Genomic DNA, 67,000 nt, shown 5'->3' on the forward strand with positions numbered 1-67,000 from the left:
AGTATATTAACAAAGTTGTAATAAACTGTTATACACATAGGCGGAAACTTTCAAAAATAAGAATCTAAAGTTAGGATCCTAAACAATTTAGCAGCACAAATCCCACCAATTTCAGACTGCAAACTCTGGTGAAGTAGAATCTGGCTGCAACATTTCAGCTTCCTAAACTTGTGGAAACTCAGTATATCAAGGTGATGGTGATTGCAGATATAACACAGGCTATTTTCTTTACATATGTGTTTTGGGTTTGTGATAGTCGCAGAAAAGGTGAAGTCCAAGGTCTCGCTATCACTTTAGATGTGAAACTTCTATGGAGAAAGAATTTCTATGTAAAATCTTAAATTATACTAACAATTGAGGAAACTAGTTAAAGAAACAAGAACAATGCATCCACTTTAGCAAATTAAGACTACAAAATGGGAAGAAAGTAAAGAATTAGCAAGATGTAAAAAATATTAGATGTAAACTTTTACAAATGATTTCAACAAAATCCTGACTTGTATCCATCCTCCTCTGCTCACAGGCTAAGAACTGGGCCCCAAGGCACTTGCTTTTATCATTTAATATTAAAGGTGCAACTGAAAGTGACATCGTGGTTAAGGCCAAGATAGTGAAGACTCCTACTGGGAAAATGAGTTGATATAGAACTCAAAAAATCTTTAGGGATTTATTTGGTCTTTAGGGATTAAAGTCCCTTAGCGACCTGTCTCTATCTAAGGAGCAGTCTGAACACCAATGCTCTTTTAATATCTTGATTACTTTTCTGACTTCATCTCTACCTGCTCTTCAGAACCCCTCTCTCTTTTTTCTAAGTTGATTTCATACTGGGGAAAGATTCCAGCAGACTGAAGTCCTTAACCCAAAATATGTAACAAACTCACAGGTCTGACGATGCAGGACCCTGACTGTGTCCCTCAGTCTGCCTCAGTCCTAACTTCTAGGGCTAAGAAAGTAGGTCTCAGTGCCTGTTCACTCATTGGCCTGTTAGCTGGGAGTGCCAAAACGGGGGTCAGTTATAATATAATAGATTATAAAGTCCTGTCCACTGGGAACTGGTGTGTGCCCATCAACTCTAAAATTCCATAATTGAAGCAGTCGTAGTTCATACGTGTCATGGTATGATCTACATGTGCAATTCCGTATAGATATGATTAATCAAAAGGGATCACTTGGGCTATATGTTTAAAATTAGAAAACAGATAAATACTAGGATCATAACTGAAATATTCAAATTCTACAGACATATCTCCCGGTTATGCCTTCATTTGGTTTTCAGAAATGGATGGACGATGAGAAAGAGAGGACTACATCTGTGTGGTGTTTGCCATCTTTTGAGAGGTTCTGACAGAGGTGAAATGGAAACAGGTAGGGGGAAAACCCAAGATTTCTTGATAAAAGTTCACTGGAAAAGACTTCTTTGCTTTCAGGAGGCATTTGTCTTTTGTTGTTGAAGGATACACCCCATTTGGATTTTCTTAAGACTAAATCATATTTCCCTAAGAAAAGGAATTTCAAGGAGTGGGAAAGAAACCAAGGGCCTCTAACCAACTTCCAAAAAATCCAGTCTCTTAACTCCCAAAAGTTTTCAAGCATAGTGCAACGTCTGGGCTAATTAGTGACACCAGCTACAAAATCATGTTTCTGTCTACCTTGTTTATCTACTGTGACAAGTAACACCCAAGGCTGGAGAGAAAATATTTCTTTATGTGATTATTTTATGCATTTGATATGGCTTTACGTATAGTCAGTTTCATTGTTTCTTTTGTATGTATTTAGGCTCTGATCCTGAATAAGCATGTGCATAACTATACTGATATGAGTGGTCCCATGGTGGAGCAACTCACATGCACAGTTATGCAAATGATTAAGTGTTTGCAGGACTGGGGCTCTATTTTGTTCGTTTGTCTCTGTTTATATAGTGCTTTCACACAGCAGCAGGGGAGAACATTTTAAGAATGGGAGAATATGAAGGTAAATGCACAAAAATTGCAATGGGACCTTGGGGCAGATTAGAAGGGAAAGTTGGGGCTGAAACTGCTTGTAAATCATTCTTTATCAACTTGAAATCAAATCCAACAGTTCCTTGATGTAAAAACATATGCTGGCAGTGGCTGGACATCACTGTCTGGTTGTTTGCAGGTATTTTACATAGATAACCTCTTTGCATGTGTATGTATCCTATAACAAAATTCAAAAAAGAAATCCCTTCATTTACTGGATTACCCAGAGTGAATTGATTTAAATTACTGATTTTAATCATTATGTAAATCACTGATTTTAAATCTTGTGTCACATTTGTACTTTTAGTTATTCTCCTAAATAATGGTTGATTCTCATGGTTGGTAACCATTAAAACATGTTGATTTGCAGCTAAATACAGCCTTTACACTAAATTTGGTGCTTCTTTTTACTAACCAGGAGGATACACTTATCTATACACATTTATTTAAACAATCATATAGCTTAACTTACATTTATTCAACTTCTTAGTTTTTACATTTTTATTCTGTTAGAAGATGGGGAATGATGAATATCTTATTTATTAGATGATTAATTTTTTACTTGTGATTTGTAGCAAGCTCTATTTGGATGGAAATTCAAATTCAATTAAAAACAAACAAACCTACCATTTTTAAATTGTTTTTGTATTAATTCAATACAACTACCTTAAGTGTGCTGGATACATAAGAAAAAAATATCAAACCCTGTTTTGCATTTAAAACTAATGGATTTATTAAACAAAGGAAGATCTGTAGTTAGTGAATTGAACTGATGGTTTCTGGTCACCATGTCCTTCAAGATTTTAGAACTAGTAGATGTCATCTTCTCACACTCAGTTTTAATTCATAGATTGGAAGAAGAAAACAAGGTTTCCTGCTTTTTCAATTTCCCATGTGTTTCCTAACTTTGAATGAACTAGACATTAAACTGAGCTAGCTGAATAAACTGAAATGAAGAAATATTCTCTCTGCACCTGCAGAAGAGGCTAGTGCTGTAAAAGCTGGTTTAGCACTTCAACAAACTCTGGTTCCAGTGGCTTAGCTAGTGATTTAAACCACTTCAGTGGCTTGACTCTCTTTAAAACTTGGCAGCAAACATGTCCTGCTTAATATTATTTTTATTTAACTTAAATTATTTCAATAGATTGCAGTCAATTTAGGTTTTAACGTAGGTTGTAATAATTTCACATTTATTTTTAAATAGGTTGTTTTTATATACAAACCTGTATCAAATCAATTCTTTTTATTTTTTTGTTGTAAATCACTGATTTTTATCCACCCTGTTATTAACACACAGTACAAAGCACATTGCACCACATTGGCTAGTTATAAGCAAATAGGTCATGAATTAACTGTCTACAAGAGTGATGTAAACTCTGTCTCAAATTACTTCTGGACTCTGTCCTGTAGTTTGTAACTATGTGTTACAGTTAATGGGGACATGAGGCTGCAAAAAGTCCATGGGACCAAACTGCACAAAGATTAGGAGGAAATCATGTCAGTTTCTTATAACAATGCAATAATCCTGGAGAATTCCTTTTCTCTCTCCAGATCACAGAGCTAAGATGCTTGCAGCAGTGGGAAGCGTCTCTCTTTTTGTACTCCCAAGATTCAATTTCTGAAATCCTGTGGAATAAAGAGAGATCTTAAAATGTCTTTCTAATCTCCTTCTAGTCTTACTGCATCCAGTTGCATACTTCCATTGGCTCAGAAGGGAGAATGGTTAGTATACATTCAAATAAATATTTGCATTCTGATAGCTCCCAATAGGCTGTGGGCCCTATTGTGCTGGGTGCTGTATGAACATTGGATTGGAGTGTGACTTTCCCAGGCTATCCCATGTGCTTAGGAAGAAAGTCTGTAGGTGTTTAAAGGTGACGCGGACTGCTGCTTGGGAGAGTGTTGGCAAAGCAGGGGGGTCGATGTTGCTATTGAAGTTATTGAAGCAGCAAAGTAGGGTAGGGCTAAATTGTGAAAGGGCTGAAAGGTTAAAAACAAGCTTTTGTCTATGTGGAGGCAAAGGGGGAGTCAGTGGAGGGGCTGAAAGAAGGAGCTGTGGTCAGAGCAACATGCAAGTAAGGTCTTAGCAGCAATATTCTGAATAGACTTGAGAGGAGCAAGGTTGCAGGAGCCAAGGCCAGTAAGGAGGAAATTGCAACGGGCAAGATATGAAATGAGGGCCTGGATGATGTTTTTTGCTGCATCTTATGTGTTTGGATCTCCCTCCTACAGAAGGGAATCTTCCAAAGCATCTGCTATCCAGGTACTAGCCGCTGCATAAATGTGATGCATCTTTAAAATACCCTAATTTCACAGATAATTGTAGTGGGGCTCACTTTCCTTTTAGGCCCATACAGAACAGATCATTTTAGGAAACTGTTTTTGAAAATATACATTAAAGCAGTTTCAGTTAGTATGACTTTCTTCTTGGCACAAGTGAGTCACACAATGTGGTTAAATTAGTGAAAACCATTCTCATGATTAAACAGTGACCACAGTCTTGAGAATGGCTATCGGGTAACAATATCCTCACTGCATAATCAGCTGGTATAAACAGTTATTTAACTGTCACTTTCTAAACTGTCCAATAACTGTAGTCTAGTCCTATGCCCTGTCTGAGCTGGGACAAAGCCATGGTACTGGCAGCTGAAATAGTTTTAAAAACAGTTTGACACTTTCCTAGCATAGTCTTGTTTGTCAACCTGTAGCTCTTGGCATTTCTCTCCTAGTCTTATCACATCACTTGCCCTGCAAAGAGCAGGAATCAGTTAAATCAAAGTAAGATCCCAAACCTTCATCCATTCTTCAAACTGCACCAAATTCTTTCTGATGTTTAGAAATGCCAACCCTCCGCTTCCCTCCCAGAGAGGAAAATACGGCCTATATGCTTTATCACTACCTGCCACTTACATCAGCCAGCCCTACTGTAATCTTGTGGGTTGGCTCATATCGTTACCCTTGCCTAGCTGTATCCTTGCTTGTCAGGCTGAGTTTGGGGGTTGTTTAGAGGATGTAAGCCAGTGGCCTCCTATTGCACTCTGCTTGGATATCAGTTTTCTTCAGAGAATCTCATGACATCCTGATCACACAACACAGATCTTATCCTCTAAGCATACATATGGGCTATTTCACTGCACCAATGCACTAATGCCAAGTAACACATTCTGTGCCTCCCAGTCATCTGCCACTTTAAATATTAAAATACACTATGGTACACCACAGTATTGTAAAATCCCAGTCCCTCCCTTTAGTCTTGTCAGGCTGTCAGTTATCACACAAGTAAAGGGAGGGTACCTAGGTAGACAAGCTTTGGATAACGGATACACTTCTGCTAAGCACCAACCACTTGGCAGACATGCCAAACCCACACACAAAAAATGCAGAAATTGGGCTTGTTTTGGCTTAATTGGCTTGTGAGTTGCTTGTTGGCTAGTTTTTGGCTTGTAGCTTGTTGTTTGTTGTAGCTTGTAGCTTTTTTTTTTTTCTTTTTTTTTCTTTTTTTTTTTTGGATTGGCTTCCAGCAAGCAGGGACAAGAGGGGGCAAGCATGGGTAAGGGGCAAGCAGGGGCAAGGTGGAGAGAGAGTCAGGGGTGCACAGCGGGCCCACCACAGTCCCAGACTGCACGCCGGGGGGATCTAGTCACATAGAGCACTGGGGTTCTTAGGGATTGGCTTGTTTTGGCCTTGTTTTGAAATAGCTTGATTTTTGGCTTATTGTGAAAGTTGGGGTGCTTATTTACCATGTGAAAGTTGGCAACTGTGCCACTTGGGTTCTTATCAGAACTAAACTCAAGCACTGAACCATTTGAGGTTCACCCAGCACCAGTAAATAGTCTCTCCAACAAGACCACATAGCAAATACTGCAAACCAAAGCAGCTTTCCATCAACCGTGCTGATTTTATAAATAGTGAGAAGCAGTTTCCTGATGGAATATGTACTCTGTAATTCAATCTTGGGGACTGGTCCCATTCCTAAAACCCCCATAGTGATGACTTATTACATATTGACATGAACTGGGGCCAGCCAAAGAGGATTAGGAAGTACAACTCTAACAGGGTTTAATAATCATTTTTCATAAGTGATTAGAGGCAGGAAGGAGGGTTAATTCTATTTTCAGCAAGCCTGGAGATTTAGGTAGATGGAGCATTTAAATCAGGGTAAACTTCCTTTAAAATCTAAGAAAGTAGCCAATACTTGGCACTGATCAGAATTCAGGGCAAATCATTCTGTGCACCCTTAGCAAAATCACATTAGTTTTTCAATCACTAATGGGTATCTGAAGCCCAAATACAGCAGGCAAAGAGATGCGCAGGCAACTTCCTATGGATATGCCCAAATCATCTGCCATGCTTCAGCTTCGCTCCTGGAAGCGTTGATCAACATTTTAAATCTTGAGTCCCCCCAATGCTGGGCACCTAAAGCCATATTTAGGCCTGAGTTTAAGAGGTGCTGAACATGTGCAGCTCCCCCTGAAATCCCAGACTGAGGTATCGCCTGCTACAGGTGGACACTTCTGAGACTCACCCAGGCCATTTTAGGAATCTAACATGCCCTGTACACTTGGAAATGTTTAATAAGCACTGAGAAGTCAGGCTGTTTGGAGAGAAAGCACAGCGTTTTCCTTAGCTGCATGAGCACTCAGCTCAGTCTGACTCCATGAAGGCTCCTGGAAGCTTCTGATCTATGCTGTGCATGCTCATCACCATTACCATAAACATACACATCTTATTAGCATAGTGATTCCTGTACTAGCAACTTGATTCTTTTTATTCAACCACAAATGGATCTGAGGCTTGTTTGGAAGAAGCACGCAGAAGCTTGGAACTGCCTGACCCACTGGAGTGTGCAGATTTGGCCATATGAGAAAGGACTGTTTTATGATTCAGGCATAGATGGGGATGCAGGAGATCTAGGTTTAACTTCTAACTCTGCAAAATGGAGACAATACTCTGTAAAGTATTAACATAACTGTAAAGATAAATTAATCACAAGCCCCTACTAAAGACCAAAGGGGATTGTGAAGCTGCCCAGGAGTTTGGACTGAGTGGGCGGAAGGGTTTTGCTGACTATTGTTAGTGTTTGGGGGCATTGGAGGAGGAGCGGGAAGGCAGAACACACAGAAACTGAGCAAGACAGAACAGAGAGAGAGACACAGAGGCAAAAAGCAACAAAGCCATGGAGCAGCCTGTGAGTGCACTGTGACCCTGGAAAAAGCTAGAGAGAGTGCTTTTGGGTCTGGTGTTGGCGAAACAGGCTTGGGGACTGCAAGCTACAAAACTGTTCCTTTTGTTCTTGGCTCCTCCTGCATTCAGAGAAGCAGGACTTTGTACTTTCCTGGTAAATAAACAAGATTGCATCAAAGAAAATACCAGACTCCATCAATTTCTACTTTCAACTAGAACCGCGGGGCCCTGAACTTTGACTAGCTAGCTGGGTCAAAAAGGGGCAACACTATAAACTCCTTGCACTAGAACTCGTATACTATGTTTGTACTGTGCCCAGCACAACTGGGCCACGATTCAGCTGGGTCCTTAGGCACTAGTGTAATATCAATAACAAAAAGGGTTCACGGGTTCTTTCCTGGAATAGCCTGTACATCCTGCTTCCTTTCAGGCCAGAAATAGCAGGAGCACACCCCTCTTCACCATATTTGGTACTTACACCTCTGGCTCAAGATGGAACCAGGAAATGCAGACCCAGACAAAAATGGACAAAAAAATCACAGGGATGGGATTACCTGAACTCCTTCAAATTTCAGAAGAAAGTATGTGGCTGTCTCCCTTTGAGATTTGGGCAAAAGTTCAAGTCTGTGAATTCCAATCCATTTTACTTACCGTAACCTTTCTGTACATTTTTCAGGGTCTGCAGCATACTAAATAGCCTTGCAGTTTATCTTAAACAGAGCTCCTTGCGTGTTTTAATGCACTCGTTAAAAGCAAGGAAATGCTGTTTAAGAAGTGGGTGGGCAGGGGGCTTGTTTGCAACAATATTGACTGTTCTTGACTATTCCAAAGGGAGCAAATTCTGATGGAGCTCTCGGTAGCATATTGCTTCAGAAAATTAATATTTCTGCCTTTTTAGTCTAAGAGCATAAGGAAATAGCCTTAGGGCTGAGGCAGATGTTTCTGAGAAGTGCCTTCTTCTGGGAAGAAAGGAGAGGCAGGTGAGGCCAGTCAAAGGTCAGCTGAGAGGAGTTCTAAATGCCAGGAATGGCATATTGATTTTATATTTTTTGTCTTAACCAAGTAAAACCATTCTTAATGTGTTCTCTCCAACCACTGACAATGCTTATTCTAATCACTGTCTGGAGAAAAATGAATGTGAAACCCTATCAGAGAAACCTGCGATGTGGAAAGTGGACTCTTCTTTCTTCAAGGAAAAGAGGGTTTTGATAGTGATGATTAAAGATTCCTAGTGCCTTGGTTTCTGACAGAGTGGTATTCTGGTGCAATTTCTAAAGATCACTTTTTAAATTAAAGCATCAGTAAAACAAAGCTACCGGAAATACAGGAAATACAGGGCCGAACTGCAAATACATAGATCTTAAAGCCAGAAGGAACCATTGTGTTCATGTAGTCTGGCCTCCTGTATAGCACAAACAGTAGTATCTCACCTAGTGATTCATGCATGAAGCCCAATAGCTTAATGTGGTTGAACTAGAGCACCTCTTTTGGGAAGACATCCTGTCCTCGGAGCACACATTTATGCACACCCAGCCTAAACAGCCCACACATATTCATACGCTGAGATTTGTAGGTGTACATAGCTATAGTACATATGTGAGCGTGTCAGCTTTTGAAGACTATAAGGGCTTGTCTACACTAGACATGATACAGCAACATAGCTGCAGCTGCACTGCTGTAGCACTTCACTGTAGACACTATCTATGCTAACAGGAGGGGTTCTTCCATCACTGTAGGTAATCCACTTCCCCAAGAGGTGGTAGTCAGGTCAACAGAAGAAATCTTCCATCAACCTAGCACTGTCTACACCAGGGGTTAGGTTGGCTTTCTACGTTGCTCAGCGGTGTGGGGATTTTTCAGACTTACCATAATATAGCTTCAGGTTATGAGCAGAGTTTTCTGAAGATCTTTTAAGATTTATCTCTTCTCTGTTATAAAATAATATGGGTTAGTGGAGAAGATCCAGATCTTGTGGATCTGACCTGAGGCACAGAAGGGAATGAGTGCTGTCTCAACAAGGTCATCCCCTTTCTCCTTGTGATGGTAGGCCCTCCTAATGATGCTGCATGGGGATTGGGCTCAGCGGGGTTGGAGCGATAGAGACCAGAAAGAGCACTAGAACAATGGAGGCTATTCCAGTCCTTATGCTGGAATAGTGTCCACAGAGGGTCTGCAACCTAGAAGTGATTGATCCCTCCACCCTATCTTTTGCCCCTTCTCGCCACCAAATTATTTGTTCAGCCTGGGAAGAGAACAACCCGCTTCTTCTCTTGCACTAAAGCCTGGGTTGGGATTGAGGAGTGTCAGATTCCTGCACTTTCTCCATCCACTCGCTCCGAGCAAAGAACTGGGAAGAACAAGTGACTTGCCCTCCCTGTACAGAGCCAGGAATCCAACCCATGTCTCCTGACTCCTCAGCAAAGTGTTCAAACAGGTAAAATCCAGCCTAGCATAGTGTCTCTTGGAACCATATTACCACTGATAACCTGGTCTTGTTTCCTGAGCCCGATCCTACTCCCTCAGAAATCGGTGGCTAGATTCCCATTGACCTCAACACAAGTCGGACAGATAACTACAGGCCAAATTCTGCCTTGACTTACACCCAGTGCAACTCCATATCTGTAGACGTCTGTAACTGAGTAACAGTTATAGCTTCGGTTCATTACTAGAAAAAATAAATGTAATGCTTCACAAAATCTGAGTGTAGGCAAGTGTAACGCTGACAGACCCTGGTTGTCGGTGGGCGGGATTGAACCAGGACTTCTGAAACTTAGTGCATGAGACTCTACCACATGAGCTAAAAGTCAACTGGCGGGTAGCTAAGGCTGTAGAGCAGACTCATTTAACCCTCTCCCAGAGGGCTCAATGACACTAGATGGGACACAACACCACGCCCAGAAGGTGTGTGGGTTACACAAGCTTGAAGCTTCATGCTTAGCTGTAGAAGATCTTGACTAAATGACAGATAGTAATGAGTGAAGTTTCGTTTCAACTAGCTGTAAGGGTGGTTTGAGTGAATATGTAACTAAGTAGCAATAAAGGGTATTTTAGTAGATTACAGGAAATTTGAAGCCTGATTCCTGTAGCTATGAAAGCTTAGCAATTAACTAGATAGTTGCTAGCAGCTATGAAAAACCTGGGTTCAAATAAGCTAAGAAATAGGTTTAAATGATTATGCTATGCTCAAATGCTCTATACTCAAATGATCCCAAATTCCTCGTGCACCTCAAACATCCATAAATGCCAATGCAGAGTTTTAGGTGTGAAAGAAATGCAAAACTGACCTTACTTTAACTGTAAAAGTACAAGTAAAAACTTAACATATAATTGTACTCTGGATCAGCCTAATGGTGGCTCCATTGTCTCAGTACTGTTGGTGCTGGATGGAATTAAATATTTCACTTACTTTCGTACCTTCAAAGCATAACTCACCCCATCAGCACCTTAGACGTCATCATATTTTTTCTTTAAACTGCACAGTGTATCATTTCTCAGAAACCTTTAGCTAAAATACTGCTGTATGCTTTACCTGTTCTATTACTCTGCCTAATATTTACATTAAGGGCCTGATCTTGCCGCCAGTCAACTGAATGGCAAAACTCCCACTGACTTCAATGCGAGCAGTCGAGCCCTTTGTGTAGCTGATACTATAAATATAGAAGAAGGAGATGGAACTCCTGTAGAAATGTATGTGGCCTGCATTTTTGATAATCAATGAGTTCCAAACAACATGGTACTGATTAGACTAAAACGTTCAGAGGCTGTAAGAGAATTATCACTATTTTTGGCAATTCTGTTTGGGTTTTGGAGTGCTGAGGTTTCTTTAAGTTCTTTTGTGGGACAGGGGGTGGAGAAGACAACCAAGAATCTGCTTTAATGGAATCAGTTACATGTGGCTTGAGAAGCTGTCAGAACCCCGATAAATTATGCTTGCAATGAATGCAAGAGATTCACTCCCTGTGCATTACAAAACACCTTATTGATTCTAGTATTTGAATATCAAAAGTATCAAACTTCTGTGTAGGCTATGGAAATTTACATTGCAAATGATGCCATGGGTGAATTATTATGCTCTACCTAGAAAGGTGAATTCAATTTTGTATTTTAGAGATCTCCTGTTATTTGTGTTCACTATTTGTGTGCAATGTGACTGCAGAGCCATTGGCCATTATCTTTGAAAACTCCTGGACATCGGGGGAGGTCCCGGATGATGGGAAAAAGGCTAATGTAGTGCCCATCTTTAAAAAAGGGAAGAAGGAGGATCCAGGGAACTACAGGCCAGTTAGCCTCACCTCAGTCCCTGGAAAAATCATGGAGCAGGTCCTCCAGGTATCAATTCTGAAGCACTTAGAGGAGAGGAAAGTGATCAGGAACAGTCAGCATAGGTTCACCAAGGGGAAGTCATGCCTGACTAACCTAATTGCCTTCTATGACAAGATAACTGGCTCTGTGGATGAGGGGAAAGCAGTAGACGTGTTATTCCTTGACTTTAACAAAGCTTTTGATACAGTCTCCCACAGTATTCTTGCCAGCAAGTTAAAGAAGTATGGGCTGGATGAATGGACTATAAGGTAGATAGAAAGCTGGCTAGATCATCAGGCTCAACGGGTAGTGATCAATGGCTCCATGTCTAGTTGGCAGCCAGTATCAAGCAGAGTGCCCCAAGGGTCGGTCCTGGGGCCGGTTTTGTTCAATATCTTCATTAATGATCTGGAGGATGGCGTGGATTGCACCCTCAGCAAGTTTGCAGATGACACTAAACTGGGAGGAGTGGTAGATACCCTGGAGGGTAGGTATAGGATACAGAGGGACCTAGACAAATTAGAGGATTGGGCCAAAAGAAATCTGATGAAATTCAACAAGGACAAGTGCAGAGTCCTGCACTTAGGACGGAAGAATCCCATGCACTGCTATAGACTAGGGACTGAGTGGCTAGGCAGCAGTTCTGCAGAAAAGGGGTTACAGTGGACAAGAAGCTGGATATGAGTCATCAGTGTGCCCTTGTTGCCAAGAAGGCTAATGGCATTTTGGGCTGTATAAGTAGGAGCATTGCCAGCAGCTCGAGGGATGTGATCATTCCCCTCTATTCGGCACTGGTGAGGCCTCATCTGGAGTACTGTGTCCAGTTTTGGGCCCCACACTACAAGAAGGATGTGGAAAAATTGGAAAGAGTCCAGAGGAGGGCAACAAAAATGATTAGGGGGCTAGAGCACATGACTTATGAGGAGAGGCTGAGGGAACTGGGATTGTTTAGTCTGCAGAAGATAAGAATGAGGGAGGATTTGATAGCTGCTTTCAACTACCTGAAAGGGGGTTCCAAAGGGGATGGATCTAGACTGTTCTCAGTGGTAGCAGATGACAGAACAAGGAGTAATGGTCTCAAGTTGCAGTGGGGGAGGTTTAGTTGGATATTAGGGAAAAAAATTTCACTAGGAGGGTGGTGAAGCACTGGAATGGGTTATCTAGAGAGGTGGTGGAATCTCCTTCCTTAGAGGTTTTTAAGGTCAGGCTTGACAAAGCCCTGGCTGGGATGATTTAGTTGGGGTTGGTCCTCCTTTAAGCAGGGGGTTGGACTAGATGACCTCCTGAGGTCCCTTCTAACCCTGATATTCTATGATTCTATGACAGGCTGGCAAGTGCTGACCTCATCCATTTGCCTTCATTAGAAAATTATTCTGGTGGGTTGGTGCTCCAGAACATCTGGTATCTCCAGACTTTCCTCCTCTTCTCTACCCATTTCCCTTTCATCACAGGACACAACAAGGTTACCCTGCTGCCTTCTGGTATCTACCACCATTTTAGAACCTCATGATAACAGTATGATAGTGCACTGCTGTGTGGTAGGGCATACAGTACTGCCAGAGGGGAACCTTGGTTGGGACTCTAATGGCAAGGCCCAATGAAGATGTGACTGCATCCTTGTTGAACCCACCAAAGGAAGACACAAATTATTATTTATATTTATATTACAGTAGCTCCTAGAGGGCTCAGCCAAAATCAGGGTTCCATAGTGCCACACTGTCCAGAGTGAGAGGCTATTCTCACTCCCAAAGAGCTTACCATCTACACAGATGAGCAATAATGGTTAGTGAGGAAACAAGCTGTCATAAATATAAAGGGAAGGGTAGCATAAAATCCCTCCTTGGCAGCTGTACTGAATCGCCTTACCTGTAAGGAGTTAAGTAGTTCTAATAACCTAGTTGGCACCTGACCAGAAGGACCAATGAGGAAAGAAGATACTTTCAAATATAGGGGTGGAGGAGTTTTTGTTTGTGCTCTCTTTGTTGTTCCCTCTCTGGACGGAGGGAGAGACCAAGCAGGTACAACATCTCCTGAAAATATACCTGGAATAATAGATCTAAATTCACAGAAATAGTAAGTAGGGCAAGGATATGCGTTAGGTTATCTTTTGTTTTAGCCTGTGAATTTTCCTATGCTACAGAGGTAGTTTTATTCCTGTTTTTGTAACTGAAGCTGAGCCAGAGGGGAATCCTCTGTGTTTAAATCTTTTTACTACCCTGTAAAGTTACCTTCCATCCTGATTTTGCAGGTGTGATTCCTTTTTTTCTTCTTCCTAAATAAAGTTCTTCTTTTAAGAACCTGATTGATTTCAGTGTCCTGAAGACAAAGGGTCTGGTCTGTACTCACATTGCTAAGGCAATTGGTGGTATTTTATTCTCAAGCCTCCCAAGGAAAGGGGCTGAAGGAGCTTGGGGGGACATTTTAGGGGGATAGGGATTCCAAGTGACCCTTCCCTGAATTTTTGTGTAAAGCACTTGATGATGGCAGCAATACCGTCCAAGAACAAGGAAAGGAATTTGTACCTTGGGGAAGTTTTAACCTAAACTGGTAGAATATAAGCTTAGGGGGTCTTTCATGTGGGTCTCCACATCTGTACCCCAGAGTTCAGAGTGGTGGGGGGGGACCTGACACAAGCATAGAAGTGAAGTGACTTACCCAAAGTCACTCAGTATGTCATTGACAGCTGGGAACACAACACAGTTCCAGTCCAGTGCTTTATTCTCTAGACCATGCTGCCTCTCATATTTCAACTTGTTACCCCCGCTTTCCCTCTAGCTATCAAATCACAGTCATGAGACAACCTGATACTTCTGGGATCCGTCAGCCATTGTGTATGTTCAGTACTAGGATACATCTGAATGACTAGTGGAGGAACTGACAGCTGCAATCACAAGTTTTCATTCTAATGGCTGCTGGTACATTAATTGGGTTTGAATGTAAATTTCCTAGGCTCTGATACCTGGGAATCTATTTGGAAGAGTGATCCAGGTTTTAGAGACAATACAGCACAATGCAGCCTGGCTGGGAGAATCTGATCATTAGTATTTCTGTTATACTAAAATGAGAATTACTAACCTTCTTTTTGAAGCGTAACAGTCCTGCCTGAAGCTTGACAGAAGGGTGTGTTCCTTCCCTGCTCCCACTTCTCATTATTTATTTCTGCAGATAAATAGACATTGGATGTGCAACTAATGTGTTAAAATTCTCCCTGCTCTTGGGGCGGAGTGGGGGCATTGCCAAATCCAGCACACCAGGGGAGAGTAGGGGCCAAATTGTGTTCTTGCCTACACGGGTGTAAATCCAGAGTAACTATGACAGTAGAGTTGCCTTGGAATTAGACTGCTGTAACTAAGAGCATTTTCACACACAGGAGACTGGCCCTTGTACATTCTGGAACCCCAAGGGTTGCAGGCACATTTTGTGAACGTCTGTATCAGTCTGCCCTAGAAGGAGAAGAAACTGCTCTTCTCATTCTGACTTTGAGCGTTGTGCCTGATAGCAAAGTGCAGAATGACAGCTGTTAGCTTTTTAAACTTACTAAAAGGTAGTGGCAAGTCCAGTTCAGTGAAACCTACACTGAAGACCACCTCAACTAGACAATCTCCTGTACTATGCAAGCACTTTAAAGTGTCCTCAAATTTTCCATTGCAAATCTTGACGTTTAGTTAAAGGCCACTTCTACAAGTCAACTGCTTCTTATTGGTCCCTTGGGCGAGGACCTAAGACAAGTTTTAATATACCTTCAAATAAATGTACTCAAAGGTAAGGCTGGGGTCTTGATCTCTTACCTCCCAAACAAAGGATATCAGATACAAATAAACTATTGGAAGGAAAAGTAGAAAACAAGTGACCTCCCCCCCAAAATGTATGAACTTCTCTGCTTTACTCCTATATTCTCTTCTCCTCCTCCTGCTTAGCACACTCAGAATGGAGCAAAGAGGCAGAGAATCACAATGCAGGGACTGTTCAGAGGAGTCACCTGGAGAATGGGATCCTGCTTGAACCAGGGAACTTGCCCTCCTCTTCAAGCCTAAAGGGCAAGATTAAGGACGACCAAGGTCTAGTGATTAAATTACAGGGGAAGCTATTTGGGTAAACTGGGTTCTATTCCTGGCTCTGCCCTGACTTCCTATGACACTAGGTAAGTCATTTCACCTCTGCCTTATTTTTCCTTATCTGTGAAATGGCAACAATATGCAGCAGCAACCAATGATTGTAGCACAAAGGGGCCGAGAGAAGAGGCTAGGCAAGCCTTCCCTTGTCCTCATTCCTTGTGGAGTGAGGACTTTAGGGGTAAGTCCCTTTCCAGGAGCACCAAGAGGCAATGACTTGAGGCCACAGGCGGCAAGTTATATGGGCATTTGGTGCCCATGCTCCACCAATATTCAGAGCATGGGGGCCCAGCTCCACCAATGTTTGGGGTTGGGTCTTCCCTCCTGTACCCTGAACTCCTCATTCCTGACCCCACCCCAGAGCCTGCACCCCCCACCCCAACCCTCTTCCCTAGCCCTGAACCCCTCCCACACCCCAAACCCCTCTGCTCCAGCCAGAGCCCTCATCACCCCACACCCCAACCCTCTGCCCCAGCCCTAAGCCCCCTCCCATACCCCAAACCCCTCATCCCCAGCCCCACCTCAGAGCCCACAACCTCAGCCAGAACCCTTATCTCCCGCACACACCCCCGCCACATTGTGCAATATAGGGAAACTGTTAAATGCTTACTGTTTCCAGTCCACTTTTACATTATTTTTAAAAATATATATTGGCTTACAAGGCAGGTGTGGGGGGCGGGACTTGGACCCATTCTGGGCACCACCAAAAATTATACAAACCTGGTGCCCATGCTTGAGGCCTAAGAGCCCTGATGATCATACAATCATAGAACTGGAAGGGACCTTGAGAGGTCATCTAGTCCAGTCCCCTGCACTCATGGCAGGACTAAGTATTATCTAGACCATTCCTGATAGGTGTTTGTCTAATGATGGAAAAGCTGCACTGGAAAAAGGGTGGATCTGTGATTAAGGCAGTGCTGGGTTTATTTCCTGGTTCTGCCACAGACTTCCCGTCTGACCTTGGAGAAGTCATAATCTTAGTGCCTCAGTTTCTTAACTATAACAGTGGGGGTAACACTCTGTCTTCTTGAGGCAGGGGTCATCTCTCACTATGTGTACATGCAGCACCTAGCACGATGGAGTCCTAATTGCTGCTGGGACCCCTCAGTATGACTGCATAAATAATAAACAACCAGAGATTATGGCGACCTGTTTTGCAGGAGCCAATGAAAGGATAAAATCAGTTCTCTACGATTTACAAAGAGGAAAACCTGGTGCTTCTTTGTAACTATTTATTGATCTATATCCATTTTAATACCTGAGAAGCTTAATTTCATTGAATATAAAATTATATACTGGCCACCTATTTTGAAGGCTGTTCTGGGAAATACGTGCGCTATTTACAGTAACGCCAGAGGACATGTGATTATTATTAAAGTTAATTCCAAATGAATCAATTGCCTGCCAGTCTTTCCACTCTGCCACTTTTTTATAATGAAAGACGCCTCTAATTGTGTTTATTCGTAGACTAAAAAACTTAGTCAATAAATGTATTTATTGACTTCAACAGAGATCAATATTTGATTAACATTAAAGTGGCTGGATTAAGGGAGGGCTCTGATGAGAAGCGACTGTGAACACTATAAAATGAGTAGATAAATGTTTGTGAGCTCTAAAGTGCTGATGGAAAAGACTGTGTGAGATTTAATCTGCTGTGTCTTGAATCTCCTATTGCCCTAGGGTGTGATTCTCTTATCTATCTACTCCACCCTGCCTTTCTGTCCAGTGGCTAAGGATTTTCAATTCCGTATTTTTCTCCCTGCCATTAACTCTTTTGAAGAAAGTGAATTTGTCACATGTGACAGTTATGGGAGTTTGAGCAGTAGATTCTGAAGATATTTTAGTAATTTACAGGTCACTTTGGAAGCCGATGGCTGCAGAATGAACTCTCTCTCTCAAATATGGACTGGTGTCCACCGAAAACTTCCATCGGCATAGCCACATCTCTCAGGGGGAGAGAAGTTGCTATTTTGACCTAACCCCAGGCATAGGCAGTGCTAGGTTGATAGAAGAATTCTTCCAACAACCTAGCTACCACCTCTGGGGGAGATGGATTAACTATCAATGGGAGAACCCCTCCCCACTGCTGTAGAGAGTTTCTACACAGAAGTGCTACAGTGGCACAGCTGTACTGCTGTAGCGTTGTAATTGTAGACAGACCCTAGGACTATTCTCCAGGGACAGCACTGATCCAGGATTTCACCACCACCTAAACGTTCAAGGTCATCATGTCCCAACGTACAGCAGCATATGTAATGCTGATTGTTTCTCGCACTCATTGCTTCTCTGGGCCTTTTGGCAGCTCAGGATAAAACTCCCAATCTCGTGTCACTTGGCTGTGCTGGCTGAAAACAATGGAGAGACATGATGGATTGATGAACTGGGTGTGTCCCTGCCCAGGCCAGTGGAAGCTGAAAGGCTTAGAGCCCTGGAAGGAGTTAAGGAGCAAGCAGAGACAAAGAATTGTGTGCAAGTAGCCACACTGCATGTTGGGAGCTCTTCTGGGAGGGGATGGAAAGGAATTCTGCTCACCCACCTCCATCCCCAGGCCCATCTCACAGACCAGGGAATGGCAGTGGTCCACAGAGCAACCACTTTTGCAGCCTCAGGACTACAGTAGCACCCCCAGCTCCCATCCCCTGTCTCCACAAGGAGAATAGTGCTTGAATTCATGTAACAGCAGATTCACCAGGCCCACCCCACGATCCTCCCCTGCCCTGCTCCCTCTGGTGGTGATGCAGAACCCCATGGATATGGGCCCCACCAACATCCTTTGTAAGCTGTCAAGACGTCCAATCCACTGTTCCTGGGGACGACATTAGTTACTCTGCAGACAGTTTCCCTTGCAGGCATGGAGGGCCAGGATTTGCCCCAGGATGTCTAGGCCTGCTAGCACTGCTAATATAAGGGCTCAGATTCTGCAGTGTGCAAAAGGAGCCACTAAGGGCCAGGAGAGAATTCCTCGGTGCAGAAGTAGCATAGGGTCAATTTCAGTAGCCCTACTCTGCATCCATCAGGCCCAACATAAGGGCAATGGTACTATGGGATGTGGAAGGGCCAATAGCGCTTAACGCTGCAGAGACTTTGCCCTTTTAAGTAGCCTGAGAAAAGCTGTTGTAACTTAAAGCCATCATTTGCCCTCGGGGCTGCGTCTTCCGTGTAAGATCGCTCAGGAGATGTACCGTGCAGTCAAGCCTAAGATTGCAAAACTGCTCTGTGTGGTAGTGGTAAACGCAGTGGTATCTGGTTAGGGTGGTTTTGGTTATGTTGTGGTGGGTAAATTTACACAAGCTGGTTATTGTAAAGTTGTTATTATCAATATATTGGTTCCCCACACTAGCTAGCTGTCAAAGCTGATGAAGAAATAGGTTATTAAAATTAATTCCTGATAGGAAACTCTCCTTAAAAGGGCTAATCATTGCCAGATAGCCTCATCAAGCCCAGTGTCTGCTTTGGGAAACACAGCCGCTGCTGCTAGAAAAAGTACTGAGACTGGAGTTCTGAATGTCAGAGCCTTGACCAAGGCTTCTCTCTTTGTTCGTTGTGAACAGGACCCGTGAGCACAGTGGGCCAGGTCCTGCACTGCAGCCATTTTGTGCCACACCACCATCGCAAAGCAGCCCTAATACCTCACAGAAGGGTTACTCCCCACGTAGAGGGGTATTCAGTAGCATGGAGCCAGCATGGCCACCCCCTCAATATTTCTGACTTAGAGGTGTTGGGGGGAGTGAAAAGAATAGCATCGATCATAGATTTTTTTAAGGTCAGAAGGGATCCTGATGGTCATCTAGTCTGACCTGCTACATGACCCAGGTTAGAACTTCAGCCAGTCATTTCAGCATCATGCCAATAACTTCTGGGTGGGATTTTTATAGTACTTTACAGACTGACCGAGTCACCTCTTAACCTTCTCTTCAATAAACTAAATAGATTCAGTTCCATTAGTCTCACTGTAAGGCTGGCTTTCCAGCTCTCGAATCTTTCTTGTAGTTCCTTTCTGAAACCTTTCCATTGTGCCAGCAACCTTTTTAAAGTTTAAACACCAGAACTGGACACAGTATATTGGTAGTGGTCTCATTAGTGCCATATACAGTGGTAATAACACCTCTACGTCTACTTAATATTCCCCTGCTTACACATCCAAGGATTACATTTGCTCTTATCCACCACATGGCTCTGGGGATGCATGTTAGTTCATTATCCACAGTGACCCCAAGTTAATTTCTGATTCACTGCTTTCCAGAATACATGCTGCAATCCTATAAGGGGGCCCTGTGTTCTTGGTTCCTAGACATGACCTTGCTTTTACCTATACTAAAACACATATGTACAAGCGAGGCAGCTTATCGTGTGACCTATTTCGCTCTGCAGAATGACCCTGTCCTTATCAGCTCTGTAGGAGCCCCGGAGTTACCTGTATGCTATTCCCACTTCAAGTTTATTCTCTACATTTTTTCCAATTTGCCAGAGTTAAAGGTGGGCAGGGAGCACAGCTCCCTTTCCTTTGTTAAAAGCAGAGGGGAGTTTCCACCTCCTCTTTCTGGTTTAGGTAAGTAATGCTCGCTCCACAGTGGCCTTGCTTCCTGATCCACAGGAACTCCTTATTTCAGGGGTAGGCAACCTATGGCCCGTGTTCCAAAGGCAGCACGCGAGCTGATTTTCAGTGGAACTCACACTGCCCGGGTCCTGGCCACCGGTTCGGGGGGCTCTGCATTTTAATTTAATTTTAAATGAAGCTTCTTAAACATTTTAAAAACCTTATTTACTTTACATACAACAATAGTTTAGTTATATATTATAGACTTATAGAAAGAGACCTTCTAAAAACGTTAACATGTATTACTGGCACCCGAAACCTTAAATCGGAGTGAATAAATGAAGACTCGGCACACCACTTCTGAAAGGTTGCCGAGCTGACCCCTGCCTTATTCGATTCTCCTTTTAACCCCTACTGGGCTCTATGAATTGGAAAGGTGCTTGTTAAGTTCCAAACTATAAAAATTTTGGGCCATTTTTATCAAGATCAGAAACTTTTGTTAGCTAATCAAATTACACCCTTATTTCAGCCTTAGATTAGAGGATTGGAAAGTCAACCTTACAGTGAGATCCTAATGAAACAGAATCTATTTAGTTTATTCAAAAGAAGGTTAAGAGGTGACTTGATCAATCTATTAGTGTAACAATTCTGTGGCCACCTAAGAACCTTATGTCAGTGGTGGGTACAGAACCTAATTCTGCATGCTCTGAAAGTACAGATCTCTATTTCTGCTAATGGAGATCCACCCTCAGCTATTAGCTTTATGGGGCCTATGACACACAGCTGAGCAGTTCTGACTCCTTTCTGAAGTAGGTACTGGTATTCAGACAGACAAGCCAGGTCATGACAATAGCATCACCATATGCTGTCATCTCTTATTGTTTTAATACATTCAATTATGTTATTCCCATTTAAAAAAAAAACTAAGATGTATTTGTGTTTCAATTTTGGTTAAATATGAGGCCCACAACCCTATTTCAGCAAGGCTACAAATATTATTCTATGGCACATTCTCCATAGCCACCTTGACTTAACTGACCTCTGCTATAATTGGATCTTGAACGTTCATTCCATTGTGTCAAGTTAGCCCACTCATTCTCAAATGTCACCAGCCTTCATTCCCCTTGCTGTTTGCCCTCTGAATTTCAAGCTCCACTCTCAAAAAAATATAAACTCAGCTCCATCCTGTTCTACAGCTGGAGACAGTGACACAGAACTGCTTTTTGAGATTGCTAGCACCCAACAACTGGAGCTTCTTTAAAGAGCAGAGCTCACATTTAGCAGCTAAATGGAGTGGCCAGCCTTTCTGAAATACTCAACACTCTCCAGAAGCTCATTGAGAACAACTGGGGCCGCTGAACACTTTTGAAAGTGTATCCACTTCATTTAGGTGCCTAAATGGGGGCAATTGGGTGCTGAGTTCCTGTCTGCCACGGGAGGCAAGAAACCCCCAAGCTCCCAAATGGTGGGGGCCCCTGAGCTCGCAGGTGGTAGGGGAACTCCAAGCTCACGGGCTGCCATGTGCAGTGGGGGAACTCCCAAGCTTGTGGGTGCCAGGGGTGGCAGGGAACCCCTAGCTCATGGGTGGTGGCGGCGGGGGAACCCCCAACCTCGTGGGTGGTGGGGGAACCCCCAAGCTCACAGGAATGGGTGGTGGGGGAACCCCCAAGCTCCCCTCCGGCCCAGGTGGCAGGGAACCCCCAAGCTCATGGGTGAACCCCCGAGCTCCTGGGCAGTGGTGTTGGGGGAACCCCCCAGCTCCCAGACACTGGGGGCCGCTGGAGCTGTGGGCTCTCGTCTGACACAGGAGGCGGGGGCACCCCACAGCTCCCGGCCCCCACAGGCAGTGGGGGACAGTCAGAGCTGCAGGCGACAGGGGTACCATGCAGCCCCCAGCTGTTGCAGGTGGATCCTAGCCCCTGTGAAGCTGCCCCGCTTCAGGCAGCATAGGGACCCACAGATCCCCATTTTGTCACAAGTATTTTCAGTAAAAGTCACGGACAGGTCATGCCTTCCGTGAATTTTTCTTTTTTTGCCTGTGACCTGTCCGTGACTTTTACTAAAAATATCCTTGACAAAATTTTAGCCTTAATCATGCGTCAAACTAACAGAGATGAAAAGGGAATGTTTTTCTTTTAAACAAACTAATGTGAAAAAGTGGTTCGTAGGTCAGAAGGGAATTCTGAAATGTAAGTTCCCCACCCCAGTGTCTCAGGAGTGCTAACTTCTATTTTCCCATCTCAGCCTCTGGAGGCTTTCAGTTCCCACATACCTAGGATTATCATATTTCAAGTGCCCAAATAAAGAACACTGCTGGGGGGGAAGGGGACAGTTTCTATTGTACAGTTTCTTTCTACTTTGAATATCTAACATTTATAAATAGCAAGTGTAGTGGCCTCAAAAATAAATGTAAATCAAATTTAAATGTACCTTTTTGCATGCAGTCAGTCTTTTCCTACCTCACTTCTTCCTGTTGTGCCCATGCATATTTCTCTGTAGAGTGTATCTTTCTCAGCAGTGGTTGATTGCTCATCAAGTCTTTGCAAGATGTGTGCCTGAAGTTGTACTGTACAAGCCTGATCCCTTTCAGCGACTCAGCAGTCAATTCCATGCCACCCTTACTTCTGTGCTGCTGCTGCTGATGGTGATGCTGCTTTCAGAGCTGGGCGACCAAAAAGCAACAGCTGCTGACGGAGCACCCAGCTCTAAAGGTAGTGCCACCACCAGCAACAGCGCAGAAGTAAGGGTGGCAAACCAATAAACAGGCACGCTCCTATGAGGGCACGCTGAGAATTGCAGTTCTACCAGAATCGATGTTGGAAAAAGGACAAGTAAGGAAAAATCATAGACATTTGTTCATATTTCAAAAATCTGCCTGGATGGAGATCAGAGGACCAAAAAGGAGGTCATGTCCAGGAAAACCCAGACGTTTGCTAACCCTGCAGGGCAGTAATGCTAAGGTGGAAGAGGCCAGAAATATCCTTCCCTGGTTCTCGTATTAAACAGAATTGAGGTCCTAATTCTTCCCTTTTTGCAGGAGACACTTCACACAATTAAGTGTTACCTTTTCTGAGTATTTCCTTTTAGCAGCTCCCTGACTGCTGAGGATCACTCCTGTGCTGACAAAGTTGTATGGGTTTGGTGCCTTATGATTTTTCAGATACCTGTGACAAACTGCATAATGGGTCGAATACTTCCTCCCTCTTTCCAACTGTTTAACCTATGATACAGCCTGAACTTGGGACAGAATCACTTGGGCTACAGTGGTAATGGTCTAATTTCAGGAACAGTCACTTAAAATTGGCAATTTTTGAATCCTCCTACAATTCCCACTTAATGTGTAATAGTTTTGTTTTCTGGTGGACATGAAACACTAACAAACTTCATTGCTTACTGACACTGATTTTTGTATTCTTATCCCTCTTTGGGAACTGCCCCACTTTTTCTTTCCACAACTGTAGCTCAGGAATACCACCTTGGAAACAAAAGAAAATTTGGGGAGTGTACAACTATTTCTTCTACTTATTGTTTTCCCTTATTCCACTCCATAAATGTTGCCCTCTATCACAGAAGACTATAATAGTCTTGGGGAAAGACTCTTTGCCCATCTCCACTGTCTCAGCACAGCTCAGTTGCTGCACATAGAGTGGACACTGGACACCTCTCCATGGGGGGGGATTCTCCGAAAATGGAATCTCCAGCTGGCATGTAGTGGGGGTGTTCAGAGGTATGGAGGGTGTGGTGCTCTGCCTGTCATAGATGGCAGTGGTCTCTTGGAGACCTTTGCCAGCTGGTGCAAGTTAGAGCAGCCCATAGGCTGCTCTTACTGAGCCAGTGGCCAGGTAGGTAACTGAGAAGGAATAGCTGGCTCTCTAACAGGAGCTTCCTGATTCCCAGAGCATAAACTCTGTGAAGCTAAGAATCTGGCTCACATTTTAAGTTTTCCTTCAAAATACTGTCAAGTTAGCTTCCCAACTCATTTTTAAACAGAGAAAAAGTTTGAAGTTTCCAAGAAGGTCTTACAAACAATGGACATGGCCCCTAAAAGCCCTGGTTAAAAAATAAAAATATTTGGCAGTTGCCATTTAAACAAGCCCACTTTGCCAAAATGCGGTCACACTCTATGAGCCTGAAATAAGGATTTAATTTAAATGTAATGAGACAGGATTTTGTACACTAATTAAATACAAATTGATGATTAAAAATATATTGCGGTTTCGCAATGATGCCATAAGAGATACACTTATGACATAGCTTTTTAACCTCAGTGACTAAGTTCTTAATCAATTGGTAGTTATTTCATGTTCAATAACTAAAGCTGATTTAATCTAAATTAAATGCAGAATTCAGTCTATTTAGAACACAATCTAACGTGCTTCCCAAAAATGTTTTTTTATCAGAACTCCCACACCCCTGATGTTCCTTTGGACTGAACATGATTAACTTATTGGGATTGTTTAGAAAAAGGGAACGCAGAAGCAGCACAAATGATGGTTAATTTGATGAAATGGCTTGATTTTTTCCTCTCTGTGTCTATGGCAGATAAAATTGTGGGAAGGATATGATGCTTAATTAACCCTGTAATTCTTACATCTGTGCTAATTAGCATATAAATTAGGATTTCTTTTGGATTATGTGCCTGATGGAGTAGTCTGTTCTTGTATGCAATTTATTCCTCGGGTGGCAAGATAGTGCTGCCAGCTCAAATGGATTGATCATATTAATATTAAAATAATACTAGCTTTGCTTTCCACCTTAAATCCAATAATATGTCTACAGGGATCTATTTATGCAGAGTTCCACCTGCTAAAGAGCCCATGCTTGGAGGATACATATTACCTGTGAACATCAAGGTCCTGCATTACACAGAGTTATTTCTGAACTATAGGAGTAACTGGATGTGATCACTTAAGTGCTCTGCTGAATCAGGGCCCAAGTCCCATTGAAGTCAACAGGATATCTTGTTGAATCACTCACTCAAAGCAGGTGTTTTTTAGTCATTCAGAGCAGCTCTCCCTATTCTTGTATTCACTGTCATGAGCTGTCAACTTAACAGTTAGTTTCTCCATCTGTGATCTTATACTGTACCTATTCAGCTTATTAGCACTAGGGGAATTTGAGGAAAACCTGACTGGAAAGCAAATGTGGGTTTATATTTTCATAAGCCCCGAGACTCATTAATTATGGTGATATCACAGAGATGGTTAAGCACTTCCAAAAATGAAGTTTGGGCTATAACACCTTTACATCAAAACATAAAAGATACGAGGAGATATTTTGTATATTTAAAAGTCATACTGGTGGATAAATAATATTGTTAAAATGCAACAACCTTTTGTCCTTAGCTATTATTGTAGTATCTGAGTATTGCAACTTTTAATGCATTTACCCTTGGAACAGCCCTATGAGATAAGACAGAACTATTATTCCCATTTTACAGGAGGGATAACGGAGGCATAGAGAGAATAAGTAGGTGTAAGGTCACCAGGAAGTCTGTGGCATAGTGGAGAATTGACACCAACTTTCCATTCTAGTGGCCCAGAGGGAATTATCAGAGGGAGTTAAATGGATTAATCCCACTACTTTAGCCTGTGATCTAAGAGGAGATCTTTAAAAGTAATCTAAGTGAACATTTTTCTTTTGTAAACTTTGTCTAAGGGTGACTTGAAGGATGACGGCCTTGTGCTTAAGGCTCAGAACTGGGACTGAGCAGACTTGGATTCAATTTCCAGCTCTCCTATAGACTTCCTCTATGACCTTGGGCAAGTTACAATCTCTGGACCTCAGTTCCTCATCTGTAAAACAGGGATAACCATACATCCCTTGTCTTGTCTGCTTAGGTTGTAAGCTGTTCAGGCAGGGACTGTCTCTAGCACCTAGTAGGAGACAGTCCTTACCTCAGTGCCTAGCACAACGGGTCCTAATCAGACGATGTCTCTAGATCAGGGGTGGGCAAACTTTTTGGCCCGAGGGCCACATTGGGAAATAGAAATTGTATGGCGGGCCACGAACACTCACAAAATGGAGGTGGGTGTGCGGGCTCTGGGGTGCAGCTGGGGATGAGGAGTTTGGGGTGTAGGAGGGTGCTCTGGGCTGTGACCAAGGAGTTTGGAAGGCAGGAGGGGGATCAGGGCTGGGGCATGGATGCGGGAAGGGGTGTAGGTTCTGGCTGGGGGTGTGGGATCTGGGGTAGGACTGGGGATGAGAGGTTGGGGGTACAAGAGGGTACTCCAGCCTGGGATGGAGGGGTTTGGAGAGCAGGAGGGGGGGGGGGATCAGGGCTGGGGCAGGAGGTTGGGGTGTGGGGAGAGGCTCAGGGGGTACAGGCTCCGAGCGGCGCTTACCTCAAGTGGCTCCTGGAAGCAGTGGCATGTCCCTTCTCCGGCTCCTATGTGGAGGCGTGGCCAGGCGGTTCTGCACGCTGCCCCATCTGCAGGCACCGCCTCTGGAGCTCCCATTAGAGTGCTCTGGAGTGGGGCCATGCCGCGACTTCAGGGTGCTGCATGGTGCGGACCTCGACCCTGCGCCCCGGCTAGTGTGCCAGAGCGGGGCCAAGCCACGTGGTGCGGCTCCCAACCAAGCACCCTGGCCAGAGCGGGGCTGAGCCACGTGGTGCGGCCCCCAACCCAGTGCCCTGGCCAGAGCGGGGCCAAGCCACGTGGTGTGGCTCACAGGCCGGCTTAAAATGGCTCACAGGCCAGATCTGGCCCACAGGCCATAGTTTGCCCACCCCTGCTCTAGGTATTATTTCAATATAAATGTGCATCACCTACACAGTCACCCCCGCCACGGATACCAGACCTGTAAAATGCCCTCCATAGAGCCCAAGGAGATAGTGCCCCAAAGATCAGTGAGCTGCTCTCTAGCCTGGGCCCCCCCACGCATGGATCTTGGCAGAATGATCCAGGCCAAAGACAAGTAAATATTGGATGAATCTCTGCCTGGTGGGAACGGGATCCAGCCTATCTACAGCTCTTTAAGGTAGTCTGTGTGGCTGTAAACAAATGGAGGAACATCAGTTGAATTCTTTATTTATGGAAGTGCAGAAGAGTCCCTATGGTTCTTCCTGGCCATGCAGTACTCTGTTACAGGCCACCGCTCTGCCTATCTAGTGTATTAAGGTATTTGTGCTGCCCTGGTCAGAGGTATCTGGCCAAGATACAAATAAATCTCCATTCCTTTGCTCTGACATTGAAGCTGTCAATATACATAAGCCGTAAGTCATCAGATGGACAAACAACCAACACAAGTGAGCAATGTCCCTATAAGCTGACTAGAGCAAAGCTTAAAGCCTGCTGGTGTCTCACTTGCTGCAAGAAGTGGGGATTCTTTTCAGGAGAGCTTTGGGTTCCTCTGTTTGGAATGAAAGTGCCTGTGAGCTCTCCTTTCTAATGAGCCCCTTGTGTGGAAACGCTTGGCCTAATTTCCCTCTGTCAGCTGGCAGGCCTGCACCAAGCCTGCCTTTGAATCAACTGAGATGTGGTGCATTGAGTGACTGCAAGAAGCTGAAACTCCCAGAGAGGAGATGAGCTAGCAGAGAGGAAACTATCTGTCACTCGGCTCAGAGGTTTACACTGTGCCAAGAAAGGAGAGAGAGAGGGTTTCTGCTCTCCTTGGGTGATTTATGTAAATGTCAGCAAACCACTGAAAATTAAGCTGGTGGTCATGATGCATAAGGGATACAGAGAGCATGAAGCAAGTCTGAGAATCCCCAAACCTAGAGAGGGAAATGCTAAGAATGCCTATCACAGACAGGTGGTGGCCGGCTGGGTGATGCTTGACACTTGGTAACAAAGAGAAAAGGGTTTGAAGTAACGAGGTCAGAGAATTTCTCAAGATGACCCCACTGAGTGAGGGGGAAAGTGGCATGGTGTGAAGGATGACTGACTTAAAAGCCCAGGTTCCTCTCTTGTAAAGGGAGACACAGTCATGAGGCAGGAGGCAGTTAGCTCTGCTGAGGTGTCAGAGCTCCCATCCTCACTCACTTTACTGATTCCCCATCAGCAAACTTTACCTGGTCACAAACAGTGCAAGTTCCAGGGACTGACCCACTTGTTCCCCCGAAATCAGCACAGCTGTGAGAGGACACAAGCAGCAAGTGAAAAAAGGACAGTGATGCTCTGGAGAAATATTTTCCACCTCTCTGTCCTATTCCATGCTTTGTTTGTAGCAGACATGTGACTAGGGCAATCCTGGTGGTGGATGGGAGTTGATGTCACCTTGCACCCAGGAAAAAGGTGGAGTTCAGAATCACCGTTGCCACCTTGAGCAGCACTGTGCAATTGCGGACATGTTCAGCATGGAGGCAGCAGCAAGCTTGCTGCCACGCTCAGGAGAACCAGCAGAGTCTGAGGAAAACCCTTCACCAGCTTTTGAACTTCATGGAAAGAGGGAGAAATGAAACATGGGAGGAGCAAGCTGGAGAAAAAGGGCAAATCCTACTGAAAAGAACGGGGAGGGGGAGGATCCTTCAAAAAAGGAGAGAATGGGTCAGCAAGAGAAAGAGGACAAACTAACCAAAATCCTAGCATGGGCACAGACTGAAAAAATTAGTGGTGGGATTGAGGGAGGAGAAAGGGCATGTGACGCTCTATACCTCGGGGGAGCACCCTGTAATCCCCATATTCATCATTCCTATATAAAATTGTGATATTTCATATAAAGCAGGCTGTGTGAGGTATCAGGGGAAAGGTTATGATCCGCTGAAAGCCATGGTTCTATCTAAATATGTGTATCATTAGTGCATATTAACTTATTGTTTTGAGAATTATGTTGTATGGTTGTCACTAAAACAGGCTGTGAGTTTGAGAATTGCCCAGTTAAGATCCCCAGAGACAAGGATTTGTACTTTTAGGGGTACAGCTTTGATTGGCTTCCTTGGCTCTGTCTTTCTCAAGAATTAATCAGTCATAAAAATTCACAAGCTTTGCATGTGAGGTCCCAAGTCAGTACATAACTAGAATGAGCCATAAACAGAGGCAGGGAGGTTTCCCTAACAATGTTACAGTGGTGCTACACTATGAGCTGTGCACATGGTGCGTTTAGAATATATATCATATTTTAAGGTTGTAATTGGCTTATTGATGTTTGCAATACTGTTTTAATCTGTTGCTCTCTGCAGTGCCACAGGATGTTAAGGACAATGTTTATTCTCCCTGCAGACTGTCCAGTTGGTGGCTGTCCATGGTAGCAGGCCTATAATATAACCTTTCAGCATATCTTGGATAAATCTGTATTTTCAAGGGTCTCATTTGTGAGTGAGACTATTGTCCTCTCTGTAGGAAAGGGGCCTAAGATTAAGCAGATCCCAGCCTGCCTTCTTCACAAGATCTCTGCCTTCCCATGACTTTCATAGAAGCCCTTTGAGAGAAATATCCAAGGGTAAGGCAGGGGGACAGGTTGATGTTGGGAGAGGGCAAGAAAGGGCAAGGCTGGAGGGGCAGCTGTAGAAATGGCAGCATACCCCTTCTGAAACTAGTGGGACTTTGAAGGCCGGTGTCCCTGGCATTTCCTGAAGAGAGCTCCTGGCAGCTTCACAGAGCAAGAGTGGGAAAGAGCAGGCACCCAGCATAAAGATACAGGGTTCCTGGAGGAAATGGATGGCCTTTGGTTTCTGCAGATCTTGGCATATGCAAGATTAAGAGGAGGTTATAGCTTTTAAGCCACATCCCCCATATTGAGGGCAGTGCGGAGCTGTTGTGCTCCAGGACAAGTACCTGGAGAACATATGCCGGAGAATATCCGAGTGCTGTCCCTGAAATACTGGCTGTGTTCCACTAACCAGCACAGGGCCACGGCTCCTCCTCTTCTCCACCCCTTTTTGGAGTCCCACTCCCCAAATTCAGTGGTTTTAGTATGGTTTTCAACAAATCGTCCCGAGGCCCATGCCCAGTTTCTCTCTAATCTAGGTGCCACACAGGGAGGATCCTGCATCCCTAGAGCTGTAGAAACTCTTGTAGGCTGCAAAGCCGTAACAAGAAAAGGGATGGTGCCCAGGACTGTGGACCATGGAGCAGAAAAGGCAGGAAGCTGTGGTGTACATAGCTAGGACTCTGTTTTGTGCTTTAGCTCTTCAGTCTGCCTACCAGCCAGGTCACAGGGCTGTGGGAGTTCCCCAATGATGCTCCTTACAGGATGAGGGACAAATATTTTCTCTCTCATTAAGGTCTTATTGTTTTTTTCTGCTATGTCTAAAGTGTCTTCTAGGCAGGAAGTACGATGGTAATGGACTTTTCTTTTGGTCTGGATCTTTATTTCCATAATACTATTGCCCCTTCTTCCAACACCAGTGGCCTATACTGACACCAGCATCACCTCTCTGCAGAGTAGTACTAGATGTCTGGGCCTTGCAGGTCAGCTTTCCAAGGGAAGAGAAATCAGTGTCATGGAATCTGAGTCTTTTCTAAGTGTAACTTTACTTGCACAGACACACCGGTCCTGGAACAGAGATGTAGGTACTCTCTCCTTCTAGGAATCTCAACCTAACACCAATACCCAGTTCCCAGGACGCAACTCTGCTCTCTATTAGAGTTAAATATTTTTGTCAACTCTCCTGCCATTCTCACAGTTTCCTCTGCCCAAAACGTTTTATAACAAAAACTAACACCACCACAAGCATTTCTTCCAAGACTAAACACACTTGCTTGCACACTTAGTACTTAAGACTATGTAGTCATACCAGCTGGTGACACCCGCTACCATAACATTTATTTGCTGAGACTAGACAGTATCTTCTACACGTTCTCTACCTGAAAAAGGTTGCAGTCTGAATACTTTTTACAGATGTGGCAGCCATCTGTAAGTATGACACAGCCAATGGAACCTGAAAGCTACACCTTTTCTCACATTTATAAGCAGATCCATTACAAGCGCTCAAAAATGGTAGGAATTCAAATGTTAAACATATAAAAATTGAGGTATTTTGCTACTAATCCATTTTCCAAACAAAGTGCCAGTGAAAGATCAAACTTCTGTATTTTGTCCAGGTGGACTGTCTGTAACAGTGATTTTAGCACAAAGATTCCTGGAGGCAACTTATGAATTAATTCACTAGCAAAGCATCTAGTTTCACAGCACAGAAGAATCACGAAGGCCAAATATGTAGACTGGTTTCCCACCAATGAGGACGCACAGCTGCAATTTGCATTAATGGTGTGGTTTTCTGAGTGAAGAGATTTCATGCGCCAAGTTCCGTGACTAAAAGGAGCCTTTTCTATCCTTAGTAACTTACCATGACATGTGTCTAGTTTCAGAACCACATACTTCCAGACTTGATGATTAAATTAAGTTCAATGTCTTGATGTCTTGCAACAAAGATTTTTGTTTCACCATGTCTAAACTAGAATAACCAAAAGGAACATACACAGATACTGCAAAGACTAAAACAAGGGTGCTGATATCAACTGAAAATTGTTTTCTTACTATATCCATGGAAAATCAGCATTTCTTAGTGCATTATTTATCATAGACACATTAACTCTGGATGACATCACAGCAATTCAAAAGCAATTTGGTGAAAGTATTGTCTAGGAATTCATGCATCATTCCCTTCAACAACTGAAATAAATAGTTTAGCTGACAAATACTCAACACGTTGACTTTTATTTACTTTTCTACAACTGATCAAAAACAAAGCTGCGAAATGTGAAAACTGAGATTAATCTGTCTAATATACAGGAAAATAGTGCATGGTATGAAAAAAGATATTTATGCGTGCATATTACTTATTGTAGGCGAGGCTGGGAGCATTGCCTTTTATTAAGGTTGCTTGACACTCCCTATTATAAGACACTATTTTAAGTTGCTTATAACTTTGGCAAACTAACTGCCTAAGCTGAAATTCTCCATCCTAGGTGCCTTCCAGAGGGCTGAATATTTAGGAAAAATTTCAGCCAAAATGGTTCAGCCACATCCAGGAATGAGGATAGGGAAAATACATTTTGCCCATTGTAAAAATTTCTGGCAACCTTTTCTTTGAAAAGCTCTTGTTCCCCCAAGCTTTGGATCAGGGACTTGTGTGAAGCATGTGTGTCATGGGTATGCCTTTCATCCTCCCCATGAAAATCCACCCAAATGTGGCCATGTGATAAGCCTTTGAAAAACTGCATTTTGCACATGCTCAGTAGAGGCTTCTTAGATTTTAGCTGCTAAATTCTATGAAGATTTCATCTAAATGGGGTGTGCTCCAGCTAGGGGCTGAGTGGGATTTTCCTTACAATTACAGCTCTGGGATGCTGCAGACCATGCCAAGTCTGGACACTTAAAAAAAAAAAAAAAGAGCCAGGAGCTTGTCTCTCCTGTGCTCTCAATCAGTACCAGGTTTACAATGGCACAGGTGGCGCCGGGCCCACGCTCAACTCCTCCCCCGCCCCCCCCCCCGATACTCCTGTGCTGTGCCTCAAGCTGCTGGTTCCTTTCTACCCCCTGGTCCCTCCTGCTCCACTGCTCCCTCCTCTCCAGGCCTTCTCTCCACCCCTTTCCCCGCCCACTGTCTCCTGCCTGCCGGCTCCTCCCTGCCCCTGCCTGGTCCCTCCCCCCCCCAGCAACTGCTCACTCCTCTCGGCCAGCAGCCAGCCAGCTGAGGGCTCCTCTCCCTGCCTGCCAGTGACAGGGGCGGAGAGGAGGCCTTAGCTTCTGCAGCTCTGAGCCTCCGGGCCGGTGACCATCTTCTTCAGGCTTCCCGGGGGCGGGGCCCCATCTCTCCCTGCCGCTCCGCAGAAGTGGCAGGCTGGGGAAGTCAGCGGCTCCCCCTACCCCTGCAAGAAAATGCCTCATCTCCACCACAGGTACCACCAGCGCCAGGCCGGCTCCAGGGTTTTGGCCGCCCCAAGCAGCCAGAAACAAACAAACAAAAAAGCCATGATCACGATCGCGATCTGTGGTGGCAATTCGGCGGGAGGTCCTTCACTCCCAGGCAGAGTGAGGGACCATCTGCCGAATTGCCGCCGAATACCTGGACATGCCGCCCCTCTCCGGAGCGGCCGCCCCAAGCACCTGCTTGAGAAGCTGGTGCCTGGAGCCGGCCCTGACCAGGCGGGCAGGGCTGGGTGGGGCCCTGGGAGACGAGGCCATGGCCACTCTGTGCTCCTGAGCTTCAGCTGTCCTGTCCCCTAGCACTGTGCTGGGAGGAGTTGCGTTTGGCAACTGCCGGTTTGTAAACAGTGCCCTCGTGCTGGGCTGGGCAGAGCGGGGCCGCCCCTGCCATGCCATGCCCCATTGCCCCTGGCTTGCCCCTCGCTCCAGGGACTGACCTCCCTGCGCCATGCTCCATTGCCCCCATGGGGGCCCACAAATGTGTTTGGCACCAGGCCCACAAAAGATTAACCTGGCCCTGCTCTCAATGAATCCTCCTCCCCAGCAGCATGTCGGAGGGAGCTGCCTGATATGAATGCAGCAGGGACAAGAGCTGGATCTCCAGGGGAGAGTAGATTGGGACAAGGAGCTGGTGGAGGGACAAACTGGGGATAGAAACTGGTTTGGATAGAAGGGGAAGAGGAAACTGGGAAATGGGGTGGGAGGGAGACTGGGACCAGGACCAAGTAGGTGAGGTGAGAAACAGACTGGGTGAGGAGCTAGGGGAGACAGGGACTGAGAACCAGTAGGGCAGGCAAGGAGGTAAAGAGGGAGGGGAGCAAAGACAGATCTGATGGGGCTGGCTGGGCAAAGAGATGGGCAAGGAGCCAGCGTGAGACAGTACATTGAGATTGGATAAGGAGCCCAGGGAGGGAGATTGGGACTAGAATCCAGTGGAGCTGGGGAATGAAGCTGAGGTGGAGGAGAGACAAATCTGATCAGAAGTCAGAAGGGGAGGAACTGTGACTAGCTGGGCAAGGAGACAGAGACTGGGATGGGAAGCCAGGATGGGAAGAGACAGGACAGAGACCAGTTCAGGTCCCAAGGGGGCACAGTGCAGAATGGTCACATGTGGGGGGAATAGACAGAAGTGTATGCCCACTAGAGCACACTACTCTGCAGACCCTGGAATGGAACCCAGGATACCTGAGTTTCACTATTCCTCTGCTGTCAGCATATCTCTCTGAAACTCACAGGTAAAGTACCCCATCCCTCCTCTAGTGCTGGTCCACAGAGGATGACAACCTACTACGGCTGCCATTAGCTCAAGTGGCAGAGGTCTATGTGGTGGATCTAAAGGTTCCAACCCTGCTCATGACCTATGTTGGTGTCAATATGATGCCACATGATTGAGTTTGTTTTCAGCTTGCTTTATTGAAAAGCTATGAAATTACACATGCAGGAATACAGTTAAAAGAACATTATTAAAGTTGCAGAGTCAAGCACACAAGTTAGGAGATGTCAGAATTAAAGTTGGTCATGGAATCTGAAGTGCTTGGACCTGATTTTTCAGAGTACTTAGCATTATGCAGCAGTTAATGTTCAAAGCACAGTGCCCAGTGACTTCAGTTATACATCTGGGCAAATAATTTGTTTTTGTTTTTTTTATTTGGGCAGAAATATGAAAAATCAGGAAAAATATTCAGTTTTAAACATTTTTTAAACTTGTCAGCAAATTGGAAAAGTCCATCTCAGGGCCATCAAGCTCTGTGTGTGTCTTTATAACCCTTCTCTGAATCAGGCAGAGAGAAGATTTTAATCCACATCTCCTACCTCTTGAGTCATTCTTGGTGAGTAGGATACTCATCTAGGAAGCAGGTAATCTGATTACAAGTCCCTACTCCCAAGTGGAGAGTCAAACGTGGGGCTCTCACATCCCAGCACAGTGATCTAACCACTGGGCTAAAGGTTTTAAAGACACACACACCCTCTGCTGACCCTGAACAACTAGCAGGTCAAATTCACCAATAGTTTCAGGTTGACCCAAACTGCATTTTTCAGGACATAAACTAGTTGTCTGAAAAGCATCACCCACCTCTATTCAGCCACAGCTGTGAGTGCTCAGCATTTCTGCAAATCAGATTGTAGGGTTTAAAGTCAGATGCCTGAAAAAGAGAAACAAAGTTAATGACCACCTGGGAAAAGTTTGGTTTAAGTGACTTGCCCAGTCCAATTCTCCAAGGCAGCATTCAACTGCCTTAACAATGAAACCATCTTTTCTCTTCCTACAAACCCCAGCACACACCTTCCAACTTCTACAACAAATGAGGCAGGGGGTCCTTAATTCAACCCCCTCATGCATATTCGTCATGATAGAGTCTTTAATTGCCTTGACACATACTGTTTTTCCACAGCCCCTCGGCTTCATTCAGAACCCATGATGGACTACACAACCCTGATTCATCCCCAGAGCAGGTCCATCTTGTGCCCCAAATGAGGCAGGGTTCTTCTAGCAAAACAGTATGTGATCATGTAATTAAAGACTTTATCATAATACATATGCGTGAAGGGGCTGAACAAAAATAACATTAATTCTGGCAATCCTTAACTGAAGTGCTTGATGTTTCAACCTTAATGTTCTCTTATCGTAACTGGTTGGTGTGCTCGTGTGTACAGTGCATGCATAATAATAGAGGTGCCTGGACTAGCTCAATGAATCTAACTATTCCCAGACTTTGAAGAAATTCAAGTTCAGATCCAAAATGTAAACAAAAAGAAATCCAGCTCTGATCTCTGCAACTCACTTACATCCCTCTCATAGAGTGTCTGCCTGCACAAAGGGTCTGTAAGCCATCCTAAACAGAAGATTTCCTCCAATGGGGGGAATCCCAGGTGGTATATGACTGGCTACAAGACTCCCGCCAGGCTTCCCGGCCTGTTTCGGGGTGTACTGGGGGATGTGGCTGGAGTGCTGCTGTACTCCAGCAATCCCCAGGAGGGTCCCCACCAGCTGCTGTCAATCAGAGCAGCTCTAAGGACCAGAGGACCATGCATGTCAATCCCTACTATGAGTTCTGCACTCAGCATAGCTCAGCTGGATCTGAGGACTGGGCCTATAGTTTTCCTCTCTTTGTATTGTAACTCTGGAGTCCTAATGTTGTGTTTATCAAATGTAAATGATGCATAAATGAGTATTGTCACAGAGTGGGAAACACACACATTAGCCACACGCTAACTGCTGATGTAGAGCACAGTGGGCCAGAACTTAGCTGGTGTACGTTGGCTTTGCAATTCTGAGGTCAGTGGAGCTACATCACCTGACTCCAGCTGAGGATGTGCTCCAGTGACTATAGAAGAGAAACTTAAGTGTCAGATGAATTATGTAAGGCTTCAGATACGGTCTCACATGACCGTCTCATAAACAAACTAGGGAAATGTTGCCTAGACAAACCTACTATAAGGTAAGCGCATACTTGGTTGGAAAACCACACTCAGAGTAGTTATCAATGGTTCACAGTCAAGCTGGAAGGGCATATTGAGCAGGGTCCTGCAAGGATCTGTCCTGGGTCTGATTCTATTAAATATCCAAATCATTGATAAAGATAATGGCATAGACTCAGACTACACTTACAAAATTTGCAGACAATACCAAGCTTGAAGGGGTTGCAAGTGCTTTAGAGCAGGGATCTCAAACTCAAATCACCACAAGGGTCACATGAGGACTAGTACATTGGCCTGAGGGCTGCATCACTGAAACCTTTTCATACAATACAAAAGTATAGTCAAAAATGAAAAAAAAATGAAGAGTAATATAGTATGCTATTAAAAGTCAATGTATTAACTTTTTTAAAACTGTAATGTGAAGAGGAGTTTTAATAAAACAAACACCTGTAACTATTCCTTACGTGGTCAGTAACACTGATGATGATCTACACTAACAGTCTATCAACATAGCTGTAATGTCAGGAACTTTTTAAAGTAACTATACATACATGCCACTTTTAACAAACATTCTTCCCAACTACTCACAGCAAAGAATCATACATGCTGAACTTCATACCTCAGACAGCTCGTCTAGTCCATGAGGCCCCACCCCTGCCCCACCTCTCCCCACTCCTTCCCCACCCCCATTCCAACTCCTTCCCCAAAATCCCCACCCCAACTCCACCACCTCCCTGCCCCTATTCCAACCCCTTCCCCAAATCCCCATCCCAGCCCTGCCTCTTCTCTGCCTCCTCCCCTGAGCGTGCCACGTCCCCGCTCCCCCCCCCTTCTGGAAAGTCCTAAGTGCTGCCAAACAGCTGTTTGGTGGCGGGAAGCACTGGGAGGTAGGCGGAGGAGTGGGGACACGGCACAGTCAATGGGGAGTGGAGGGGGGTGGGGGGGAAGGGGAGCTTGGCTGCTGGTGGAGTCGAGGCCTATGGTGGGGCCGCAGGAAATAACTCCATGGGCCCTGCATGTTTGAGACCCCTGCTTTAGAGGATTAGAATTCAAAATAATCTAAGAACAGGTTAAACAAACACCTGTCTGGGATGGTCTTCTAGATAATATAGTCCTGCCTCAGTGCTGGGGGCTGGACTAGATGACCTATTAAGATTCCAGTCCTACATTTCTATCATTCTATGTAAAATGAAAATACATAAGTGAAGGGTATTGGGATATACCTAGCAATTTGAATGGGTGCATGCTGCTTTGTCTCTTTCTTCCACCCTGAAAATATCCATACTCCTCCAGCACAGACATGAGTGCACCAAATTCATCTCTGGTGTATCTCCACTTAAATCAATGGCCAAGATTTTTTTAAATGATGACTAGTGATTTTGTGTGTCTCCATTTTTGGGCTCCCAACCGGCAATTCTGAAAAATCAGGCCCTTTTAAGATCTCTTTGGTTGGGCACCCAAAAATATGTAGTCCTTCCTGAAGATCGTAGCCAAAAATCAAACCTGGGCATAGATTTGGCCCAAGTTGGCCACATTAGGACCTGTCTGGTTTTAAGATTAAGCTAGATAAGTTTATGGAGGGAATGGTTTAATGGGATAACATGGTTTTAGTCAAACGAACAGTGTGCCATTGCTGGTAAATAGTATCAATGGCCAATGAGGGTCTGGCTGGAGAATCTTGCCTACATGCTCGGGGTTCTACTGATCGCCATACTTGGGGTCGGGAAGGAATTTTCCTCCAGGGAAGATTGGCAGAGGCCCTGGAGGTTTTTCGCCTTCCTCCGCAGCATGGGGCAGGGGTCACTAGCTGGAGGATTCTCTGCTACTTGAAGTCTCTAAACCAGGATTTGGGGACTTCAACAGCAGAGTCAAGGGAAATGGTTGGGACGGCTTTGTGGCCTGCATCATGCGGGAGGTCAGACTAGATGATCATAATGGTCCCTTCTGACCTTATAGTCTATGAGTCTATGAGACTAGCACAGCCAATAAAAACCAGACAACGGTCTAGCACACAGCTCTTGCTATAAATAAATAGCCCAATTCTACAAACCTTACTTAGATTGAAGTTAATGGGACTACTCATTTGAGTAAGTGCTATGCAACTTGGGTCTGGTTCCATAAATTTACTCCTGATAGTACTAGATATAGATATTAATATTTATTTCATTTTAGAGGACACAATGAATAAAGCTATTGGACAGAGCCTCAACTGGTATAAATAGGCCTCTCTGGGTATGTCTACACCTCAATAAAAGACTCACAGCGTGGCTGTGTCTGGCCTGGGTCAGCTGACTCGGGCTCAGGTTGTGGTGCTACAAATTGCAGTGTAGACCTTCAGGCTCAGACTGGAGCTCAGGCTCTGAAACCCTACGAAGGAGGTGGGTCTCAGAGCCCAGGCTCCAGCCCAATCTTGAACATCTTCACTGCAATTTTAGCCCCACAGCCCAGACCCTGAGAGCCCAAGTCAATCGACCTGGGCTTTGTGACTTGGTGCTGTGGTCTTTTTAACACAGTGTAGACATACCCTCTGCTGCAGCTGAGGATCTTTTCCTAGGTACGTTAGTTTAGGTCTAGTACTTTCATGCAGGGAGTAAAATGAAAGGAGATACTGCAGAAACTGCATTTTCCTCTCCAGAATTTAAAGGAAATATCCAAGTCAATCCATAGTCTTGGGGAGGGAGGGGGGATAAAAATAAAGCTCAATCTTTTGGCACTGCCATCTTTGCACTCTGTAATTGTTGTATAGTCAACACACACACAGAGGTTCCCATAAGGTGCTTGTGCTGTGGATTAGGGCAGGAGTCGGCAACATTCAGCATGCGGCTTGCCAGGGTAAGCACCCTGGCAGGCCGGGCCAGTTTATTTACCTGCTGACGCAGTAGGTTCGGCCAATCACGGCCCCCACCAAGGGATGTGCTGGCCGCGGCTTCCTGCCGCTCCCATTGGCCCGGGACGGCGAACCACGGCCAGTGGGGGCCGCAATCGGCCAAACCTGCCGTGTCAGCAGGTAAATAAACTGGCCCGGCCCGCCAGGGTGCTTACCCTGGCGAGCCGCGTGCCGAACGTTGCCGACCCCGTCCTAGAATCTGGCATGCAACTGTGCATTTTAAACAGTGGGAAGAGAACACAGCAGTGAGTTATACAGAAGATCTACTGTAATGCCAACATATTATGTGCACAGATCTACAAGGACAATGGCTTGATTCTCCACCAGCTTGCACCTTGCATAGTCATCTGGGCATAAGTGGGTAAAAGACTACGACAGAATTCTGATTTGGTTGTTTTATACCCACTTGGAACAGGTATAAATGACTGCATGAAGTGCCAGGCAGTAGAGAAGCAAGCCCAGTGGATCCGATTCTTTGCTCACTTACACTAGTGTAATACAGGAGCAACCAATGAAGTCAATGTAGATATGCTGGTGTAAGCGAAAGGAAAATCACACCCACAGCCTTACCCTACCCATTTTTATAGGTTTTACTTGTTACACTTGGAAATAGGCAGGATCAGAATAGAGCTGTGCAACAATGCATCACTAGCTCATTGTAGCATTTGTTAGAGAGCTAAAGATCCTGCCTGCTAAACAAGTACTTGCCATGAAAAGGGAATTCAATATGAAAGATTATAATAGACTAAAATATCCATGCTCTTAGCTACACACTGAAATTCCTTTTTCTTTCAGCTTAGTGTAGAGTTCAATGGAGTTTGGAATGGAGGCAGAGTACATTAGCTCTAGATCAGCTCTAACAGCAAACTTCACTGTGAAGGAACACTATGTTTCTCCATTCATTTTAATAGAGGGGAGAGATAATTTAGGCCACATTCATCTACCCATCCCCCTTCACCTGCTGACAGAGTTTTGCATTCTATCTTTTTTTTTTCTTCAATCTGCAAGATAATCTCCTTTTTCATTTAATGATTTTTTTTTATGTTCTGCTGAGAGAGACGCAATATTCCAAATATCCAGGTAGTACAAAGGAAAGCTGATCTCCCATTAATTTTATAATCCTTTATGCTCTGCTTTTTAATTAAAGTTACTGAAATAAAGACTTGACGATGAGACAAGCCCAGAACTTTAAACGAAAGGACCTGCATGAACAAGGCACAGTTTCTTCTTCCTTTTCCCAGTTCAGATGGAAGGAGATTGTTTGTTGGTTGATTTGGAGAGTGCGGGGGGAAGAGGGAAATCAGATTCAGAGAGGAGTCTAAATTAATGTAATTTATATGCTGAGGACAACAGAAGATGTGAATGATGAGTTTAGGTTCCTTTCAGACTCACCTAGGGCTAAATCATCAGCCATAACAGGTCTCCATTATGCTGCTCTGGTGTCAGAAAACAGCCACAAAACTGTTCTAAATGGGCATCAATAGGTTCCACTGCATGGGAAAAACACCCTACCACCACCACAGCACAGGGGAGTGTCAGGGGCATGGGAAAAAGGTATTGCCACCGCACTGCTTCACTCTGATAACCATTGCCAAGTGTTGCAAAGGAGAGCAGCCCTGAGGATGTTCTAATGTGCATTGAGGACTACACGTATCTGCCCAGGATCACAGAGGTGTAAAGACCCCTTTCCCTGCTCCCCACCCCCAGATTGCACAGATCTTGTGCCAAACACAGCTGGGCTAATGTCTAGCAGTTGGAAGGAAGAAAGGAGTTCACCAATGATTTTTTAAGATCAGTTTCATTTTTTTTATTCTGCTGTATTTGTAGCTCACTAGATACACTATGATTAAAAAATGCACTGGACAGAACAAGTTTTGTTTGTTGATCATATTCTACGCCAGTACTCTAGGCAGCATGTGTATTCTTGGAAGCTTTTCATCATGTACTTTAAAACACAGGTGTTATAGCCTTATGGTCAAAGCACAAACTGGGACTTGGGAGATCTCCAGTCACTTCTTATCTCTGCCACAGACTCCCTGGGTGACCCCTGGCAAGTCTCTTAATCTGTCTGCCTCAGACAAAGGAGTGTTGTAAAGAGGATGGTGATCAATTGTTATCTGAGCCCAGTGACAGTAGGAAAAGAAGTAATGGGTTAATTTTGCAACAAGGAAAATTTAGCTTAGCTATTGGGGAAATCTTTTAACTATAAGGATAGATAAGTAGTAGAATAGGTTACCAAGGGAGGGTGTGGGATCCTCATCATCAGAGGTTTTTAAGAGCAGGTTGGCCAAACACCTGTCAAGTACGGTTTAGATTTACTCAGCCCTGGCTCAGTACAGGGGGCTGGACTAAATGACTACTCAGGGTCCCTTCCAGTCCCACATTTCTATGATTCTGTGAAAGAGTGGGAAATAAATAGGATCCTCTTTTTACAGATTGGGACTAGTCTTGTCCTTTAAATTGTAAGCTCTGAGATAGTGACAATCTTACAATATGAATGTACAGTGCCTGACAATGGTCCCCAATTTTGGTAGCAGCCTCTGGCTGCCACTGTAACAGAGTGGGGGTTAACCTCTCCCCTGCTGACACTTAACTTCCACTGCTCTGTCCAGGCTTGGTTTAAGTAACTAGTGGAAGTTTCTCCTACTTTTCTGGGGAAGTCGGGTTATTTTTATAAGATGTTATTTAGCCACAGCAGGAGAAAAGCAGATTCAGGAGGGAACAAAGCATAGATACAAGTCCTAAAAAACACTAATGAAGATGGTTTGATAGAAAACCAAACTTCTCTTTGCACTTGCACAGGACATCCTTTGAGCTTGGTGACCTGTTTGTGCTGGAAATGAAGCAGCAGCATTGATACCAACATCACGGCACTTATCTAGGACTGCCCCCAGTACAGACTAGTCCATGTAGTTGCTCCCTTCAGCTGTCCCTATGCAGCACTGCAGTTAGTCCACAATTCAGAAAGGTACTTAAGCACATGCCTAACTTTAAGCATGTGTGACAAAGTTCCTCCTCTATCTTGGTGGGTCCTGCACTTATTGGCAGATTTTCTTGCCTCAGAGAGTCACCATGTGGGTTGGGGAACAGCCCAGAGACCTTCCCCTCTGGAAGAACCCACAATCCAGGTCAATTGGGAGGAACCCAGGCCCACCCTCTACTCCAGGTTCCAGCCCAGGCCCCCGTGGACTGCAGCTGTCTATAGTGCCTCCTGTAACAGCTCCTGTAGCATGACAGCTACAACTCCCTGGGCTACTTCCCCATGGCCTCCTCCAAACACCTTCCTTATTCTCACCACAGGACCTTCCTCCTGGTATCTGATAACGCTTGCGCTCCTCAGTCCTCCATCAGCACACCCGCTCCCACACCCTCTCAGCTCCTTGCAGCTCTTGCTCCCAGCTCCTCACACTCCCACCACAAACTGGGGTGAGCTCCTTTTAAAACCCAGGTGCCCTGATTAGCCTGCCTTAATTGATTCTAGCAGCTTCTTCTTAATTGGCTACAGGAGTCCTAATTAGCCTGCCTGCCTTAACTGGTTCTAATAGGTTCCTGATTACTCTAGTGCAGCCCCTGCTCTGGTCACTCAGGGAACAGAAAACTACTCATCCAGTGACCAGTATATTTGCCATCTACCAGACTCCTGTACCCCACTGGTCTGGGTCTGTCATACATGCAAGAAGTACCATTGATCAAGGGGCCTCCTCACATGCTTAAAATTGGGTATGTGCTTAAATACCTTCCTGAACTGGGGCTTTAGAAGCCAAATTCCCTCTGTTCCATAGGAGAAAAGGTGCTATCCCTGCTGTGACGTCGGCATAACTCAGTGATTTTGGACACAGTCTTATCTTTAACAGTGAGATCCTTTGGGGACTAATCCTGGGAGTACCTGAGCATCTGCAGAGAGGTAGCAGCTTCCACAGAAGTCATGGGGAAGTCAAGAACTCTCATCACTTCCTGCTATCAGCTACTTGCTGAGCAGTTGGACTATCGTGCTATAAACCAGTCAGAGGGCTGGGGCATTGAATTGCTTTAAAAAAAAGATATTCTGCCAATCAGATTCTTAATAAAAGTGGAATAATACTTTTGATAAATGGGTAGGGACAGCAGATTTGTTATTATGGGCTCTGCCCACCAGAATGGTTTATTTTCTGGGCCAAAGGTCAACAGTCTAATTAGAACCCTCATGCAAAAAGCTTGGTAACTATTAAACTCTATGGGCTAAATTCACAGGTATATGCAGTTGTTTTACATTGGTTTGGTGGCTTAACTAGTCAGTTATGTTGGGTTTACAACTCCTTTGTAACAATGCATAAAAGTCAGTGTGTTGGTGAATCTGCTCCTATATTTCTTTATGAAAAATATTCATATTCCTAATGGGTAGAATGTAACCTGCCAGAACCATCTCTCTCCTCTGAGGGACTTCTAGTACCAGCCAGCATCGCTTGGAAATGGATTCCAACTGGGTTTTGCAATGGATAATCATTTCAGCCTTGCTCCCTTTGAAGTCAGTGGGAACATAGCCATTGACTTCAGCAGGAACAGCATCTAGCCGTAAGTTTGCTGGTTTACAATCAAACTTGAAACATTTTTCTTCAGCTGTGCCAACCAAATGTATTTAAACCCTATAAATACATTCTGTTGGCACAGTTGAAGAAAAATGTTTCAAGTTTCAATATTTCTGTTTACTGATTTGATTGTAATGGAGATTCATTTGATGCCTACAGTATGTCTTGATTTTTATGGGCTGTGTAGCTGTGTCTCCTATATAACTTTCCCTGCCACCTCCTTGGGTCATTCTTCTGAATTCAATCTTAAAGCTTTTGGTATGGCAAATACATTTCCAATAAATATTAAGCAAAAGCTCTCTAGGAAAGGACTTTGTTTCCTTCCAGCTGACAGATTTTTGTTCAGTAGTTTTTATGGGACTGGCTTAAGAGTTCCTGGCGCACACACATGTGACCTTATGGGACCAGAGTTGCTCACATCTTTTGAAAATAAGAAAAATGAAGAGAACCTAATAGTCCATTTTATTACTGTAATCACATTATGGAAAATTCATTTCTGCTCTTACTATATATCTGTCTTTCTTTTGCATGAACAATAAGGGGCAGCGCTGTGTGTCAGAGGGTAATAAATACTGATAAAACCCTTAGTCTCAAATTAGCTAATGCTTTTTAACATTTTTATTAAATAAGCGTGAGGTGAATGGTGAAGTGATGGGATATGAATTCCAGTGCAAATAAGCCCTGGTTATAAAAACTGTGTTTCAGAACTGCTGGCTCTGCTATTCAGCAGATTGTTTCTTGCTTTCCACATGCAGTGCAGTGGTTTTTTTTTCCCCCGTGACTATTTGTTAAGCAAATAACAACATATTCACTTGCCAAATGTCATTAAGTTTGAAGTGTTTAAGATGCAGAGATAAGAATGCATGACAATGTGTCTCTATGTTTTCCCACCCAGCACAGACATTTTATAATACCAGCTATATACATAATGCTCAGGCAACTGCTGCAATAAATATTCCATCCTGCAAAACACTGAAGGGAGGATGGTAGAATGGGTGGGCCAGCAGGAGACTAATTTTGGTTGTGTATGACAATAATGCAGATTTTTAGAAATGTAGTTAATTATCACATACTGTTTTTTTCTTGGATGACAGACAGCCAAAAATTGAGGCATCACCTTTTTTAGACATTGGTGCTCGCTCCAAATGTCACTTTAAAAGATCCAATGTGTTCAAACTTTAAATAAAGGAACATTGTCAAGCAATAAAGCTAAAAACGACAACATCAGGCACTAGAAGTAACAATTTTGTCTCCAATCTTTCCCTCGGCTACACAAGGGCAGACCTACTAACTCTGATGGGACTCAGGAGAGGTGTGGAGATCTATCCATGCAGATCCAGTTGCAGAATCGGAGACTTAGAACAGGATTTCTGGCTCTGATTCCTATGCCCTAACCCAGTGCTGCACTGTTCGGGTGCAAATGTTAAAGGGAACATTTCAAACAAATCCAGAATCTCTTTTGGTAAAACCTTTTATTTAAAAATAAACATTGAGACCCAGAATCCTTGACACTGTCCCTTTTAAAAAGAAAAGGAGACCCACAGGGAAATTGAGTGTTTGAAGTTATTAACTGGATGAATACCACAGGCTTTTTTCCAGGTTTCTGGATCTCCCATTAGGAAGAATAGGCCTTAGCATGCTGCACAGCTTCAGAAAAACACTTCATGGAAATTAATCTGTCCCACAAGATATGGGGCACATCTTATTTTAGCTCTGGCAAGCTGTATCTGTGCTTCAGCATTAGGCTATGTCTACACTCCACAGCTTTTAGCGACATGGCTGTGTCGCCACAGCCGTGCCGCTAAAAGTCGCACAGTGTAGCCGCAGTTTGTAGGCTCTCCTGCCCACAAAAAAACTTCTACCCCCAGTGAGCGATGTTTGCATTGTCGGCAGGACTCCTGCCGACAACACACTGTTCACTCTGGCACTTCTTGCGGCAAAACTTTTGTCTTTTGGGGAGGGAGGGTGAACACCTCTGAAAGACAAAAGTTTTGTCGTTCAATTGCCAGTGTAGACATAGCCTTAGACTGGAGTTGTTCAGCAGCCTGCAGTCCCATATTCCTAAGATGTACTTGGCTCTTATTTTAAAAGTTAGCCCCAATCCCCAACTGCAGTCAATGAGCACACAGCTCAAAAGGGTAGAAAGTACAATTGTGGCCTTAAGGATCCCTTTGCATTCCTCTGATCCGGGGCCAGATTAGCAACATTGGTCCATAGCCTTCCTTTAGGGCAGGGGTTCCCAAACTTGGTTCGCAGCTTGCTCAGGGTAAGCCCCTGACAGGCCGCGAGATGCTTTGTTTACCTGAGCGTCTGCAGGTACGGCTGCTCACAGCTCCCAGTGGCCCGGTTTGCCATTCCCGGCCAATGGGAACTGCAGGAAGTGGTGGCTCAGCCCGTGCCGCCTCCCGCAGCTCCCATTGGCTGGGAAAGGTGAACCGCGGCCACTGGAAGCTGCAAACGGACGTACCTGTGGACGCTCAGGTAAACAAAGCATCTCGTGGCCCGCCAGGGGCTTACCCTGAACAACCGTGAACCAAGTTTGGGAACCCCTGCTTTAGAGCAATCCACAAACTGCTCTAAATGATGCCAAAGTTATGTCAGCTGCCAACAGCCCAAAGAGGCCATTATAGTAGGGTGACAAGATGTCCTGTTTTTAAAGGGACAGTCCTGTTTTTGGGGACTTTTTCTTATACAAGCGCCTATTACCCCCCCACCCCCTGTCCTGTTTTTTTCACAGTTGCTATCTGGTCACCCTACAGTATAGTAGCTGTAGCTATCCAAGGCACAGAGCTCCAACCTGGCCTTCTATAACAACTGCAGCACTAGATGTAGGAGTCATCATAATAGCCCTATACTGGGGTGATCCTTTCAAGACCAGTTGCACTGGTTTTAGAGCCACTTTCCCCCCAGGAGAATGGTGCAAAGCAGCCCTTCCACAGGCCAGGATTGGGGCTACTGTCTGGTATCCCCCACCATTCATTTTAGCTTAGTTCTCTGGAGAGATATAGGATACTGGTCACCTTAACATTTTTAGCTGAAAATTCATTCTACTTAACAAGTTCTGTGTCATCTTGTCCCTAACTTGTTGACACAGGGTATGACTTGTGAGCACAGACAACTCCTATTGATTTTGCTGGGATTTGGGTGCTTAGGAGGGCAGAATCTGCCCCAAAGCTTTTGCTGCCTTAGTGCCAAGATATTAAAAGGCATAGGCGCCAACTCCATGGGTGTTCCTGGGCTGGAGCACCCACGGAAAAAAACCACCAGCAGCCCCATGGATCAGCTCCTCCCCTACCAACTCGTGGGCCCCACCATTCAGCTCCTCCCACTCCCTCCCAGTGCCTCCCGCGATCAGCTGTTCAGCAGCATGCAGGAGGCATTGGGGCAGAAAGAGGCGGAGCGGGGGCAGAGCGGGGGTGGGAAGAGGCGGGGTGGAGCGGGGGCAGAAGAGGCAGAGTGGAAGTGAGGGTTTGGGGGAAGAGGTGGAGTGGAGGAAGAGCCTGGGGCAGAGCAAGGGTCCAGCACCCCTTGGGAAATCACACCCTCTGCTAAAAAGGTATAGGAAAGTCTGCACCAACTTTCCCCATACCTGTCCTGAGAGGGCTTGATCCAAAGTTTTTCCCATAACTTCAGTGGCCCTTGATCAGGCCAAGAGGATCCATCTTTTCTGCAGTCATACGGTTTTAGATGTACAGTAGCCAAAGTAGGAATGGCTTAAGGTAGCCAGTTGAAGGGAACAAGGGAGATACACAGACCAAAATCTGAAGAGTTCCCAGTGTAAGTTAAAATCTTGAACTGTTCCCTTCCCCCGTGCCTGCTAGAAAAGTCTAGGCCTGAAACCACTGGGAGATTAATTTTAATGGGAGTTGCATGGCTAAGCCCCCATTGGCTTTGAAAATCTCAATTTTTGTTCCTGGAACTACAAATCTGTTCAGTCACACAAACAATGCAAGGAAAACAGAGAATCCTACCAAAACAAATGTAGAAATTGGAATCAAAATAAAACTATTTCTGTGTCTGAGTTGAGCCAGCATGTATACACAGAATGAGAAACAGAATGCAGGGAAACTGGAGTCCTCTATTTGTTTTCAGGGCCCTAGGCCAGACATTCTGTGGAACGCTGCACTAGTATTCCACAGAGTGTTTTTCGCAGATTCCAACCATTTACAGAAACATGAATTATGAATTGGCTCCTTTCTATCAGAGTGTGTGTGCGTGCACACATCTCAGCAAATACAAAAGCATTTGCAAACCATCGTCATGCTCCTTTTATTACCATGAGTGCTTTCCTCAAATCAGTGAAGATTCAATTCTATATAGTACTGTTATTCCCATTACTATTTTTACTAATGTCTTATACACATTTTTTCCCACAGGATATGAAATCTGGTACCTGTGTGAAGGACTAAGTCTATAGCTTTCAGTTCCAGAAATGACAGGAGTGTCGCGTGCCAGCTAAATCACACTGAGATCAGTATGGAAAATCTGGCCCCAACTGCCTACTGCAAATATCTTGGGGGCAAACTTACAAGACTTCAACATCCAGAGTACAGAGCTCTTTTGAAAGTCTGCCCACTTTGATGCCTTAAATGAGAACTAAACTTTTTTGAAAATTTCCCCCTACTTGTAGGTGCTGAGCTCTTTTGAAGATCTGGCCCTCAAAAGTCATTGTACCTCACTGTATTTGGATTTTCCCTTGAATTCTCTTTCTAGTGAGCTTTGGCTGTGAATATAAACTTAACCGGTCAGTGTCCTAGGAAAATCCTCTATTTTACCAGAAAACAGGGGATCTGCCTATCTTCAGATGATCCACTCCTGAGATCCTTGAATGTTTTCCCAAAACATCTTTTTTAAATTTTTTAAGCAACTGATCTTTGGCCCCAGGGGAGTTAGCTTTGGAAATTCTTTATGTAAAACAAAACACAATCTCTTTCTGGGCTTGTTCCTCAGTTCTCTTGGGAACTGTTAACTCAAGGCCATAGCCATACAGAAACTATATAGAATGCGGAAATGACACAAAATTAGGATTCAGATATCCAGATCCAGACCATGGTCACACCTTTCCTTTATGGGGAAGAAGCAGCTCTGCTTCCACACAAACTTTGCTGGATGTGGGGCTTGAACTCCAAGCTGACAGACGGGGACAGCGGTTAGACTGGGAAAGACTTTGTTCTACCATGTAAAAGTTTCAGGTGCCTTTTAAAGAGTATTTGATTATTTAGGTTGGGCTTGTCAAAGGGCCTGGAAACTGGGCATCTAACCCCCTTAGGCCCTGCTGCAAATCCCAGCCATAGCCTTATGGCCCAGCTAGCAAAACTGTCCTTAGCAGTTGACTGGGCAGGTTTATTTTGAACCTGTTAATATTGTCGCTCTGTAAATTGCCTGCACAATCTGTTTTCATTTAATGCCACATGTCTGGGGTCTGGAAAGCGTTCATGGAACAATCAATATATTGCTGAGTTGAAAAGGCACTCTGGGGAAGTAGGCAATGGTTTGGTGCAAGCAGCAGGTAAGGGCTTGGTAATCTTGGCAACGACAGAGACCAACATCTCTATCGCCAATCTGTACTGCTAAGTGGCTGGTGTATCATGGGCACAGAGAAGAGATGGATGCTAAGCTGAAGCTACTAGGCCCAGTTACAGATCTGTAAAACAAAATCTCTTTGCATATCCCATCACTCCCGTGGACAAGTCTTTGCGTCTGGTTTGGGGGGATTGGTATAGTCTCTCTCCTAGGAATGGAAGAGCCTATCTAGACTTACTCGATTGCTCTGTCACCTCTGATTAAAACATAATTAAACATATCTTTGAAAGTACTTTAAATTTGTGACTGATCAAAGACCGCACAGGGCTGCTTTAGAGTGTCAGTCTATTGAGGGAAGCATAAACCCAAGAGGTCACAAGCACTCTGAGCAGTGAGACCAAGCAGGTTCGCTCTTGGATCTCTCTTCTGCCCACCCACACCTGGGGAGGTGAGCTCTTGCAGTTCCCCAACACAAGTGTCCTGTTCTCTGGTTAAACTTTTATAAAGAACATTCTTTTTCGACTGTTGGCTTCTCAGTCAAGCTGATTCTCGAATTCCCCTACAGTCAAATTATACTCCCCATGTGGCAGAGAAACTCTGTTTATTCCTTGTTAATCCCATTATCCTTAACATCCTGTGGTGTAGCCATCACCCTTCTGGAGGAGGAGCTGGATGGGATTCCCTTTGGAATTTAGCAGTGCTGCTACACAGGGACTAATCACCCCAAGCCCTGCAAACGAAGGACTGGGAATGCAACCCAGAATCTCAAGCTGCCAGTGCAGAGTACTACACCACTGAGCTACACTACAGAGTCACTGTATATTCTGGACCAGAAATCACTTCAATTAAAGTAGTGCGTGTAGCATTTTCTACACACCTCATCCCCCCTACTGGTTTGTATTAGTTTGAAGGCATGACTGCAACTTCTCAAAAAATTAGAAAAATCGGAGCTCCTGCCCATCCCTGCATCTGTCGGTTTAATTATTAGCATGTTACAGAGACAGTGATATTGTTCCCAGCTGGCTACTTGGAGTCTGGCAGGTACAGAAGAGCAGTTTGAAACAGAGGGCCCAAGTCTACCTAGGCCACCTCTTTAGCTGCCATCACTACGTTTTAGAGTTGCCAGAGGGCTTCATAATGAGGAGGTGGGCAGGGAGCTTGGAAAATGGCCCAGCTCAGCAACATCAAGTCCCACAGCTATCTTGCTCCACTTGTCCATGAAATGTAACCTCACTGGGACGTCTTTATCTGTGCAGCACTCAGAACAGCCATAAAGATTCTGGTCCAACTACACTTTAAAGTAGCAGAAAGGTCTGTGCCTCTGGTGTAGGATTGGACTGGAGTGACGTCTCGTTGCTGTGTATGTCTAATGCCTGGTTCAAAAGTGTATTGCATACTTGTTTGAAACACAAATATATTTAGAGATAGATTCTGCCCAAGCAAATCAAGAAGCTTTTCTTGTTCTGCACATGGTGATGTGACGTGCACCCTATTAATTTGGATTATGGCAATGGAATGGGCCCCACAATACCTGGTGCCGTACATAGACATACTAAGAGAGCACCTGCCCCCAGTGAGCTTCCAATCTAAACAGATAAGACCATAGGTGCTGGAACTAGAGGTGCTGGGTGTGTGGCAGCACTGCCTGGCTTGAAGTAGTTTCCATCGTATACAAGGTTTACAGTTTGGTTCAATGGCTCTCAGTTCCCCCAGTATACAAATTGTTCCAGCATCCCTGGACAAGACAAAAGGTGGGAAGAAGGGAGGGTGGTATAATTCCTACTTTACAGATGGGTAACTGACCCAGAGATTAAATGATTTACCCAGTGACTCTGTTGCAGAACCAAAAATTGAACCCAGATATGAGGCCAAGTCCAGTGCCTTAACAGAATTATTCTTTCTTGCTCTCAGCTCAAATTCTGCCACAGACCCAGCTTCTCTGCTGATAATTGGAATCTCTTGGATAATGCCCATCCAAAAAAAAAGGAGGTCTCATAGTATATTAAATAAAGGGAAATGTGTCAATATTGCTCCGTACGGCCGAGAAGCACTTTGTGAGGTACTAGCAAAGCATGCACTGAGAAGCCTCCACTGACTTGACGAGACACTTAAAACAAGTACAATTTCATTCTGATGTGCCCCACATAACCAAAGCTGTGCACACACACTGCAATCAAACAAGCACATATGCACAGCTATGTTTATAGCTGGCACCTTATAAATAAATCAGGATCTTATTTTAAATACCATGCTGACAGGAACAAGGTCAAGGGAATCCTCCTATTCATACTTACAAGGAAGAGTCTATTTTTAAGATGTCACCTTCAGAGCTTGTAAGTCAGCTAATATTTATTCCTAATGGAGGGCTAGGTTCTGCTGCCAGGGCAGTTAATGGGAGTCTTGTGTTTAGCTTCAGGATAGCAGGAGTGAGTGCCAAAGTAGGAATATAGGATTGATCAAACCCTTCAGTCCAATATTCTTCCAGTAGTGGCCAGTTCTCATTACACTGAACAGTGACCATTTTAAGGGCCCGATTTCCCATCCCCCCACACCCCGTTCACTTTTATGCACACTAAAAGGTGTGTACACACAGACGCGGGTGCAACCTGAAGAGGTCTTTGACAAGAGACAGACTGGGGCAGATTATCATAAACCAGAACTGATACTGGCTAACACCTACCCAATATCCACCACAAATGACTTAATGGCATGTTGTGGTCAGCAAAGTATGGGCCCAATCCTGGCACTTCTTGCCAACTGCCCTCATCTCCCATTAAATGTACTAGGAGTTGAAGGCATTCAATGCTCAGGCGATATTCAGTGTATTGAAAGATTTGGCCATCTATAGGCACTATTGATAGCACTGAGGAGCACAGAGATAGTTTTGGTTAAGGATTCTGTGGCATCAATCTTTTTAACTGTAGGAGGTTTCTGCTCCTCTCTTATGGAATGAACAATAGACTCTGGCCTCGCAGAGGCTAGTGAAAAGGATGGATGCATTTGCTGTAGCTGTCAGGCTATCAGCAATACAGCCATCTGCTGACAGCATGAGACGTGTTAGAAGGCTTCAAGTAACAGAGGGGTAGCCGTGTTAGTCTGAATCTGTAAAAAGCAACAGAGGGTCCTGTGGCACCTTTAAGACTAACAGAAATATTGGAGCATAAGCTTTCATGGGTGAATGCCCACGTCATCAGACGCAAGACTAAAGGCTTATCCAAGACAAAGGTCAAAACTAAGAAATACCATTTTGGTAGAGCCCGGTGTCATATCTGGGACACAATAGGGAGTGGCTAAATTAAAATGGAGGCATCTCTAAATTAAATAGATTATAGGGTTAATACTGACACTGAATGTTTGCAGAACAGCTACAAGCAGCTAAATAAAATATTTATCATGAACTCATGGCCTGGGAGAATTCAGGATGGGCAGCCACTTACACAGAGCAAGAGCAGAGAAGTTTGGCAAAGAACTATTTTGACTGACCGGATTTGAAAAAAAAAAAAAGAAGAAAAGAAAACACTCACTGTAGTCATAGCTGCCTTATTTGGAGCTAAAAATAACCAACCAGGACTCTAAAAAATTGCTTGTGCTGTATTTACTAGCTTTCACTCACCCCACTCCAGAAAGCCGGGCTTTTAAGTACAGTGCCAGGTTTGAAAATTGATATTTTTACTGTACAAAATGTGCTGTTCTAAAACTTAAAATAGGATGTAGGGGAGGGATGTCAACTTTTTGGTGGGAGGGGATGAATCTATCATATGCAGTTGCTAGCTGCCTCCTCACTACACCGTAGGATGCCAGTAGGCAATGCAGCTTCACCATTACTGTGAAGGAAAACATTTTAAGATGAAACAATACCAACAGAGATGAGCTCCCAGACAGGAAGGAAGGATTGTCCAGTCATCAGCGTGCTAGCACAGGACTCTGGTAGAGTAGGGAATTTAACATAGGTTATCAGACTTCCACTGTGCCATTTCGGCTGTGACTCGGTTTCCCTATATTTAAAATGAGGATAATAGCACCACTCTGTCTCGCAGAGGAGAGAAGAGAATACATATATGATAGCTTGATATCTATGGCACTATGATAATAGGATCCAAATACCAAAGAGAGACAGGTGCCAGCATTGGTTAATTACCAAGCAGAAAAACCCAGGTAGAAAACTGTCCCAAAACGCAGTGAAATAGCCATACTTTGCTTACTACCCAAGTGATACACCTGCTCTTGGAAAGGGGATCTTAGAGTGAGTAGAATCTATCCATTTCCTGCCATAGCCTTCTGTAATGTCTCCATTTTTCTGCCTTCTTCCCATTTGGAAGGAAATGGCTGCCATATCTCACCTCAGGCTTAAAGAAAACTCAGCAAAAAAAAGAAACTGGAGATACTGAAATAGATAAAAGTATAGTTCTTCAGCACTGTTTTACACCTGCAGCCCATGGAGATTTAGTACAGAGCCCCCTTCCCCCCCCTCCCCCAAGCCATTAGAGACCCATTTTACCTTCTGAGTGTAGAGAAGCCCGAGCTAGGATTTGATTTCCCCCCTCGCATTAAGTTCAAGACAAGGCGATTGAGAAAGGTGACAGGTGTCAACTTAAGTCTCTTTCTCCAATACTGGCCTTGCAATTTGCAGACGGGAAGTTCTCTTAGGCCTTGTCTTCACGAGGAAAAATGGTGTTTTGACCACCATGCATTAGACTGTAAGGGTGCATCCACACTAGGAAAAGGTGTTTATCACAGGCTAAGCCTTTCAGGGCCCCAAGAGGAATCATGTTTTACTATTGTTAGTCCTCCATGTAAGAGCTAGAAATAAAGGTAGAGTACATGATGGGTTATATGGTGTAAAGGTTTTAATCAGCAGCAGTTTGGGAAGACCATCCAATTCTCCTCATGAACAAGCTGCAAATTCCAACTAGAGTCAATAAAATCTGTTGCACTCTTGTGTTCTGTATATGAAATGTGTTTTCAGGCTAGGTTAGGGAGTTTCTACAAGTTTTATAGCTTTTGTATCCCTCTTCTAAAGCCAGGTATTGTAGTGACCAGAAGCCAGATCCTCAACATAGTTTAGTTGACGTCAATGGAGCTATGCCAGTTTACACAAGATAAGTATCCAGCCCCATCTCTCCAACACTACAGGGCTCAGGGAAAGAGAGAAGTAATCTGAAGTCTCTAAAAATATTGACACTGACACTTGCTCCCACAGAAGAACTAATTTAAGTCATTTAAATCCCAGTCACTCCGTCTCTTCCATGGCTGGGACCAAGTGCTGCATCCTCTGCTTGGAAGATGTGACTCTCCCCTTGCCAATAATAATGTTTTTAGCCCTGCCTGTTACAAAATACTGGACATTAAACTGGGTTTTAAAAAAAAATCCACATGCAGATTTTAGACTTGTCTGAAAACTTTGTTTATTACCAAGGCAAGAGTTATTTAAGGACTGTTGCTGCTGTCAGCTGCATGCTAGGTCAGCTTGTGTTCCAGTAGGGCACAGTGGCCTGCAGTGTGGGAGTGATAATGCCAGATGGGATGATGAAATTCCTGGAATAACAGAGGTTAAAATGTTTGTGTGGATTGGGTAAGTGATACCCATTGGCACTGAAAAGAAATCTGGTGGTAAGCACAGAGGCACCATCTGACGCCCTAGATACAACCCCACAGGAAACTTCTGTCGCCTCACCCTGGCACTGCTCTTCCTGGCGCCAGTCCCCTGCTGTGACCACAAACCTCATTTGGGATGCTGGAAGCGGCGACCACCCACACAAGAGACCACTGCTATGTCAGCAACAGCCCACCACTAGTTTTCAGATGGGACAGAAACTCCCTCCTCCCGGACTCATGGCCAGCCTTCAAGCAGAGAAAGAACAGCAGGACTCGTCTTCCACTGCCTTTCTGCTGGGTGGATTTCAGTGTCCCTCCTCTCCAGCTTATTGCCTTTGAGCAGGTTGAAGTCCATTTACAATGCACCAGGCCTCCTTCCCCACCACCACCCCCCCAGATCCAAGCAGAGGACCTTGTGTTGGGGGGTGGGAAATCCCAGGCTTGCTGAGGAAGGGACTATATTCATGTTTTTACCCTGCCTGGGTTTGCTAACTGCTAGTATAACAAGTTCCATACAATAGTTAAGACCATTAAATCAAAGTGAAGATGAATCTTCAGAGAACTTAGCTGCCAAACTCTACTGAGCATATACAAACAGCAATGAGCAGAGCTCATAACTCAACCAGATTTGGGTGGATTTTCACAGGGACAGCACAAGGTCCCTCCTTGACCCCTAGAGGACTCACCTCACCCTTGGCAAATTTAATGTCTTGAGGCACTAGAGCTGCTTGTCAAAACATCTTTAAGACTTTAACACAGAAAACATTTTTCCTAGCTGCATTTTTGGAAACAACTGAACCAATTGTGCTGAAGCTTTACAAAAAAAATAAAATTCCAGCCTGGAAAATGTCAGCCCATACAGTTAAAGTATAAGGAAAAGGAGCCAGTCTTACAATGGAAAGGGTTATGCAAGCTTAACTACAGGCTTGATACAACTGACAAATCCAGTTTTCCTGACCTGTAATTAAAAATGATGCAGTTATTATCTCTAATGCAGCTATACAGTACACCTTTCAGCCAAGAAACAGAAATTGCTTTACTAATTATAATTCTATATAGTCTCAACATCCATTAAGTTATACGTTTTATTTTAGCTACTTTACATAGGTAAACTGAGGCAGGGGGGTTAAGAGATTTTGCCAAAGATTGCACAGTATATCAACGGACCAGCTGGGAATAGAACACAGGATTCCTGGCTCCCAGTCCTATAAACCCTAAATCACACTTCCTCATCTACACAAGCAAACTTGTAGGTAGAGCCAGGCATCCGGCTGGTGCTGACCGGGCTGTTAAAAGTCCGGTCGATGGCGCAGCGGGACTAAGGCAGGCTACCTGCTTGCCCTGGCTCTGCTCAGCTCCTGGAAACGGCCGGCATGTCCCTGCAGCCCATACACAGAGGGGTGATCAGGAAAGCTCTGCATGCTGCCCCCCTCCCCCCCCCCGTGCCAGCTCTGCAGCTCCCATTGGCCAGGAACCGCGGCCAATGGGAGCTGCGGGGGCAGCACTTGCGGGGGCGGGCGGCGCGCAGAGCCCCCAGCCCCTCTGCCTAGGGGTGCAGGGACATGCCAACCACTTCCGGGAGCTATGTGGAGCCAGGGAGCCTGCCTTAGCCCCACTGTGCCGCTGACCGGTAGCTGCCTGAGATAAGCGCCCCCTCTCTCACCCCAACTCTCACCCCAGGTCGGAACCCCTTCCTGCACCCTGAACCTCCCATTTCTGGCCCCACTCCAGAGGCCACACTCCCAGCCAGAGGCCTCACCCTCTCCCACACCCCAACCCCCTGTCCCAGCCCAGTGAGGGTGGGGGAGAGTGAGCAATGGCAGGCGGGGGGAATAGAGTGCGGGTAGAGCCTCTGAAAAGGGGCAGGGCAGGGGTGTTCTGTTTTGTGCGACTAGAAAGTTGGCAACCCTACTTGTAGGGAGCAAATACAGGGACTGTTGTTTAGAACGTACCCACCTTTGCTGCATCCAGAGTCTATTCCTTTAAACAGTTAGCTGTGCCCATTTTAACAAATACATGGATTTAAACATTGCTACTCTTACTCTTTCCAATGTGAACACTGCCAGTTTTAATAAATGCCTTTATAAATGTTTGTTCCTTCCGGTCTGACCCTGTATCATTAACTGTATGAAAAATGCCAGAGTGAACTTTGAAGGCACATAGTTAATAGAAAAAAGGATTAATCTAGGCTACAAAGTTTCTTTAATATATACTGATAAAAAACACAGCAAATATCACCACTTACCATCACACAGTGTTTTAAAAATCTGAGCTTCCAAGCTTTAATTTGCTGAATAGGTTATTCCAATCTTCCATAGCCAACTGGTGAGTAATATAGGATTTTAGTAGAGCAACTATTTTTGACAAACATTCAGAAGTGCAGGTCAAATACAGGATGAAATACCAGCCATCAGAAAAAGGTTATTAAAATACCATTTTCCCATGATATTTGTTCTGAAGCTCTGGATGTGTCCAGTTGCAATCCACCTGAGCTCTGCGGGGAGTGGAGGGGATCTTTAATCCACTCTCACATGGTTTAGGGCTGGGCTTTTTATCCATATTCTTAGTACTCCATTATTCCCTGATCTTCATCCATTCATATTCTTATTCCTTATAGGTTACAGATCTCATTTTATGATCATCTAGTTAACCGATAAAATTAGAGCCTCTAATTCTGTTTACTCATCTCCATTGAACAAAAAGACAATACACACATAGGACTTTTGCCAAGCTTTACCATACCATCTACTGGGGGGAAAGGGGGATAGATTCAAGCAAATTAAGGGAATTCATACCATAGAGCTCTCCAAAATCTAGTTCTGTAAAAACCACACAAGGTTTTTGTCACACTGTCTGGAGTGGCTCACAACCGTGTGTGCCTACCTCAGGGAAGACTGTCAAAAACAAGGCGGACACCTGACGCGATGTTCTATAATTAGATTTCACCAAGCCAGTAACAAATATGAACTCCTGGATCACTATCACAGTCTTACCATGGAGTCACAGACAGTTCCCTTAGACTTTCCAGTCTTTTTTGCCACCCAAACTGGACTTAGTGATAAATGGTCACTTACACCCCCACCCCCCACCCCAAAAAAATCACACCACATTCAGGTTGCTTCCAGTCCCAAGAGATCAATCACTTACCCCAGATCAACTGATATTCTAGATCCTACACCAAAGACCATCCCTGTAGCCAACACTGTAATACATTAAACTATCTAAAAGATTTATTAACTAGGAAAAAGGAATAAGAGTTATTTACAGGTTAAAGCACGCAAACATATACACACCAATTAGTTACTATCTAAATCCTAAGAGTGATCTGTCTATTCAAAGTGTCTTTCAGGGCAGGACCAGGAGGCAACCCCTGGAGATCTCTGGCCCTTCAGAGTTCAAATAGCCAAAAAGATGCAGTTTCTTCTTGTCAGGGATTTTTATTCCCTTCCCTCAGAGCTCAAGATGATGGGACAAGTTCACCTGCCCGTCTGCTCTTTGGGGGCGGGGAGCGATCCAAGTCTTTTGTCCTCTGATGTTCCACAGTTGTTTGTCTGGTGCCCATGGGTCTTCTTTTGTTGGGCAAGAGATAACACCCTCCTGTGGCAAACTAGTATTTCACACCTGCCAATGTTTCTCTCCTGAGTGTGGGGGTGTACAGTTTTAGAGCAAACACTTAAATATTACCTTATCGCATGGGATAAGTGAGATTATGAAATGTTGTATGTTGCTGCATGTATGAGAGTCTAAATACTAGCTACATTTTAATAAGATTAATACCTATTTTGAGGAAAAACTAACATAAAGGTGACCTGGTCTGGTCTCCAACTATGAGGTTGTCAGTTTTTAGCTAATGCCTGCAGCCTGGGCAAGGGCTGGCATTTGGGTTGCCACTGTCACAGTTCCTCACCACCCTCAGTGCCAAGCAACATACCAAAAACCACCCCATGAGGATCCAGCATTTTTAAAGTGTATGTCCTTCCAGAAAGCGTTTTCCTTTGGGACATAAATCCCTCCTCCAAAAAGCATAGAGCCCAACACCACCCGAGAGCATCTGCAGTGCTCTGGCCTCCTTCCAGTAGGGTCTGCTTTTCTACACCTTCTGAAAGTTGGATTGCAGATGAAAAGAAATTCCGGGACTATTTGGGGACAGTGGGAGACACTCAGGGAGAGAGGAAGGGAGAAGACAGAGTGATGGGTGGGAGAGAGAGGATGCAGGAGGTGGCTGCAGTTGTCTACAGCGAGAGAAGAGCAGGCAGTAAGTTAATACTGGAACATCCTCACCCAAGGCTTGCAGGAAAGGGATCATCTTCTGAAGGCTAATGGGGCAGGAATTCAGAAGTGGAGTGAACAAGAGTTGGTGCGAGGTGGGAATCTGCGGTGCATGAGGTTGAGGAAGCCCACTTGAAAACAGTGCGTGGGGCCCTATCCCAAAATGATACCCCTGAATTTCCCTCAACAGCCAGTACTTGAAAACTTTTGAAGAAATCTGTAAGTGGCAGGGTTATCTCCACATGGACAGTGTATGTATTTCAGTGGACCTTGCAGACAGCTGGAACATCATCCATAATCTGATTTGAGAGGAGACCTTTGAAAAGCACTACAGTTTCAGTTGAAATCATCACTCAAACCACTGGCTATCCCTAATGTGTCATTGCTGAGCCACATCTGAAAGCAACTGTGCAATCTGAATTTACTGCTTAGGCCTCAAACCCTCAGAGGCCTCAGTCCTGTACAAACAGACCCATGTGCTCAGCTTTACTCCCATGAGCAGTACCATGGAAATAGGGGACTGCTCCCACCTATTACAGATTAGAGTCCTAGGGACTACTTCTCCCTTTAGTTCAAATGGGACTGTTCATGGAAGTAAAGATGAGCACATGGGTCGGTATGTGCAGGATTGTGGCTTGACACAAAGACCAGAGTTAGCCAACCTTGCTCACATTGAGTAGTCCCACAGAGTGCTAGTTAAACAAGGTACTACTGCACATGAGCAGGGATGTAAGCACATGCCCACAGAGAGCAAAGGGTTAAGAATTCCATTCAACAGCAGTGTCCAAAACAGTTAAATCATACTTGAGAGAAAACACACAGAGCAATATTATGACAATCCATCATTTTCTTATCTTTCAATCTCAGATGTTAATAAAAATTGACTCAAAAAATGTGACTCAATATCAAAAATAGCCATGAAAATCGGGGACATTAGAGAAGGAGGATAATGCTAAAGAGCTCGTGATGTGCCCTGGAAAAGCTTTCACAGAGGGAGTAAACTTCACTATCTTCTCCTGAACTCCAGATTCTCTTAAAAACCATGAGGAATGAAATTTCATTGCTTTATTACAGTGTGGAATTGTATATGTTGCTGTGAACTGGAGACATTTCTGAAATGAATATACCGATAAGCATAGTTTGCTGAGAAGCGTTGAATGAAACTTCAATCAAACTTTTGCTGTGTGGCGTTAACTCCTTCTTGGTGTCAGGATCCCACTAGAAATAGGAAGATATTCTTCAGAAAGTTGTTACGCACAAGAAGTAGGTGCATCATATTATTTGCCATGGAGTCAATATATCCCTGCTGCAAGGACAGACAGGTTGCGAACGACTGGTACTATCAAAGGTCTGTGAGCTTCATTGTACAATCACGGCCTACAGTGGGTGTTGTTCCTGGGGCTGAGGAAATCTTGCCTAATTTTGAGCCTACTTGAATATCATGGTTTCAAAGGCTGGACTCAAATTCAAGTGTTATTGGCTCATGTTTCATGGACAAGACAGTGAGTAAGAGATCACAAAGAGGGGAAAGAGAAATCTTGCCAATTATAGGTGAAGAGGTGAGGAGCAGTCTCAATTTTGCCTCCTCTGAGGAAACTAGGGCATGCAGCTCAGAATGTCACCAACACTCTTACATTTAGATGGGTGTCAGGCAGTGCTTAGTTTGTGAAAATAATAAAATAAATAAAATACAATAAAAATAAATAAAATTATAATGTGCCAGGGCTCAAAATGGCACCCTCTGCACAGTATGACCTCACACACACCATACATACAAGGACACACCTTGAACACAAGTGTAGAATTGTGTGCATTACTAAACGCCACTGACAGAAGAGTTGCTGGGGCTATGCCCTGGCATGAAAAGAGTGGCAGACCTGCATCCCAACACAAATTAAGCTCTGGTGGAAGTGCTCAAAGCTACAGGCTACCTTGTAGAGAGAGAGGAGGCAAGCTGCAGAACTCTGTGCACCAGAATGGTGGTGCAAATGACAGACGTACCGAGTGCCTCAGCAATACAGCTAGGCCATCCAGACAGGGATTTCCCCACACCCCCCATGAATTTCCCCAACACCTGCCCAGTGGTCAACTAGTTACATGCAGTGTTGCCACTTTAGTCATTGGTTGGAAATTTGAATTGAAATTGAAACAATAATACACTTTAAAAGCATATGATACATGATAAAATACTTGTACCCAAAAAAGTATAATAGGTTTGAAAAGTATGAACAAAGACTAGCTTCTTCACACAGCTATTGTTTTTTTTCTGACAGAGCTGACACATTCATTTCGGCAATGTTGGCCAACCTTATAATTACAAATCATAATTTGTAATCAAGGTCTGAATGAGTTCTCCCCTGACAGCTAGTGATGAGCCAGGGGATGGGGGAAGGCTTCAGGACCAGACTGTATTTACATGAACTCACCTACTCTGCCTAGGTATCCAGCAGATAGAGCTGTGTTGCCCAAATGATCAATTTTGGCTAGTGTTGGGTTACAAACTATTTTAGTATTGAATGTGGGGATGATGAAATGTTGTTATCCTTGCTGTATAAGTAACGGGCAGCAGAACTATACTTCACCTGTCCTGATTGAGGGGGTCACCCTCAATGCTTAATTTTTGCCAGGGCTGAGTCCTGGCACCTCTAGGCTTGGCACTTCATAGCCCCGGGACCTCTGGGCTTCCTGCATCAGTTATGAAAGAAAAAATTGCTTGAGCCCCGGCACCTCGTTCAGTACAAATTAAGCACTGATCACCCTCAACTGAACTATAGTCACTAAGCAAGGGGTTTGGATGGCAGATCCGGGGCGGGCAGGGGTTTTGCTTGGTGGTGTGGACTGTGCCTAAGAGTCACAGGCACTATTTGACCTGCCCCCTCCCCTATTTAAAGATAGAGCTTATTAGGCTCCATAGAAAGTCTTTTGTTTTCTTAAGTGATCACTACAGCTGAAATCACTAATAATCAGGTCTAAGTGCTTAAACATGCTGCAGGACAGCATTTCTGTAGAAAAGACAGCCAGCCAGCACTCACTGTGAGGTTCCCCCCCCCCCGAGAGCTGGGTGGAACCTCAAGAGACTGACTCACAGAGGTCACAGTGGCAGGTGGCAGTAGAAGGTGATGGTGCAGGGCCATCAGCAATGGAGTGGTAGAGTGAATGGTGGCATGACAGACAACAGTGGCCAGAGTGAGCGGCCAGAGCAAGTGGTGAGCAGCTGGAGGAACGAGCAAAGTGCCTTTTCCCCCGCACCTCCCCAGGATGGGAGGTGAGCTCATGCGAAAGCACCGCTGAACTCTTGGTCTTCACTGACCAAGGACAACAACTATGAGTGGGGTATGGTGGAGGGGAAAGGGAGGGGCACATTAAAGGAATGTTTTAGTGACTTTGCTCCAGAATGCTAGATTTGTGACTGAGAAACTTATATAAATATACGTTTCCTAGTAGGCCAAGATTTTTAAAACAAGTTATTTGCCAAGGTCATTATCCCACATTCTTGCTATCTTGAGAGGTTGTTATTTTGGGGAGTTTCTGTACTAAACATTATATTATAATTAATTTTTTACATAAGAATGGCCATACTGGGTCAGACCAATGGTCTATCTAACCCAGTATCTGGTCTTCTGACAGTGGCCAATGCCAGGTGCTTCAAAGGGAATTAACAGAACAGGTCAATTATCAAGTGATCCATCCCCTGTTGTCCACTCCCAGCTTCTGGCAAGCAGAGGCTCTCGAAGCATAGTGTTGCATCCCTACCCATCCTGGCTAATAGACGTTGATGGACCTTGTAATAGGTCCTTGCCGGGGCTCGACCCTTCCGGCGGGAGGGGAGCCACACCGACTCACTACAGTTGGGGGTAAATAGACAGTCACTTTAGCAGCCCCGGCCCTCCGGTGCAGGGACGGAGCAAAACCGACGGCTAGCTAGGGACCCAGGCCCTAGATCAGGGCGGGGCCCACACAGTTCTAGCCCAGACCCATAGGTGCGGGGGCTGGGCGGGCAAACAGTTAAAGAATCCAGGCCGTGGGTCAGGGCGGGGTAAGCACAGGTAAAGCTCAGGCCCTGGTTTGCAGGGGACTGAGCGAATAAACAGTTCAGGAGCCCAGGCCCTGGATCAGGGCGGGGCAAACACAGTTCAAGCTCAGGCCCTTGTTTGCAGGGGCTGAGCGAGCGAACAAATAGGTAGGGTACGCCTTGGCTTCTGTAGCCGGGCGTTGGGTGAGGGGGAAGCCTGCCACCCGTGAGCGCGGGTGGCAGGGGGGAACGCAGGCCCACCCACTCCACTGCGTTCCAGCCCGGGGCCCTAGCAGCGGTTGCGGCCGCTGCTGGTCAGTGGGGTATCTAGACCGCAACACACTGACATTGGCTCACACTCGGTTGCAGCCGGACCGGGGTCGGCTACCACCGGGCTACTTCCATGATCCCCCTCAGAGCCTACCTCGTTCATCGCGCCGGGCTCGGGCCAGTCCATCTGCATGGGCTCCTCTCGGCCAGGGCTCGGTGGCAGGTCCGGTAGCTCTGCCGGGAAGTCAGGCCAACGGTCCTCGGGCGGCTCTTCCGGGTAGCAGCAGGGGCGGAGGGGTTCGGGTGCAGTCTCGCCCTCAGGGTTGGTGGGATGGGGCTCCCAGGGATTCTCCCAGTGACGGGCGCGGACGGGCTCCGGCGGCTCCTCCTCGTAGCGTGCCCGGGGTAGCTCAGGCCAGTTAGGGCCCAGGCCTCGGGCCTCGGAGGTCTCCTGGTTGGGAGCTCCCGGCCTCACGTCTGCTCCCTCCGGTGGCTGGCCGCCGACTGAGCTCTGGCGGCCGGCCTTTATACTTCCTGTCCCGCCCCTTGACTTCCGGGGGGCGGGGACAGGCAGCGGTGGCTCCACCCACTCTGGTGCCTGCACGTGGGCTCCCTCTTCTGGGCAGGAGGGGAGCCACACCGACTCACTACACACACACCCCTTAAGACTGGCTCCCGCGTGTCGGGGCCAGGTCCTTCCATCTCCCCAATGCGGGATAGGAAGTCCGCATTCGTATGGTCCTTGCCAGCCCGATGCTGAACCGTAAACGCGTAGGGCTGTAAGGCGAGGTACCACCGCATAATGCGGGCGTTATTATCTTTCATCCGCATTAGCCACCGGAGGTGGGCGTGGTCTGTGACGAGGGTGAACGGGGCCCCGAGGAGGTAGAAGCGAAGAGCATCGCAGGCCCACTTCACAGCGAGGGCCTCTTTTTCCACCTCTGCGTAATTCCTCTCGCGGGGGAACAGTTTCCGTCTGAGGTATAATTCGGGGTGGTCCTTTCCCTCCACTTCTTGGGACAAGACTGCCCCTAACCCTACCCCGGAGGTGTCGGTCTGCAGGATGAATGGGCGTTTAAAATCCGGGCTATAGAGAACCGGCTCCTGGCAGAGGCACTTCTGCAGTGTCCGGAAGGCAGCCTCACACTCTGGGGACCACTGTACCTGCCGGGGACTGTCCTTCGTCAGAAGCCCAGTTAAGGGTGTGGCTATGGACGCGAACTGGGGGATGAACCGTCGGTAATACCCAATGAGGCCCAGGAACTGCCGAACGTGCCGTTTGGTCGACGGGATGGGACAATCCAGGAGGGCCTGGATTTTTCCGACGAGGGGCTTGACCCGCCCACCCCCGACGGTATAGCCGAGATAGGTGGTCTCTTGCCAGGCAATACGGCACTTTTGGGGGTTGGCGGTCAGGCCCGCCTGTCGTAGGGACCTTAGGACCGCCGCAACCCGGGGCAGATGGTCCTCCCAGCTGTGACTATAGATGACCACGTCGCCTAGGTACGCAGCCGCATAGTCCTGATGGGGCTGCAGAAGATGGTCCATCAGTCGCTGGAAGGGGGCTGGGGCCCCATGGAGACCGAATGGCATTCGCGTGAATTGGTACAGCCCCGTTGGGGTGGCAAAGGCGTTTTTCTCCTTCGAGGTCTCTTCGAGGGGGATCTGCCAATAGCCTTTGCTGAGATCCAGGGTGGTGATATACTGGGCCTCCCCCAGGCGGCCCAGTAACTCGTCCACACGGGGCATCGGGTAGGCATCGAAGTGCGAGATGGCGTTTACCCTCCGAAAGTCGATGCAGAAGCGGCGGGTACCGTCGGGCTTGGGCACCAGGACCACCGGACTACACCACTCACTCTGGGACGGCTCAATGACGCCCAGAGCCAGCATGGCTCTTACTTCCTCCTCGACCGCATCGCGCATCCGATAGGGCAGGGGCCGGGTCGTCTCTCGAACCACTTTCCCCGGCTCGGTCTGGATTGAGTGTTTGACTAAGGACGTGTAGCCCGGTACGGCCGTGAAGGTTCTCTTGAAGGCCTGCAGAAGGCAGTTGGTTTGTTTACATTGCTCCTCCGTGAGCGATTGTCCTAGCAGGGGTGCCGGGGGGTCATCCATCGAGGGTACCCGGGGTCCCAATTCCGGTTCGGGCGGGCACGGGTTAATTAAGAGGCCCTCTCGGTCCTGCCACCGTTTCAGCAGGTTTACATGATACCGTTGGGTCCCCTTACACTTGTCTGGTTGCCGTACCTCGTAGGTGACAGGACCCACTTTACGCACGACGTCGTAAGGCCCCTGCCACCGGGCTAACAATTTGGACTCACTGCACGGGAGGAGGAGTAGGACACGGTCCCCTGGTTGGAACTCCCGGACTTGGGCTCCTTGATCATAGGTTCGTTTCTGCCGCTCCTGCGCCGTCTTCAAATTTTCGCGTGCCAGGGCTCCGGCCTGGGCAAGGTATTCCTGTAACTGGGTGACATATTTCAGGAGGCCCTGGGCTGGGGAGGCCAACTGTTCCCAGGTCTCTCTCATCAGGTCTAAGAGGCCCCGTGGTCTGCGTCCATACAGCAGCTCGAATGGGGAAAATTTCGTTGAGGTCTGCGGGACTTCTTGGATGGCTAACAGCAAGGGTGGAAGGAATTGGTCCCAGTGGCGGAGGTCCTCTGCTGGGAATTTCCGCAACATGCCTTTCAAAGTCCGGTTAAACTGCTCCACCAACCCGTCCGTCTGCGGGTGGTAAACGGATGTCCGGAGTTGTTTGATGCCTAAGAGGGCACAGACCTGTCGCGACAATTGGGAAGTGAAGTTCGTTCCCTGGTCGGTTAGGATCTCTCTAGGCAGTCCTACCCGGGCGAAGATTTTCAGCAATTCTCCCGCGATGGTCCGGGCGGTAATACTCCGCAAGGGGACGGCTTCCGGGAATCGAGAGGCATAGTCCACCAGAACCAGAATGTATTGAAACCCCGCGGCGCTTTTCGGGAGTGGGCCCACGAGGTCCATGGCGACCCGTTCAAAGGGCGTCTCCATCAATGGCATGCCTTCGAGATCCCATGCGGGGCGACCAGCTGACAGTCTGGGCAGGAGGCGCAATACTCCTTCACCTCCTGAGAGATTCCCGGCCAAAAGAAGCGCCCCAGGATTTGAGCAAGGGTCTTCTCTCGCCCCAGGTGCCCGGCGGCTGGCACATCGTGGGCTAGTTTCATTACCGCCCGCCGGTGACACAGGGGCACCAACAGTTGGGTTTGTGGCTCCCGGGTGCGGGGATCACGGTCCACGCGGTAGAGCCGGTCCCGGCGCAGCTCAAAGTGGGGCCATTGGGTGGCCCGCTAGGGGTCCACAACACTCCCGTCTACTGCTGCGAGCTGCTCGTAGAAGCGGCTGAGGGTGGGGTCCTCTCGCTGGTCCCGACAGAAGTCGGTATTGAAGCGGGGCTGAGGGGCGGGCTCCGGCTGCTGCCCCACCGTATCCGCGTCATCTACCTCGGTCGCCGGGCCCTGCTCGGGGGTCTGGGAGG

The 67,000-nt window shown here is 45.6% G+C and overlaps 1 long non-coding RNA gene across 1 annotated transcript; it reads right to left on the reverse strand.

Annotated features, from left to right (window-relative positions):
* Positions 1 to 1,998: 1,998 nt before the first annotated feature.
* Positions 1,999 to 42,667, reverse strand: LOC135978618 (uncharacterized). The gene is made up of 3 exons (XR_010596002.1): positions 42,551 to 42,667; positions 35,023 to 35,092; positions 1,999 to 3,626 (listed from the first exon to the last, which is right to left on the reverse strand). It is a non-coding gene; the product is annotated as an uncharacterized LOC135978618 (long non-coding RNA).
* Between the last annotated feature and the right edge of the window lie 24,333 nt (positions 42,668 to 67,000).

This window comes from Chrysemys picta, unplaced genomic scaffold (genome assembly GCF_011386835.1).
Source record: "Chrysemys picta bellii isolate R12L10 unplaced genomic scaffold, ASM1138683v2 scaf343, whole genome shotgun sequence".
Classification (NCBI taxonomy): domain Eukaryota; kingdom Metazoa; phylum Chordata; order Testudines; family Emydidae; genus Chrysemys; species Chrysemys picta.